Genomic DNA, 72,089 nt, shown 5'->3' with positions numbered 1-72,089 from the left:
GCAGTTTGCATTATCCAGGTGCATTTTGCATTTTTGTCAATACACATTTTTGATCAATTTAAGTCTATGGAACCAAAAAACTGAAAAAAATCCCTGGCCCTTTCTATAAAATGCACAGATGTGAACTACATCCATAGGAAACCATGTTAAATGGACTGTAGTGTGTTTCTGCAAAACTGAAAGCGCACTAAAAAATGCATAGGTGTGAACCAGGCCTAAATCCCCTTTCTTCCCCATTCTGATGCTCGGTTTGAACTTTAGCAAGTCATGTTCATCACGTCTAAGAAGCCCCTCCTTCTTCTGCTACTTGCTCCAGTTCAGCAACTTTGCTTAAAAACACACCATTCCGGCAAAACTTTCAAAGGCCAATTTTCTAGTTCACCAGTAAGCTTCCTCCTGTGTACCTATAATGGAAAATGGTGTATATGCTCCCAAAGGTAATGTGCACTAAAATGGTGTAAAAATTCTAGAATGCCACTTCTTTACGAATAGTGTCCAATAATATTTTCTTTAAAATTCCTGCTGCCTTCCTTACCTACCTTCCTAATAGGATCTGTGCTTTATTTACATTACCCATTTATTGTTGCCAAAAGCCACTGATATTCCTTTAAGTTCTGTATCATTTTTCATACAACCACCCCTAAATCTGTCTACTGAAATCACAATTCTTAGCAATATTCAACAGATCATGTGGCTATCTGAAGAGAACTCTAGAGGGAGCTCTCCACGCATGGACTGATATCAGTCACCAGCTATCTCATTTCACTATTTCTGTGATAGAAAAGCTACCTCCTCCAAAACGGCATTATCTTTGTCCCCCAGCAACAGATTGACTGCATTTGTGTGCAAAAAATTAGAACAAAATTAGATACATGGTTAACAAATACAGTAACAGCACTTGTAATTATTCATCATTTACTGTATGTACATTTACTTACAGTGTATGCATAGTCGTTTTTTAACTTTGGATAAAGTAGAGCAGGGATATCAGGTCGTTTTCTTATGTCTGTGTCCTGATGGTAAGATTTTCCTTCACTTCTTATCCTGGAGGTGCAACAGGAAATGAGAGAAATTTTTCCCAAAGTGAGGTAAATTCCCATTATGGGTAATTGACGCCAGGTCATTGTCCCCATTGGATGATTTACACTCACCTTATTCTTGGATTAAAACTCAAAATTTCTATATTTCCATTCACTTTTTGTCTCAGTAACAGTAGACACCAGGACAAATAGGGACACAGACAGCAATGAAAACTTGAAAGAGGGTGTGCACCTTCCCCACACAATCCAAAGCTGAAAAAAAAAGCGAGCCGGGGGAAGACAGTGATGATATATGCTATAGAATCTGCTTGCGATGATTGGAAGCAAATCCGACAAGCTGATTGTACCCAAGTTGAACAATCAATCAGCTTGGTACATTCAAGCCTCGTACTGACATCTGTCATAAGCCTTCGACAGAAGCCGGCCGAATGTCGGACCAGCTGCCGTACACACAGGCCGAATTTTGGCCGGGTTCTATCAAACAGGCCGATGCTGGCCAACATTCGGCCCATGTGTTCTAGGCTTCAGCTTGCCCATTAATGTTTTGATCTCAGCCTGCTTAACTGACTGAGATTCGAACCGTGTATAGCTGGCCTTATTATGAACCACTCCATCTGAGGCAACTTTTCTTTACTCAGCCATACATAAAGATAACACTGTATGCATTGTGGTATATTATCATGGTGGAAGCTGCAATTATATTGTCCTGGATGCTTGGCTGTATATCTTTACCTTTGTTTTGTCGTCTTGACTAAATAAAGAATAAAAAAAAAAATTGCATTCTGACTCTAATGCAGTGTTTCTCAAACTTTTTTCAGTCAAAGCACCCTTTAAAATTATGAACAGTCTCGAGGCACCCCATTCTAAAATGTAAAAAATTATTATAACAGCTTTGCATAATGCAGCAACATCTGCATGTAGGACACCCAATGTTAGAGGTGATTTATTCTTTTAAAGCAAATACACTTTTCCATACTGGTACAAAGTGTATTTGCTTTAGACAAAAATGTTTCTCTTCTCCCTCAATTTCTCTCCATTAGTCAGCTAAGCTAATGTCACCCCAGTGCTGAGGGAGAGGGGCACAGGAGGGTCAAACAAGAATGCTGTGGAGGCAACAGACATCGTCCTTATTAACTGATGACATCATTGGTTGTTAGGACGCCAGTGTCTAGAAAGTCATTATGGCGCATATTGAAAACCAGTGGCTTTTATGTAACTAAAAGGCAGGCTTCATCCACCTGCTGGCTTGTATACAATTTTTGATACATTTTTAGGCATTTTGCCAAGCAAGGCACCCTATAGTGCCTGGGCACCCTGGTTGAAAAAAGCTGCTCTAAAGCCAGGTCTCAAGACACCTGCCAAAGACATTTCTACGTTTTCTGCCACCTTAGGTAGTAAGGTCTGTACCTCCATTCCTGACCCGCTATGCATTTGTACTTCCATTGTGGCTTATTTTAGGAATCTGAACAGGGAGGGTTAAGGATATGATACAGTGGCAATGTGGGATATTGGAGGATCAGTGGACGCAGAGGGATGGAGGAAACAGCATGCTGACAGGAAGAGATATGAATGTTCTTTCTGGCACCCTGGAATGCAGCTGCTTCAGACTAGATTCTCAGTATCTCAGCGCTACCAGTAAGAGCCCCTGGGGTATGAAAGGCATGAAACTGGATTTATTCTGATTAAATCTTCCAGATTGCCCTATAGATAGATCAGCTTGTTGCTGATGTTTCCATAGATTCTCAGTAAGCCTTTAAAAGCAAAAATTATCCTGAACGGGTTCCCTCAAATATTTAATGAATATCAGTACAATGCATGCATGCCCTCATTGCAGGTGGTACAGTACACACCAGCAGCTCAGGGCTGTGTATGGGAGGCCAGAGGACTAAGTACTTTGTTAAAGAATATGGAGCCCTTAGCCATAGTTGTTTCCCAGCAGGCATTGCTAAAAGCAAACCAGACAAAATCAGGAAAGGCTAGCATTAGAATCTATGGACTACTGTGGCTATTTTGCAAAAAGCAACAGCATTATCATTTAGGCCAGATTACAGGGGACATATCCGGTAGTGCAGAAAATTAAGAGGATGGCCCCTAGCAGGAGCCATGGTGATGGAACAGGAAGAGGATATGACAGAGCTGCAATCGGTAGCACGAGGCAGTGCAGCTAAAATATTGTAGATATTGTACATAGGCAGATTCACATCCTGAGACCCTCTCAAAGAATTTGCTCTAGATCTGCTCCTTTCTAAAACTTCAAGTTTCACAAGCTTGAGCATCAATATTTACTTAAAGTGCTGTGGGATTTATAGATGTCATTAACTAATGCAATTAATGCCACAATTCATAGCTACATCTACGTCTAAAATTTTTTGTTGATTCATACCTACAGGTAAGCCTATATAAAGGCTTACCTGTAAGTACGGTAAATATCTTCCAAACGTGTCCCGTTTAGGAGATATTTACTTAAGCAGTGCTTGTGCGTCAATGGGACTCGAATGTTCAAATTCAAAAGTGCTCATTTTAAAGCCTAATATGCAAGTTATTGTCGGAAAACGGGTTTGAGAACCCGGGTCTTGCCTCAGGGAACATGTATCAATGGAAAAAAGAAAGGTTAAAAACTGTTGTTTTTTCTGGAGCAATGATTTTAACCTCCTGAGACCCGCGCTATAGCCGAATGACGGCTACAGCGCGGATCTAAAAATCCAACTAGACATCAATTGACGTCCGCCCCTTTGGGCGTTCCCCGCGCGCGCAGCGGGGAAACTCTGTGTTGGCCGTGTCCCTTGGACACAGCCAATTACAGATCGCTGCGAATGGCCAATCAGAGTGGCCGTTTGCGATGCGATCTGTGCGGCCAATGAGAGATGATCTCATATGTAAACATATGAGATCATCTCTCATTGCCGGCTCAGACAGAGACAGCGTCCTGTCTCTGGAGAGGAGACCGATCTGTGTCCCTTGTACATAGGGACTCAGATCGGTCACCTCCCCCAGTCACCCCCCCTCCACCTACAGTTAGAACACTCCAAGGCTACACATTTAACCCCTTCCTCACCCCCTAGTGTTAACCCCTTCAATGCCAGTCACATTTATACAGTAATTAGTGCATATTTATAGCACTGATCGCAGTATAAATGTGAATGGCGCCAAAAATGTGTCAAAAGTGTCCGATGTGTCCGCCATAACGTCGCAGTCCCAATAAAAATCGCAGATCGCCGCCGTTTCTAGTAAAAAAAAAAAAATAATAAAAAATAATAATTCTGTCCCCTATTTTGTAGGCGCTATAACTTTTGCGCTTATTGCGATTTTTTTTTTTTACCAAAAATATGTAGAAGAATACGTATCGGCCTAAACTGAGAAAAAAATGATTTTTTTTAAAAAATTGGCATATTTATTATAGCAACAAGTAAAAAATATTGTATTTTTTCTCAAAATTGTTGCTGTTTTTTGTTTATAGCGCAAAAAATAAAAACCGCACAGGCGATCAAATACCACCAAAAGAAAGCTCTACTTGTGGGGAAAAAAGGACGTCAATTTTGTTTGGGAGCCACGTCGCACGAGCGCGCAATTGTCAGTTAAAGCGACGCAGTGTCGGAAGCTGAAATTTCACCTGGGCAGGAGGGGGGTATATGTGCCCAGTAAGCAAGTGGTTAATGATGCTTAAAGTGAAAAAAATAAATGAAAAATTCCTTTAAATATCGTACCTGCTGGGTATCTATAGTATGCCTGTGAGGTGGCACGTGTTTAGAACTGTCCCTGCACAAAATGAGATTACTATAAGAAAAAAGTAATTTAAAACTGCTTGCGGCTTTAATGTAATGTCTGGTCCCTGCAATATGGATGAAAATCATTGAGAAAAATAGCATGGGTTTCCCCCCACTCCCCCCAGGTCATTACAAGCCCCTTTGGCCCTATATACTTTGAACAGAAGTATACAGGCAGTGCAAACAAGACAGGCACTGTAGGTTTGTTGTTAAGTAGAATCTGTTTGTAATTTTGAACTGGTACTTTTTTAATGTGTAGCTCCAGCCAAAAAAATCTATTTTTAAGCTTTTTCTGAAAACATAGAGAAGGGTTATCACCCCTGTAAACATTTGTTTTGCTGTCTGTGTGCATCTGTTCAGAAGATTGCAATTCACTTTCTGTCCCAATGACAAATGAATAGCATGGGTTTCCCCCCACTCCCCCCAGGTCATTACAAGCCCCTTTGGCCCTATATACTTTGAACAGAAGTATACAGGCAGTGCAAACAAGACAGGCACTGTAGGTTTGTTGTTAAGTAGAATCTGTTTGTAATTTTGAACTGGTACTTTTTTAATGTGTAGCTCCAGCCAAAAAAATCTATTTTTAAGCTTTTTCTGAAAACATAGAGAAGGGTTATCACCCCTGTAAACATTTGTTTTGCTGTCTGTGTGCATCTGTTCAGAAGATTGCAATTCACTTTCTGTCCCAATGACAAATGATGTTTTGAAAATTTGGGTTTTTTAGTGAAACAAGGATTGGTGATAAAGCATCAGTGGACAGGAGATACCTCTTACAGAAGAGAATTTCCCTTCCTAGGGGTAGATTTCCTCTCACTTCCTGTTGTCTCCTTCCGTTTGCAAGTAGGAGTCATTTGTAAGTTGGATGTTTGAAAGTAGGGGCCTGCCGTATATACTCTGCAGAAATTTGGGTCTTAGGTGTTGGTGTTGCCACAACACTGTAAGCCCTCACAGTTAGTCTTAGTGGGCGCTGGAACGCCCTGCTGTGTGAACTATTATATCAAGAATTGTAATTACCTGCCATTGTACAACAGTGGTAGGAAAATTGGGCCTTTGGTGCTGGCGCTGGTGCCACAACTCTGTAAGCCCTCACAGTTACTCTTGGTGGGCACAGGAATGGGCCCTGCTGTGAAATATTAGATCAAGAATTATAATTACATGCCCCTGTTGAACAGGGGCAGAAAAATTGGGCCTTTGTTGTTGGTGGTGGTGGTGGTGCTGGTGCCACAACTCTGTAAGCCCTCACAGTTAGTCTTGGTGGGCGCTGGAATGCCCTGCTGTGTGAACTATTGTATCAACAATTGTAATTACATGCTATTGTTGAACAGTGGTAGAAAAATTTGGCCTTTGGTGCTGGTGCTGGTGCTGGTGCCACAACTCTGTAAGCCCTCACAGTTACTCTTGGTGGGCACAGGAATGGGCCCTGCTGTGAAATATTAGATCAAGAATTGTAATTACATGCCCCTGTAGAACAGGGGCAGAAAAATTGGACCTTTGTTGGTGGTGGAGGTGGTGCTGGTGCCACAACTCTGTAAGCCCTCACAGTTACTCTTGGTGGGCACAGGAATGGGCTCTGCTGTGAAATATTAGATCAAGAGTTGTAATTAGACATGTGCAATTCGTTTTGTTTCTAATTCGTTTTTTTACGAAAATTCGGAAATTCGTTAATTTACACATTTTTTATTTACGAATTTTCGGACTTCCGAAAATTTTGAATTTACGAATTTACGAATTTTCGTATTTCCGAAAATTCGAATTTACGAATTTTCGTATTTTTCGAAAATTTGTTTTTACGAATTTACGAATTTTCGTATTTCCGTTTTTTCCCCCGAATTTTCGTATTTACGAATTTCGGAAATTCGGATTTTCGGAAATACGAAAATTTTTCGGATTTTAGAATTTTTTCATTTTTCCATTTTCTAATTTTTCAAATTTCTAATTTTTCAAATTTCGAATTTTTGAATTTCAGAATTTTTGAATTTTCAAATTTTTCACTTTTCCAATTTCGAATTTTTCAGATTTTGAATTTTTCAAATTTCGAATTTTCGTATTTCCGAATTTCGAAAATTCGAAATTTCGCAAAAATGAAAAATTCGAATGTTTCAAATTTCGAATTTTTCAATTTCCAAATTTCGAATTTTCGAATTTTCGTATTTTCGTATTTACGAATTTCGAAAATTCGAAATGGAAAGTTTCGAAAATTGAAAAAGTCGAAATTCGAAAATTGAAAAATTCGAAATTTGAAACATTTTTCAATTTTCGAACTTCGATTTTATCAATTTTCGAATTTCGAATTTTTCAATTTTCGAAATTTGAAAAATTAGAAATTTGAAAATTGAAAAAATCGAAGTTTCAAATTCGAAAATTGAAAAATTAGAAATGGTCGCTTTGCAATCTTCCAATTGGCTGCAGTGCGGATGTTTCGGTTCACGATTGAACAGAACGGTGTAGGGAGAATGCGACAGGCTCTCACACTAAACTTGTTCTCATTGGTTTCCCGAACGAGGCGTGGATGTAGCCAATCATCCAATAGCCTAATAGGGATGATGTTAGAGGTGTGGTTAGGTCTGCAGGGGGCGCTATGATTGGCTTCCCCCTCTGAGGCCGCTTACAACGACATTCCGAACGAGGCTTGGTTTCTGTCTACTTCCTGTTTTAGTACGGGAGCGAGGCTTGGCTGAGTCTCCTTTAGTATATAATGTGGTGATTTCAATGCGTCGCCCTTGCCTTTGAAAACGACAATTCTGTCGAAACTGGTCAGGGCGGCGCTACGCAGTGACGTCACCACGCTCCCACGTGACCCCGGAAGCACGGGCGTTCGTATTTTAGCTATGCAGGCTGTTTTGAAATGTTCTTGTTGTGTGTATTTGATCGTATTGGAGCTTTTGGAATAAACTCCCCCAGTGTTTTAAACGATAACACACATGTTGCCCCTTTTTTGGTAACCCCCTTTTTTATGACACATGGACTGATCGAGACTTGCTGGAGCAGATGATCCCACCCCTGGTTTGGGTTCAGCGGAGGAGATCCTGAGAGAGCAGTCACTTGGAGGTCCAGGTCTGTTAGGGGGCGTGTTGTATGTAAATGTGTTGTGACCCCACATAAATGACGCTTTTTACGAACGGCGCATGCGCGCGCATGCTCAGTATCACGTTGAATTTTCAAAGTAAATTACGCCCGCTCAATGCTTAGTCGACGTGAACGTAACCTACGCACAGCCCCATTCATGGACGACTTACGCAAATGACGTAAAATACAACGCTGTTCGTACATTTCCGACGTCCATACCTAACATGACTTACCCCTGCTTTATGAGGGGTAACTTTACACCGGCGTATGTCTTACGTAAACGACGTATCTTGATAAGCCGGGCGCACGTACGTTTGTGAAACGGCGTATCTAGCTAATTAGCATATTCGATGCGAAAATATACAGAAGCGCCACCTAGCGGCCAGCGTAAATATGCACTCTAAGATACGACAGCGTAGGAGACTTACACCGCTCGTATCTAGGCAACTGTGAGGCGTATCTGATTCTATGAATCCGGCGCCGAGTTGCGACGGCCCGCACTCAGAGTTACGACGGCGTATCTGGAGATACGCCTTCGTAAGTCCTTTGTGAATCCGGGCCTTTTTTTATGCATATAGAGTGTATTATAGTCACATTATCTATCTTCCTTCCCCCCCATTTCACTGTTACACAGCGCAAACACCATCACCTTTTTTCATTTAAGAATCAGGCTGCTTTAACTGCCTAAATGAAATGTATCAGAAAATTTGTTTTCTTGTCTCTCAAGGTGTAAAGGTTAACTTACCCTTTAAAGTGAATAGGCATCCTATGGCTCACAGTGTGCAACTGTCTACAGGTCATGCTGACAAGAGGAGAGGCATATGCTCTGAACTGTGGGATGCAAGGGGCATATCAAGATCAGAACATCTAACTCAAAGCAATTATTCATCATGTTTAATATTTTGCCTAAGCACGTCAGCTGTCACAAAGAGAGAGAACAGCAGTGACCGGTCTTTGTTAAAGGAAGCTCCTGAGCAAAGGCAAAGTTTCATTCTGGTTACTGCACAGATCTGGAGGCTATAGTACACCAAGATTCAAATAAGCATACACACGATTGTTGTATTTAGACAATATTTGCTTATCCAGTTCAGTTTTGAGTGAGGCAGTGTAACAATGCTTGTAGGTTTCATACTGGTCCCTTAACAGATCCACTAACATTACAACCAAAAGATATTTTGGTTGTGATATCAATACATTACATTTTGATTTTTTTATATTAAAAATATATAAAATGATAGCAAGGTCTCCCAACTTGGTGGTTCTACCAGTCTCTATATTCAGAATGGTTCAAATTTATATAATTCATTCTAGGTGAACTTTATTATAAGGTAGAGGCTGGTTCTTATTTTTTTGAATTGCGTGTTTTGAGCACATACGGAAAACTCCTCCGTATTCTGTTTAGCATTTCAGTAGTTATTTAAGAAAGGATCTGGAGGTTTTTATACCAGAACAATTTTGGATTTGGTTTGGACCGAAGTTTGCTTGTTCTGAGATTCCGCAAAGGCCAAACGAAATTGTTGAACCTCTGGCAGCAGCAGGAAGTGATACATTTAACAGCAGTATTACTACTGCTGCTAAATGTGACAGCCTTCGCACCGTAATGCGAGGCTTTCTCCCTGGTGTGGAGAAAGCCTCTTGAGGGGGGAGGAGGCGAGCAGGCAAGTCAGGAGACTCTCTACTTTGCAGATAGAGAAAGGAGCTGTGTGTTAGTGGGCGTCCAACAAGATGATGCAGACCGGGTCAAACACAGGCGGGTGGATCAGGAGCCAAAGCGGAATCCAAAGGGTAGTCAAAGTTCAGGCCGGGTCAGTACAACAGGTGGGCAGGGATCAGAGCAAAAGGGAGAGCAGTAGCGGTGGTCAGACGTAGCCAGGATCAGGGGCAGGCAGTAAGCAGGAGTGGTCAGGGAAGGCCGGATCAGGTAACCAGAAGCAAACGGGTATACGGGTACAGGAATCTTCAGGATACGCTGTAGACTGGACAGCAAGACAGTGGAGGACCTGGCTTCTTTAAATAGGGTGTTTTGGCGCCAAGTGCCGTCATCGCGCACACGCTGGACCTGAATTCCACTGCCATTGCTGGGCAAACTGCTGAGACGCCTTCCATGACATTTCCCCCCTCTACGGGCAGCCTCCAGATGCCCAACTGGGCCATCCTACTTGGATGCGCTCTCTTAACCCCCCTGGCGGTGTTCCCGAGTCTGACTCGGGGTTACATTTTTTGCTGCGATCGGTAACCCTGGGTCAGACTCGGGCTCACCTCGCTGAATCCACAGGCATTGTTTACTTACCTTGTCCCTGGATCCAGCGATGCCACCGCGCTGTGTGAGCGAGCGGGTACTCGCTCGATTCACACAGTGCCTCTGTGTGCCGCCGATCTCCGTTCCCTGCGACGTTACAATGCACAGGGGCGGAGAACGACGCCAAATTCAAAAACATAAACAAACACATTACATACATTATACTGTAATCTTATATATTACAGTACTGTATGTAAAAAATACACACACCCCTTGTCCCTAGTGGTCTGTCCAGTGCCCTACATGTTCTTTTATATCATAAAAACTGTTCTTTCTGCCTGCAAACTGTAGATTGTCCATAGCAACCAAAAGTGCCCCTTTATGTCAAAAATGGTTTTAGAGCAGCTAGAAAACAGCGATAATAAATTATAATCACTTGCAGAATTGTGCGATAGCGATTTGTGGGGAAATTCGTCATAAAAAAATAAAAGTAATGACAGCGACAATTCTGCAACTGAGCAAATTTCAGTGATTTTGAGCTGATTACATTTTTGAATAATTTTTATTATAAATATATCATTATTTGTTATAATTATTTATTATATTATAATTTATAATTTTGTTTTAAAAAAAATGTCATACCCGGGATGCCTACTAGACTCTTGTTTGGTCAGATTTAAGTGAGTTATTCCTAAGAATTAGAGGCCTACAGTATAAAACGCCAAATTTCCTTGCAAATAATGGTACCGCTTTCAGCACCTAACATGGCCAGGATCAGTCTTTCAGCATAGATGTTGGTCTCTGGTTCCCAAAAATTCTCTTCCGGACCGTAGCCCTTCCACTTCACCAGGTATTGAACCTGGTTACGTCTCTTCCTGCAATCCAGGATGGACTCCACCTCGAATTCCTCTTCACCATCGATAAGTACTGGTTTAGGGGGCCCGGTATTCCGGTTGGTGAAGGGGTCCGACACTGTAGGTCTGAGTAATGCCACGTGAAAGACTGGGTGGATCCGGAAAGAGGCAGGTAACTTTAATTCGTAGGCTACTTCGTTAATCTTCCTAAGTATCGGGAAGGGACCCACAAACTTAGGACCCAATTTCTTGGATGGGCACGCTAATTTCAGGTGGACAGCCAAACTTGATCCCCTGGCGCTAGATTAAGTTCTCCTCTCCTCCTCCTGTCAAACACCTCCTTGTTATATTCTTGGGTTTTTGCCATTGTCTCCTGGAGTAATTTATTGTTAGCGGAAAAGAAGTCCAGAGTTTCTTGGGCAGCCGGTACAGTGGAATGTTGTTAGATAGGAACAGAGGGTGAAAACCGTAGTTAGCAAAAAACTGAGATTGCTTAGTAGCGGAATGGACAGTTATTGTAGGCAAACTCCGCAAGGGGCAATAGAGAGGCCCACTCATCCTGAGAGAAACTTGAAAAACAAGGCAAATATTGCTCAAGCCTTTGGTTGGTGCGTTCAGTCTGGCCGTTTGTCTGCGGGTGGTATGCAGACGAGAAGGATCTTGACGTAAACTGCACCCCACGGTCAGATACGATATTTGCGGATATGCCATGGAGTCTCACTATCTCCTTAATGAATATTTTTGCCGTATCAGAGGCAGAAGGTGTTCCCACCATAGGCAGAAAGTGAGCCATCTTGGAAAATCTATCTACCACCACGAAGATGGTGGTGTAATCCTCTGAAGGGGGTAGCGCGACAATAAAATCCATGGATATCATCCTCCATGGTTTCTCTGGAACAGGTAATGGCTTCAATAACCCCCAAGCTCTGGTTCTGCTGCCCTTGTTTTGGATACAGGTGGTGCAAGATTTAACATAACTTCTGCAGTCCCGAAGTAGCTGTGGCCACCAGAAGGTACGCTGGAGGAGCTCGGACGTCTTGTGTATGCCAAAGTAGCCGGCCAATTCGTGATCATGACAGGATTTGAGGGCTGCTACCCATAGTTGCTGAGGCACAAAAATCCTATCCTTGTTCCATAACAGGTCATCCCTTAACTGTAAGGCAAGATCTGATGGTGGAGGAGTTTCTGAGGAGGCTTGCTTAATTTGAGACAGGAGGTCCCCCTGTAACACAAGGAAGTTTCCAGGAGCTAGAATGGTGTCTGAAGATGAAGAGGCTTCAGGCCCATTAAACATTCGAGAGAGTGCTTCCGGTTTGGTGTTTTTTGACCCAGGTCTGTAAGTGATGTGAAAAGAGAACCGGGTAAAAAAGAGTGCCCATCTGGCCTTGCGTTTCAGTCTTTTAGCGACCTTCAGATACTCTAAATTCTTATGGTCGGTGTAGATCAGGATAGGATGTGCTGCACACTCCAAAAAGATAGCGCCATTCCTCGAGAGCAGCTTTAATTGCCAAGAGTTCCCTGTCCCTGACGTCGTAATTCCTCTCAGCTTCCGACAATTTGCGAGAGAATGCAACTGGATGCAGTAGGGTCTTGGGTCCCTGTCTCTGAGAGAGCACTGCTCCAACTGCCACTTCAGAGGCATCCACCTCCAGGATATAGGGTAGGGCCGGGTCGGGGTGTTTCAGGATAGAGGCTGAGATGAACAAGTCCTTTAGGGTAGCAAAAGCGGCCTGTGCTTCGGGGGAATATTGGAACTGGGTGCCTTGTCTAGTTAAACTTGTAATGGGGGCAATGATGGTGGAGAACCTCTTTATGAATTTCCGATAAAAGTTTGCGAATCCCACAAAGCGATGGATCGCTTTTTTACCGGTGGGAGCCGGCCAGTCCCTGATAGCAGTAACTTTCTGAGGGTCCATTTTAACACCTTCTACCGAGATGATTAATCCCAGAAACTGAATGCTCTGTCTCTCAAATTCTCACTTTTCAGATTTGGCGTACAAGCTATGTTGACGAAGCTGGGTTAATACTTTTCAGACATGATCCCGATGATCGGACAGAGAGGAGAAGAAGATCAGAATGTCATCCAGATAGATTATGACAAACAGGTCGAGATAGTCTCTGAATATGTCTTTCACAAAATGTTGAAAGGTGGCGGGAGCATTACAAAGGCCAAAGGGCATAACCAGGTATTCAAAATGCCCGAATCGGGTGCGTAACGCGGTCTTCCACTCGTCGCCATCTCTTATGCGGACTAGATTATAGGCCCCGCGGAGATCAAGCTTGGTGAAGATGACCGCAGCCCCAAGTCTTTGGAATAGTTTGGGAACCAGAGGAAGAGGATACCTGTTCTTGATCGTAATTTTATTTAAATCCCGGTAATCAACACAGGGACATAGGGAGTGATCCTTCTTCTCTACAAAGAATATTCCAGCTCCGGTGGGAGATGTGGAAGGGCTTATGAAGCCCTTTTCTAGGTTATCGTCTATATAAGACTTTAAAGTTCCCAGTTCTAATTCCTCCCGAATTGAATTTCTGCCCCAGGAAGAAGCTCAATTGGACAGTCGTATGACCTGTGTGGTGGTAGAGTCTCAGCGCCCTTCTTACTAAAAACGTCCAGAAAACTGTGGTAGGCCTCTGGGACCAGTTGACGGTTCTCAACTTCAGTTTCCAGGCACAGTAGAGGAGATGGAGAAACTGTAGTTTCTTGAAGGCAATGTTGACGACAATAGGAGGAGGGGAAATGGATCTTCCCAGAGTTCCAGTCAATCTGTGGGTTGTGAGCCCTCAACCAGGGCATGCCCAGGATGATAGGAAACAGGGGGGATTCAATAATGTCCAAACATTGTAGCTCCCGATAGTTATTGGAAATGAGAGCGCACAAGGGAACTGTTTCTTGTGTGACAGGGCCAGATCTGATGGCTGATCCATCGGCTAAATGGACAGAGAGTTCCTGGGGTCTGGGTCGTAGAGGACCTCTGTGTTTGATGGCAAAGGATGAGTCCACAAAGCCGCTGCAGGCGCCGGAATCAATAATGGCGGGTGCCTGGATGTTCCCTCCTGGAAGCTGTAGAGAGACGGAGATAGCCAGGTGAGTGGTATTGTTAAGTGAAGTAGAGGAAATAGCAGATGAGAGGGTTGAGCACTTATGGAGCTTTGCGGGGCAAGTCCTCACGTAGTGCTCAGGTTCCCCGCAGTACAGGCAGAGGTTGTTGACCCGGCGGCCCTGGCACTCCTCAGGAGTCAGGGAAGGGCGAAGCAGGCCTAACTGCATTGGTTCCGAGGTATCTGCGGAGGCTGGTACAGGATTGGCAGGAGCCGAGTGAGGAGAACTGGGTACTCGTGGCAGCATCCACACTGGGCGTGCAGGACCTGAAGTTTGCTCGGCTTGTCGTTCCCTCAACCGCCTGTCTATTTGGACAGACAGGAGGATTAGGGCGTCGAGTGTTGCAGGAATGCCGACTCGGGCCAGTTCATCCTTTAGAGGTTCAGAAAGTCCCATACGAAATTGTTGATGCAGGGCAGCATCATTCCAGTTGGTATCAGAACTCCACTGCCTTAATTTCCCACACATAGTCCTCTACTGCCCTGCGCCCCTGTTGCAGTGAACATAATGCTGCTTCTGCGGTGGCTGCTAGCTGCGTGTCCTCGTAGATGAGGTCCATGGCTTGGAAGAAGGTGCTTAGGAGATTGAGGCAGTCTTCCTTGCGTTCCAAGAGGCGATGGGCCCAAGTCTGGGGTTCGCCTGACAACAGTGCGATGACAAAGCCCACCTTGGTGGATTCGAGAGAGAAAGTCCTGGGCTGCAAAGAAAAGTTTGCAGGCATTGCAAAAAGCCCTGTACTTGCTGCGATCCCCAGAAAATCTTTCCGGAGTGGGAACCCTAGGCTCAGGTGGTAGCATCACAACCGAAGGTGCAGAAGAAGTTCCAGATGCTGCAGGAGCCGATGCGGACAAGGTTTGAATACGTTCCTCCAGGCGAGTGTAACCTTCCTACAGGTTTCTTACAGCTGCAATAAGACCATCCAGAGGACGGCATAAGTCTTCCATAGGAGATGCTCCAGTACTGTCCAGTACTGTCACGTACCTGGTAGCGGAGCCCAACGTGCAGGGAGCGGCCTCTCGTAAGCCTCTGACTCAGGAGCCCCTGGTAGAGTAGACAGGGGTCAAGAGTTCAGAGGTAAACAAGTGCCTGGCTGGTAGCTGGAGTAGAAGGCTTGATGCGGATACTGGGAGGTGCATCGGAATCCTAGCAGGATGCAGACAGCAAGCCAGAAACAGCAGACAGTAGTGCGGCACTCGTGGAGCAGGAGACAACAGGATGATGCAGACCGGGTCAAACACAGGCGGGCGGATCAGGAGCCAAAGCAGAATCCAAAGGGTAGTCAAAGTCCAGGCCGGGTCAGTACAACAGGCGGGCAGAGATCAGAGCAAAAGGGAGAGCAGGAGCGGTGGTCAGACGTAGCCGGGATCAGGGGCAGGCAGTAAGCAGGAGTGGTCAGGGAATGCCAGATCAGGTAACCAGAAGCAAACGTGTATACAGGTACAGGAATCTTCAGGATACGCTGTAGACTGGACAGCAAGACAGTGGAGGACCTGGCTTCTTTAAATAGGGTGTTTTGGCGCCAAGTGGCATCACCGCGCACGCACCCGAGCGCATGCGCGCACCACAGCGCACGCGCTGGACCTGAATTCCACTGCCATTGTTGCTGATGGGCAAACTGCTGAGACGCCTTCCATGACAATATCCCTGCATTTGCATGTGCCGACGTCATGCGGCACATGCGCACTTATGTCAACTGAAGCAATGGCACTATGTGCTGTAGCTTCAGTTATACTAGGCCGTTCTCGCACGATTGACATCATCGCAGCTCCGGCCAATAACAGCGACAGAGCCGAGATACCCAGAAGTCATTCTGGGACAACATGTCGGCGGCCGGCGGGGGAGACGTGGAGCGCTTTGGGGGCTTCGATCTGAGGCAAGTATTACATAATCAGCTAGTATGCTATGCATACTAGCTGATTATGCCTTTGTCTTGAAGGGTTTATTTTTTTTCCTTTTGCTTTCTGAGGGTTTACTTCCTCTTTAACCGACTTACAACTGGTCAGTCACCTTGTGCCCTATATTTAGCATAAAAAGATGGCATTTTTATAAACTCCAAACAGAAGGTTTAGGGTCATTCCTTGTGTGAATAGTGGTACGTGCCTGTGGTTTCCATGACTACAGCACACATCATCAGCCTACCACAGCCTACCCAGTAATCTGGCTTCCTGTTTGTTGACTAAACTAAGCAAACCTGTCACAAACACCCTAATTTACCAAGGGAGGGAGCAATCTGATTTCACATCGAGCTTGCATTGTCATGCTTCTATTCTGCATGTTAATCTCAAATCACCAAGAGACGCCTGTTACAAAACATTAGGCTCTTTAGAAGATTATGATCATACGCATAGAAATATATATACTAGAGCTATAATAAAAGGATGTGAAAGCAGATTTCATTGTCAAGAAGAACGTTATTATTAGGTAGTGCCATGCTTCATTTATACCCCAACTCACCACTCACAATTGTGAGCCTGAAGCTGCCCATACACCAGTAAAATTGAATTCAAACATTTTCTTTTTAAGAAAATGTTTTCAATTTTCAAAATCATTAATGGGGTCAAATCATTATTCAATTTCAACCATAGTAACAAAAAAATTAAAGGAGCAAAATGGAAACCTGTTTCCTGGGCTGGACAAGGAAAGAGCAGTTCTATAGAAGGAGAGGAGATCTTCAGGCATACATTTTTGTGTGTGGGGCATAGAGCATAGAAGCGTGAAAAGGCATAATTAGAAAGAACGGGACTCTGCATGTTGTTCGTAGTCAGACGTAGGGAAACAAGCACATAAATACTTAAAGGCATAGTTTACAGTACAACCTTGGTTTAAGAGCGTTTTGCAAGACAAGCAACATTTTTAAATACATTTTGACTTGATATACAAGCGATGTCTTGATATACAAGTAACGTCACGTCACAACTGGGTATGGAAGAGAAGAGAGGCGCCTCTAAGTGTAGCAATACAGTTACATTTAATTAAGGTACAACATTTAGAAACTCACATGGTTGACGATTAAAACAGGCACATGTAAGCATGCAGGCATCCGGGGTAAAGATGTCTGCATAGACTGTCCTCCGCACCGCCATTGACGTCGTCCTTTCCACACTGCGCCTTGCTTTCAGAACACTCTACTGCAGGGTCGTTTTCCCAGTCACAATTGCAGACAGATTAACCCCAAATGCCTGCATACTTAGACGGGCCTCTTTTAATCATCAACCATGTGAGTTGTTAAATGTTGTACCTTCATTAAATGTAAACATATTGCTACACTTAGAGGCGCCTCTCTTCTGTTTTATACTCAGTAGCTCCTGCTGGATTTTGCTTCTAATTCCCTTCTGGAGGCTTCCATTTGTGGATGGACATTTTATGGTTACATGATCTTGTGGCAGAAGATCGTGGGACGGCCTGATGACACTTATCAAGTCTGTGGCAGAGACTTCGCATCAGCTGCTAGGCCGGTGAGAGTAGGCCTATCTGGCGGTTGCCGAAATCCAGTGTGGAGCAGAGTTAATCCTCTGGATCTAAGTGATACCTGTGATCCGCAAAGGGAAAGTGCTGAGTCTTTCCCTGTCCCTCTACCCCTGTTGGAGGACTTTGCTAATAAAACCCTTGAAAGAGACTTTGTGTTGTTGCGTACATTCTTATGAACAACTCTTTAAGGACAGCCCCCTAAAACGAGCGTATGGAACAGTAAGGTAATGGCAGACCCAAATCTAAACCAGCAGCTCCTTCGGGGGTAGTACATGTGTAATAAAATGGAATGACACAGGGAAAATGTATTGAACACGCTAACTGGAATTTAACACTTCGTACAAAATCCCTTGTTGGTAATGAGGCTTCAAGATCCTCCTGTATGGATAAACTGATTTTGGCCCATTCATGCATCCACACAAACAGTCTCCAAATCTTAAAGGTTCTGTGGGCCTCTTCTATGAACTCTGATCTTTAGTTCTTTCCATAGATTTTCTATTGGATTCAAGTCAGGTGATTGGCTGGGCCATTTATTTTCATTCTTTGAAACAAATTGAGAGTTTCCTTGGCTTTGTGTTTGTGATTGTTGTCTTGCTGAAAATGTCCACCCCTCGTTTCATCTTCATCATCCTGGTAGATGGCAGCAGATTTTTTATCAAAAATGTCTTGTCACATTTTTCCATTCATCCTTCCTTCAATGATATGAAGTTGGCTAGTACCGTATGCTCAAAAGCATGATGTTCCCACCTCCAAACTTCACTGTTGGTATGGGGGTGTTTTTGGGGTGATGTGCAGTGCTATTTGACCTCCAAACATGATGTGTATTATGGCATCCAAAGAGTTAGATTTCAGTCCCATCTGACCAGACTATATTCTCCCAGTATTTCACAGGCTTCTCTAAGGGCCAGATTCTCAAAGGCGTTACGACGGCGCAACACCATTAGCGCCGTCGTAACACCTCATCTGGCCCCGGGTATCTATGCGACTGATTCTCAGAATCAGTTGCGCATAGGTACCCATTAGATCTGACATGCGTAAGGCTGTTACGCTGTCAGATCTTAAATGTATTTTTTTTTCCCGCCGCTAGGTGTCGCATCGTCGCTTTTCCCCGTCGTCTATGCAAATGAGGTAAGTACGGCGATTCCCGAACATACGCGAGGTCGACGCAGCGAATTAACGTCGTTTGCGTAGCGTACCCGACGCGTAAGGTTGCCCCTGCTAATTAGCAGGCGCAACCAATGTTAACGATGGCCGTCGTTCCCGCGTCGAATTCAATAAAAATTACGTCGTTTGCGTAAGATGTCCGTGAATGGCGCTGGACGCCATTTACGTATACATCTAGGCAAATGACGTCGGGGCGACGTCATTTAGCGCAATGCACGTCGGGTAATTTACCCGACGGAGCATGCGCAGTACGCTCGGCGCGGGAGCGCGCCTAATTTAAATGGTGCCCGCCCCATTTGAATTGGGCGGGCTTGCGACGAGCAATCTAACGCTACACCGCCGCAAGTTTACAGGTAAGTGTTCTGAGAATCAGGATGTAAACCTGTAGACCTGCGGCGGTGTAACGTAGATCTCATATATTCCGCTGCCCAGGAGCAGCGCGAATGTATGAGAATCTGGCCCTAAATGTTTAGCAGTAAACTTTAAACGAGCTTCAACATGCTTTTTCTTCAGCAATGGAGTCTTGCGTGGTGAGCATGAATACAGGCCATGGTGGTTGAGTGCAATACTTATAGTTTTCTTTGAAAAAATTGTACCTGCTAATTCCAGGTCTTTCTGAAGCTCCACAGAAGTTGTCCTTGGTCTTGGACAACTCTTCTGATAATTATTTTCACTCCTCTTCAGAAATCTTGTAAGGAGCACCTGGTCGTGGCCGGTTTATGGTGAATCTATGATCTTTCCACTTTCCGGATTGTGGCTCCAATAGTGCTCACTTGATCATTCCGAAGTTTACAAATATTTCTGTAGCCAATGCCATCAGTATGTTTTCCAAAAGTAAGGTTGAGAAGATCTTGAGAGAGCCCTTTGCTTTTACCCATCATGAGATGTTTCTTGTGTGACACCTTGGTAATGAGACACCTTTTTATAGGCCATTATAGAGACTGAACTAGCTGATATTAATTTGGACTGACAAGGGGCAGGATTGCTTACTAATTACTTTTTTCACCTCCATTTTTCCCGATACCTGGTCACGTGTATACCTATGCTATCCCCGGCGCTTGTGGAGGTATCAGAGGTGGAGGGAGTGCACGCCGCGGCTGGGAAGTTATAGCGAGCGGGACCCCAAGACAAAATATCTGACACGTCTGCAGCCCCAGTGCCGGGAGGCACTTCTTAATGTAAGAGGCCATTTGGTTATCTTTTTTATATATGTTCAATTTTTAATAAAACACTATTACGCTATGGGCACTCTTTGTTTTCTGTCCTTACCTGCATTCAGGGCATGAGGCGATATTCCCAGATCCAGTCAATCCCACTACGTGTGCAGGCACAATCCTGTCAAATCTTTGTGTGACTATCTTTTTCATTAAAGAAGTCATATACTCGTGGTAAGCGCAATACTTATCTTGAGCACTTTGGGTGAACATGTTTTTTTATCTATGGCGAAGGAACACAGTATCACTTTGAAACAAGATTGCATGCAGAGTGTTTGAAGAAAATCTGTTGATTTTTCACTTTACATATATATTGGGACTCTTCTAATAACCAGTCATTATTGCACTAATCAGCGTCACCTGTTTAGGGCTGACATGGTTATTTCACAAGGATTTTTATGTTGTGTATGGCATATTTGTTATACGCACAGTTATTGTTAATTTATGGTAGTTCTATCCATTAATTAGAGCGCCCTCCATGTTCACATTTTTGTTCACCATTCACAGTATTTCATACTAATAAGAGGAGCAGCTGTTAAATGTATTCTGATATATATAGTTTTGTATATACATTTTTTATATTTAAATTTTTATTTTATTTGGTGCTGAATTTACACTTTTCACAATCCCTTCTCTAAAGCTGCTCTAATAACAAAAGATTTCAAGGAGTGGGTACCTTGCTGCTGGAAACCATATAACGTTCTACAATTGGGTTGTCTGGGTACTGCTGCCACTGTTTACATACTGTCTGGAACTCTCTCAAGCAAGTAGTAGGCACTGATATCAGACTTCATTTCAAGGGCTTGTGTGCAGAGGATTGCTCCAGTTGTTATCTGCTAACTTCCATTAACCAAATAATACATTTAAAATCCAATACATTTCTTCCAATTGGGGTACCTACCACACACTTTAATAACTTTTAAGTCTCTGGCCTGTCAGACTTGTTAAGTCACTGAAGTCAGAATTTCTGATCTGCATACTTGTTCTGGGCAGGAGCAGAAAGTATTGAAGGCAATGGGTCAGCATGACAGCCACGGCAGCCTCAATCTCTTACAACAATTTCCTTTTAAAACAACCCAAACAAATCAGAGATCATGAAAAAAGTAGGTTTATACCTACCTTGCTGACGCCTGATTTGTAAAACGTTGCTTTTTTTTGGAGCTTAGTGTGCCGGCCCGATACTCTCCAATGCCTCTGGAGTGATGAACAGGGGGTCCCCCATTGGCCACTCTGGTTCCTTCTGCCATCACTGTAGGACAAAGTAGGGATGTGGCAAAATTAATGCTAATCATACACCACTATAAAAAATAAACAAACTGATTCCTCCATCCATGCTATACAGTGCAGATAGACAAAGCCAACTCACTGATCAAAATTTGGGCTCCACCGTGTATGGCCAGCTTTAGTGATGTAGCTACAAAGTGGTGCCATTCAAAGTGTATGGCACAGCAATGCACTGCACTACTACTGTCAATTCCTCTCATGCCGTTTCTATGCCATTCAGTCATACACATAAATCAGAGAACACAATTTGCCTGCCAGCATGTTATTCATTTCTAACAAATCCTTTGTCAAACATATCAACGTTAATTTCAGATTTATTTACAATGCATTTCCATAGATGTTTCTGAACCATAACACAATGTATTTAAATTGCTCTGTGTATTTCTTGTGCTTGCTGAAAAAAAAAAAGTATAAGAAAAAAAATAAACACTAATAGGTAGATTCACAAAGAGTTAGGCCGGCTTATCTGCAGATAAGCCAACCTAACTCTGAATCTACGCTGGCGTTTGTTTAAACGTATGCTCAAACAGAGATACGCTTAAACAAAGCTAAGATAGGCCGGCTTGCGCCGTTCTATCTTAGCTTGCAATGTTTCTGGTGGCCGCTCGATGGCGCTTCCATTGCGGGCAGCGTAGATTATGTAAATGAGGGGATACGCCGATTCCCGCCGATTTACGAGCGTATGCCGGGCCTACACCGTCGAGTTACGTTGTTTCCGTAAGGGATAGGCCGCCTAAATTTAGAGCTATGCTCTAGTGGACTAACTATTGTTAAGTATGGCCGCCGTTCCCGCCGCGAGTTTCGAATTTTTTGCGTCGTTTGCGTAAGTCGTCCACGAATCGGGAGTTACGTCGTTTACGTCCGCGTCTAAATCAATAGGGCCGTACGGCGTACTTAGCCGCAATGCGCCCTGGGAAATGTAGTCGCCCCGCGCATGCGCAGTACGCAAAAACTTCGAAAAACGTGAGGTCAAGCCTCATTTCCATAATACACGCCCCCAAACAAGTCATTTGAATTAGGCGCCCTTACGCCCGTTCGGTTTAGGCTACGCCGCCGTAGATTAGCAGGTAAGTGGTTGGAAAATCACTACTAGCCTAACCAATTTACGGCGGTGTGGCCTAAATAGGTTAGGCTAGACCGCCCTAAATTTACACCAATGTGTGTGAATCTACCTAAAAGGAACCACAATTACATGTACATGCTGTCATATTTGCGTAGAGTATTTCTAGTTAGCCAACGATAAACACTTGAATTTACTGCATGTTAGCACTCCAGAAACTAAAGATGGTTGATGCCATTACTACCGCTCTTAAAAATGCTAGTTGTCTGGCTGTTATGCTGCTCTTAGGATTTTATTACTTTGAGTAACTGACCCATAGGTATGCAGATCAGGAACTCCAGCTTGACCATAACTTTGACTGCTGCAGGCTTGTTCCAGATCAATGACCTGGTAAGTCACCAGGGACATCAAGAACTTGCATTTTCGGAAGCAGGTCAGCAATAGTTGATTCCATGTTTCTCTAAGTTTCTCTTAGGCCCCATGCACACTGGGCATTTTACCAGCTCTATTCCTGGCAGAAGAAAAGTAGTGTCAAATTTGCTCCTAAAGCCACCTTTTTGCAAATGCGTTTAGGTGCATAAAACGCTTGGGCGTTCATGCGTTTCATTGGCCAGAATATTAATATATACTGGCCACTGAAATGAATGAACACTCACTCGCTTGATGCACCTAGTGTTAATGCAAGTTTAGACGCATTTACCCATGCTTACATGCTTTTAGGCATGTCAGGAGTTTATGTAGTGGGAAAATACTCCTCTGCTGAACGTGCTGGCTCTGGGTTTTTTCTGCCCCTAAAAGCCTCTGCCTCAAAACACCTGGAGACGCCTATGTTTGCGTACATACACAGGCTAACATGGAGGTTGCATTTAGAGGCAGAAAAAAAAAAGAAGTAAAATGCCCTTAAAAGTGGCGTTTTTGATGCTCAGTGTGCATGAGGCCTTAGTAGAGGTTTACTTTAACTATTTCCCACCCGGGCCCCAGTGAACATATACAGATGGGTGGGCATTCTCTCCTTCTCAGTGGATGTTCAGGAACGTCTCTCAGAAGGAGGGGGATCGTGCGCACACATGCCCCGCGCAGCGGTGTGAACCTGATGCGCTTGTGTCCCCCGAACACGGCGCATGTCTGATCGGCAGGAAGGCTCTGTGAGTGGCCCCCCTGATCACATGAGGGCCGTGTCCAATCACAGCCATCATGTGATGTAAATAGAGAGCCAGTTGCTAGGCGATCGGCTCTCCTCACACAGAAGTTGTCGGTGAGGAGAGGAGAGCAGATCGCTGCAGCCAGCTGGTGATCAGTGAGTATGAGCTGTTTTTTACTCACTGATCACCAGTCTAGTGTCCCCACAGTATAAACACACAAAGTTAACACACGTGTCCCAAAAACACATGTCCCCACATAGTAAAAACACCTGTCCCCCACATATGAAACAGTAAAATTACATGTTCCAATAATCATCTGCACACATATGTCCGTGATCACCTGCGCACATCTGTACATGATCATCTGCGTACATTTGTCCATGATCACCCGAACCAATTATTATACACTTAACGGGATTATTTTTACCAAAAACATGTAGCAGAATACATTTTGGCTTAAATTTATGACAAAATTTAATTGTATTGGATTTCTTCACTTAAGCCCCGGACCAAAATGCTGCCTAAAGACCCAAGGGGTTTTTACAGTTCGGGACTGCGTCGCTTTAACAGACAATTGCGCGGTCGTGCGACGTGGCTCCCAAACAAAATTGGCGTCTTTTTTCCCCCACAAATAGAGCTTTCTTTTGGTGGTATTTGATCACCTCTGCGGTTTTTATTTTTTGCACTATAAACAAAAATAGAGCGACAATTTTGAAAAAAATGCAATATTTTTTACTTTTTGCTATAATAAATATCCCCCAAAAACATATATAAAAAATGTTTTCCTCAGTTTAGGCCGATACGTATTCTTCTACCTATTTTTGGTAAAAAAAATCGCAATAATCGTTTATCGGTTGGTTTGCGCAAAATTTATAGTGTTTACAAAATAGGGGATAGTTTTTTTTTTTTTTTTACTACTAATGGCGGCGATCAGCGATTTTTTTCGTGACTGCGACATTATGGCGGACACTTCGGACAATTTTGACACATTTTTGGGACAATTGTCATTTTCACAGCAAAAAATGCATTTAAATTGCATTCTTTATTGTGAAAATGACAGTTGCAGTTTGGGAGTTAAACACAGGGGGCGCTGTAACATTTAGGGATCACTGTGTATGTGTTTACTAGTGTAGGGGGGTGTGGCTGTAGGAATGACGTCATCGATCGTGTCTTCCCTATAAAGGGGATGACGCGATCGATGCGCCGACACAGTGAAGCACGGGGAAGCCGTGTTTACACACGGCTCTCCCCGTTCTTCAGCTCCGGGGAGCGATCGCTCCTGAAGCCACGGGGACCGCCGCATGTACCGGGGGGGGGGTCCCGATCGGACCCCCGACCCACGTCAAGCAGAGGACGTATATATACGTTGATGTGCCTGCCTGTGCCATTCTGCTGACGTATATGTACATGAGGCGGTCCTTAAGTGGTTAAAGTAGAAAGAAGAAAATATACGGTAGTTTTTTTCCAAATTTCTGCCCTTTTTTCGCATATATCACCAAAAAAAAACAAAAAACGGAGTTGTGAATAAATACCACCAAAAGAAAGCTCTATTTGTGTGAACAAAATGATAAAAATGTCATTTGGGTACAGTGTAGCATGACCGCGCGATTGTCATTGGAAGTGCGAGAGCGTTGAAAGCTGAAAATTGGTCTGGGAAGGAAGGGGGGAAAGTGGCCAGTATTGATGTGGTTACAGCGGCTGCTGTTTCTCCAGTGTGAAAGCCCTGAGGGCTTTCACACTGGAGTGGTGCACTAGCAGGACCACTCCAAAAGTCCTGCTAGCCGCATCTTCAGGGAGGTGAAGGAGCGGGGTGTATACGACTCCTTCACCGCTCCTGCCCATTGAAATCAATGGGACAGCGCGGCTATACCGTCGGCAATGCGTCTCTGCAGAAGCACATTGCGGGCAGTTCTAACCCTTTCTCGGCCACTAGCGGGGGTAAAATCACTCCGCTAGCGGCCGAATAGTGTGAAAGGGGCCTAACAGACTTTTGTTGGCTTTTTTCTGATTTCAGCAGGCATTGGGCATCATGATGAATCTCCATCGTTGACAACATGAGGCCAGGGTTTTGGGAGAGAGGTTCTTGTCAACAAAGGACCCCCTGGCAAGGTATCCCCTCCATGTTGAGGGTATGTGGCCTGGTATGGTTTAGTAGGTGTATCCCCCCCCTTTCCTGACCTGTCAGGCTGCATGCTCAGGTAAGGGTCTTGTGTGGATTCTTGGTGAGACCTTATACTTTTTTCTTCTGGATTTTTTCATGGGATTCCCTCTTAAAATCCATACCAGATGCTAAGGATCTGCTATAGAATTTAGGGAGGACTCCACACCGGCACCCCCACAGCCATGTAAGTGAGTGAAGCTGGTGACATCATTGGTTGACATGGACATGCCATAGACATGGCAGGAGGCTCTCATGTATAATAGCAGTAATACCGTTATTTCAGGTTACTTTCTACTCACGTCAAATGGGTAAGGCTGGGTTCACACCAGTCCGGTGCAAATTTCAGCTCCGTTCTCTGTACGAAGAGAAGAAGAAGCTGTTCAGCGCTTCCTCTGCGTTTTAGCTGCGGATCAGATTAGCAGGGAGAGGGGAGGTGTAGTGAGCAGGGGGAGAGAGTGCCTGTTCACAACGGAATGCATCTGCGAATCATGATGCGTGTCCATAGTGCGCAGTGTGAATGCCCCGCAGATATGTGAACCAGCCTTGTTAAAATGAATGTATTTTAAAATGTCATGCGAATTGGATGCGGTGTAAGTCGCATCCAATTCGCATAGGTGTGAACTGAGCCTAAATGTTTGGGCTTTCTTCTAAACACCTGAACAGAAGATTCAGTCCTAACTTGTGTTTGGGCCAAGCCATAAGCTCATCACTAATATGTATAGTATAGGAGGATTCATCAAGCAACAATGTATATATACTCCTATTTATTTTCAGCACCATTAGGAAGGTCAGAGTTTTCCTCTTTTGTTGTTTCCACTTTTGACATCCTGCGCAGGGGAGACCAACTAGGGCTCTCTCTGCAGCAGCTGAAAGTCGTCAGGAAGGAGAAGAGAATAAGCTAGCTTTCAGCTGCTGCAGAGAGAGAGACACACATGGGATAGGTTCCACTAATTGCCCCCTTCCACTGTGCCGATCACCCTCCCTGCCCACATCCGATTCACCCAGCTGCTTGGGCCCCCCTGATGGCTTGGGGCCCGTACAGGAGACCTAGTAGTAACCCCTTATCCACGGCCCTACCTGCTACTATGCAATTGAAACTTAAAATGTAATAAAAGACACTGGAAGTACTTTGTGTCATTTAAAACTATCACGGTCACGTGTCTACATGTCCCTAATGGTGGGCCAATGGCAGCCTGCGCTCACAGGAAGTGAAATGGATGACGCTGGCCACCAGTCATAGAGGAGACAAGACACAAATTTGTAAAACCATTTTACCTTTGTTTTTTTTTCTAGCAGAGTGAACCTCATGGAAATAAATATAATCTTCCTGTTACAGTCCCAACATTTTATGGAAATTAAGCCTGTATTACACAATGTCATATTTGTGTGATAAGCTGCCATTATAAGAAAGTGCAATCTAATCGAGCAATCCATAAACACACAACTTGATTATTACCTACACTAACTAGTGAATTGAATCCTAGAATTTCTCCATAAAGTAAACCTGAGGCCTTGTACTCACGACCGGATCTGTGCGCTGGAAACTGTCTGCCCGACAGTTTCCGGCGTACAAGGCTGATTTTTGTTTTGTTCCGCTGGCGTGTACACACCAGCGGACCAAATTCCCGTCGTACCGGAACGCGTGCACGTAAACTACGTACGACGTCACTATAAAGGGGAAGACCAAAGTTAATGGCGCCGCCCTCTGTTCCTCTTTTGCTAGTTACGGGTTTGCTCGTGTTAGTGAAGGTTTGGTTAGAGCTGATTCGCGCTTCTCGGTCTCCAGGCTTTGACAGCGTGTATTCACGGGTTCAGTGCGTGTGCTTGCGGTAACGTAGTTGTCATTCGGCTATAGGCAAGCAGGTTGTTTCTGCTTTAGCAGTTGCATCCTGTGCGCTCGTATCTGTTTGTCACGCGTTTGTCGCAGGTAGTGCTGGATTTGCGAGTGCTTTCTGTTTCAGTGTGTTCTTGACTGACCAGCCGGCCGGTTTGAAGCCATGATGGAGCAGCAGCGTCAATTTTCGCGAGTTGGTGCTGTTTATGGGATGGCTGCTGGATATGTTCATTTGTCCAGTACTTTGGCCAGAAACAGGGGGCGGAGGCGTTTCTGGACCAAGAATTGGTTGCGCCAGCGTGACCAGTTCTCACATATGCCTCTGCTTAGGGAACTCCAGGAGAATAATCCTAATGACTTTAGGAATTTTCTCCGCATGACGGACCCCGTATTCAACCGTCTGCTGGATCTTCTGTCCCCCTATATCACGAGGCAGGACACTGTGATGCGCCAAGCCATCACGGCCGAGCAGAGGCTTATTGCCACGTTGCGGTACCTGGCGACTGGGAGGAGCCTGCAGGACCTCAAGTTCTCGACAGGCATCTCTCCGCAGGCGCTTGGGGTCATCATACCGGACACGTGTGCTGCCATCATCAAAGTTATGCATGAGGAGTATATTAAGGTAAGTTTCCTGGCTCTAATAATGTGGCCAACTAACTTTCTTTTTATTTTCCCAGATATGCTGTGTGTTTAACTAACGTTACCTTTTCTCCCTATGCATGTTGATATCAGCTTTACATGTTTTATTCTTGGCCTACCTGCATATTTGTCCCTTACCCAATATTAACCTGTCCAGCATGCTATCCTAGGGACAAACCCACCTTGCCATTTTTTCAAACAGGACTTTTTGGTTTTTGTGTCCCCCCCCCCCCCCCTTCAAACTTTTATTGTCCCCATCAGAGGGCTGTGGAGTCTCTTAATGAAGTGGCCCTATATATTTCATTTCCAAAATTCTCCATGCACATTTTTCTAATGCAATTTTAATACTGTGAACTGTCACAAGGATGCTTGTAGGATGTATTTGTTACAAAGTACTAAATCTCTAATTTTGTTTGTCCCCACAGCTACCCTCCACACCACAGGAATGGCAGTCTGTGGCTTCCCAATTTGCCCAGCGGTGTGATTTTCCAAACTGCGGTGGAGCAATAGATGGGAAACACGTCCGCATTGTGCCCCCACCCCGCTCGGGGTCCTACTATTATAATTACAAGGGTTATCATAGTATTGTGTTGATGGCGGTGGTGTCGGCACAGTATGAGTTTCTATATGTGGACGTGGGGAAGAACGGCCGGATGTCTGATGGGGGAGTGTTCGCACGGACTGATTTCTATGATCGTCTCCAAGCTGGTGGTCTGGCATTGCCACCAGATGAAGATAATGTGGAAGGACTTCCGTTTGTGTTCCTAGCGGACGAGGCTTTCGGGCTTGGTCCTCACCTCATGCGGCCTTTTCCCCAGAGGACCCTCACCTCAGAGAGGAGTGTGTTTAATTTTCGGTTGGCCAGGGCTCGGAGGGTAGTCGAGAATGCCTTTGGGATACTCACCAACCGGTTCCGCCTGTTCAGGACATCGATACATCTGGCGGAATATAAATTGGACACCGTTGTATTTGCCTGCTGCATTTTGCACAACTTTTTACGCAGGCACTCCCAGACGTACCTACCCGACATCGGTTCTGAGGCAAGACTACCCTCAGATCCCCTTCCCGGGCTGGACACTGGTCGCGCTGGCTTGGCCCCCCAATCAGCTCGTGAGGTACGCGACAAATATGTTGAGTACTTCATGGGTCGGGGGGCCATTGCTATGCCAGATCATATTTCTTTCTAATTCGGCCCCCAAAGAAAGGAATATTCTAAAAAATAATAAATAATTAGACCATTGGACTTTATACAGTTGTTTGTCATTAATGCTTTTTCTCTTTTTCTGTCTTCCTGGTTCTCTAACTAACTTCTTCAATTGTAATGCATAATTGATTTCTCCACTTTTAGTAACTAACCACATTTTGCACAGTATTCACTCATCTACAAACAGGGTATTGAGTCTAGAAATAAGAAGCAACTCCATTTGTAAATTTTGAGGTCAATTTTTTTAATTTTTGCTTGTTCATGACCACAAAAATTATTTTATATTTTTTTCATTACTCCCTGCTTTTGTACTTAGGAGTCTACAAAATTTTTTTATACTTTTTTTTTTTTTTCAGGTAATTCAACCAAAAATATTATGCAGATTATACATTTATTAACAAGTTCACTTTTTTTTTTAGCAAATATAGTTAGATTTATTGTTTACATATATATATATATATATATATATAGATTATTTTTGGTGGGGTGTTTACCGCCTTAATTTTTTTTTTTGGCATATTTTTTATGCACAAAAAACAATAATTTTTTTACCATTTTTTTTGTTTTTGGTGTGTTTTTCTAAAAGTAAATTTTTAGGTGATAATTTGGAGTCAAATCTCTACTTCACTAAATTCAGTGATTAGAGAGATTTATAATTCTATATATATATTTTTAAAAATTTTTGGCGTTGTTTATTCTTTATGGTCTAAACTTTATAGTATCCCAAAATTTTCAACATGGTCAAAAAGTAAGAAAATCCAATTCCAAAAATCTTAAAAACTCACAACAGCAGTCAGTCATGGTGTGCTTTCACACTGGAACACGCCAAAATTGGAAGATACACACATTCAGTGCAAACTCGCCAAATGTCATTGGTTCAACAGACAAATGGCCACATGTGCTATCTGACATCATGGGTGATCAATGTCTGTGTTTTGTGGGAGCAAACCCTTCCTCTCAACTACTTGAGGATGGAGGAGGGGGTTGGACCCACAAAGCACAGACATTAGATATTCTGTGATGGCAGATAGCACATGTTGGCACACTGTGTGTGTATCTTCAAATTTTGGCGTATCCATTATTCAAACTGTAAAAATGTTTGTGGGGGCGGGGGATGGGCGGGGGGTGTTTCAGTCTTTGACACGGCCCATCATGTCAATAATGTTCTTAAAATTAGATTCGATGACCATCATTCTTTGCCGCATATTGTCCATTTCCGTGCTGCATTCCAAAAGGACATTTGTTACATTCTGTTCCATGAGAAACATCCTTTCACGCATATTGTGCATTTCAGTGCTGCACTCCATTACCTGCTGAATAATTATAGCAGCACTTGCACGTGAAAATATTGGCACACCATCCTCCTCCCCTAAAACAAAAAAAAAAAATGGCATTTACAACATTATTTTTCGATGAGGCCTATCTACATATGTTTTTTTGAATCAAGCTAGGGTGACACTGACCTGATGGGCTTCTCCTTTCCACCTCTTCGACATCTTCTATCACTCCTCCTTCTTCCACCACCTCCCCATCATCTTCAATCACTCCTCCTTCTTCCACCACTTCCCCATCATCTTGGACTCCTCCTTCATCCATCAATCCACCTTCTTTCAATTCGCCAAATTGTTCTTCCGCCACTTGCCCTTCATCTGCTATGACTTCTAAGTCCAAAATTACTTCTTCCTCCTCTCTTCCTTCCTCCTTTCTTCCTTCCTCCTCTCCTTCCACATCCTCTTCTCCTTCCACATCCTCTTCTCCTTCCACATCCTCTTCTCCTTCCACATCCTCTTCTCCTTCCACATCCTCCTCCTCCTCCACATGTTGAGATGGCAGATTTTGGCCTTGTCTGGCCCTCTCTGCCTCCTCCAAATGCTGGCGACTTCTTTCCCCTGAAATAAACCAAAAAAAATGTAGACTCATCAGCACACAGATATTGGAGAGCATAAATCGCACACATTGCTTAGAAGATGCTTTCATTTAGTTACTTTTATCTTTCACCAAACCTACATTTTGCAATTACTTCTATATGGCAAGCTCTGATCCTGCCCCTTTTTAGCAAAGTGACACACATGGATGTCCCCCCTAAACTGTATTTCTGGGAGACCCTACCAAAACCCATTTTTGATTTGGGGAGACACAGGTGCTCTGCATTGCAGATGTGAAAACATCTGCTTTAGTACCACTGTTTTTAGAATGAATCCTGTTTGCCTTTCCCATTCTCATACTTTTTTTTTCTAGAACTAGCTTTTACACAATGTTTACAAACAAAGTTTTTGGCCAGTGAGCCATGTCCAGGTGTGTTGTTCCTGGAATAACCGAGCCTTTATGATAAACTATGTGATGTTACGTTGTTTACTAAGAACACTATTTGTAAATATGTAGTTATTTATGTCCTAAAAAATAAATGACAAAATGTCTTTAAAATTACAAGCAGGCCAAGGAGGCAGATGGTGAAATATACATGGCAACACATTATTGCAGACAATCACCCCCCCCCCCCAACCCCAAAATATATTTACTTACTTTTACGCAGAATTTTAAGTATTTTCTTCATCTGATGTGGCTCCCTCAATTTTAAGTCTGACCATCGTTTCCTCAGCTGTTCCTTGGACCTGGTGATCCCAAACATCCTCTGCATTCTCCTCGCCACCTTGTCCATAATATGTGCCTTTCGGCGGTTAGGGGTCTTGTATGGCCCTAATTCACCATCATAGTCCTTCTTTCGCATGATGTAAACTAACTCCACCATTTCCTGGAACCGCATATTAGTGGCTTTATATCTTCTTTTCCTTGATCGGGACGTCCCTGCCTCTGTCCCTTCACTTGTGGCATGAGAGCATCGTGCCCGCTCGTGTGACATCGCCATCTTTCCTTTCCCACAGTGATTATGGGCGTGGAAAAGATGAATTGTTACGCCATGGGCGGAGAAGAGGGCGGCGTTTAATACATACGCGGAGTGTAGAGAATGCAAACAACGTGTTTACGTCCGTTACGCGGAGAATCTTCGAGCGCATCCAGAACATACACAGTTAACGCCATATTTCCTAAACTCATTGATTAGGGGCCTCGCAAAGGTGACGAGGGCGGGGTTTCATAAATACGCGGAGTGTTTAAAAGGTTTACGCCGTGATTACGCATCTTACGCGGTAATTAGGCGAGCGTGAGAAACGAGGAGCGAGAGACAGGAAGGTAAGGAAATTAAAAATGTGATCAGCAGAGGCCTTGAAAATGTAGACACATGGGATGGGGGTTTGGGCTGTTGGTTGCACCCTTTTTAAGCTATTCTGTCTATGGGGTACCACAATGTTATTTTGGTATCCAAATGCTTTTGGACACCTCACAAAATAGAGATGTGAACAATGCTGTACCTCATTGACACGTTTTTGAATGGTGTATTCAGATCAGGCAAAGTATTGTTCAAGTGTTGGTTGTACAGAGGTCATTAGGAAGTGTCTTTTATGTCATCCATTGTCAGGGGCATGAGATTTACACATGAAAGAGTGCCTAGATGAAAACTGTCATTTGTAAGCATTGTTTAATTTTATATATTTAAAATATTTACTGCAATGTGAACAATGGCTCTGCATCTAGCAAATCAATGTTTGGTACAAGCAATGCGGCCGAGCTGCCAATCATTGTTTAAACAAGAGAGACTGTGTTTGGAATTAGATATAGGTAATAAATTTGAAGACACATATTAGATCAAGGTCAACGCTGATCCTTTGGAATATTTATTTTTCTGTGGTTTATGTTTTTGTAATCTAGACTCAAAAAGAAATATAATTTTGAAACAATTGCAATGGACCTCCTACAAAGCAAGGAATCTATAGAGGCCTTACTTCAAAAATACCAGGACACGCCCATCCTGTGGAATTCTAAGCACTCTTTATATTGCAATAAAGAGGTACGAGCGGCAGCACTAGAAGAGCTAGCAAATTATATGCAAACTTGGGTGCCAGGATGCACTGCCAACATGGTGAAGGATAAACTTGCCAACCTCAGAAGCACATACAGGAGAGCATACAAAGCTAATAAAATCAAAAAATCGGGAGCAGCAGCAAGACAAGCAAAGGAACCCAAACTGTGGTATTATAAACAGATGGCTTTTTTGCGGGACGAAATGGAAGGCAGGAAAACGATGTCCAGTCTTTCTTCCAACCTTTCCTCCATGCTACCTTCCAGCGGACATTCCCCAGATGACCACAGCCCTGCAGAGTCGGAGGAAGAGGGCCTGGCTGACAGAGATGCAGATCTGCCACCCTTCGATGAGGAGGTATAGTAGTTTCCTGTATATTTATGGCGTAAATAATTCTTGGTGGATTAATGATTAGATATTGTAAAAAAAAAACCAAGCTGGGAAAAAGCAAACAAAAAGGTGTACAGACAAATAGGTGTCAGGGATGACAACTGCAGGGGTCAGAAGTAGAGTGTATTCAAGTAAGAATGAACAGAAAATACTAAACGAAAAACATGAAAATGAGTGTGGTTTTATTTAGCGAAATTGTAAAAAAATTCCTTTTTTTTCCACACAGGAAGAAGAGATCAGCCAGGAGGTGGCAGATCCTCAGGTGTCTGTCAGCCAGGAGGAGGCCGGGGTCAGTGGCAGCCAGGAGGAGGCCGGGGTCAGTGGCAGCCAGGAGGAGGCCGGGGTCAGTGGCAGCCAGGAGGAGGCTGGGCCCAGTGGCCTGCAGCAGGTCCACCCGGCCAGGAGAACCACCACCAGCCAGTCTTCTCCCCCCCAGGTGAGGCCATCAGGCCGAAGGAGGCAGTTGAGGCCTGTGGAGGAGGCAAGCCTCCGCATGATCCAGGAGGCAAGCGCCATCATGAGGGCCCCCCTCAACCCCACAGAGGCCTTCAGTGCCTCATTGGCCCATGATTTAAATGAAGGGGAGGAGGACCAGAGAAGACTGGCAAAGGCCCTGATGAACCAGGTCCTTTGGTGGATGCAGAGGGGCCTGCTGACCCCAGACACTGGGCTATGTGACCCGGCCCGGCTTGCGGAACACCATCCTCCTGCTGCCACATCAACCCCACCTGCAAGACCCCGTGTTCGATCCGCTGGAAGGCTGCCTGGAGGGAAGGCTGGAAAGAGGAGGAAACGTTGATTTTCTGCCTTCCATTTCCTTCCACATAAAGGACATCTTGTTTGTACTACCACAGTTTGGGTTCCTTTGTTTGTGTGCTGCTGCTTCATATTTTAGTGTTTGGCTCCTGAGGCTTGGAAGTTTATCCTTCACCATGTTGGAAATGCAAGTTTGCATATAGTTTGCTATCTATTCTAGTGCTGCCGTTCTTTTTATTTTTTGTGCTGACATTTGCCAGAATAAAAGGCTTTTTGCTTTCATTTGAAAACATGTCTATTGTTTGATATACTGTGGGGATTATTAGGCAGCAAACCTTTAATAAATATACAATGGGTAATTTACAAAGGACACACTCCTTGGGGGGGGGGGGACATTTGGTGTGCCAACATGGTTTAATATTCTCTAATGAAACACCAAAAAAAAAATAAAAAAAAAAAAATGAAAAAAACATGTTAAAAAAAAATAGTTTAAATGGTGACATAACTAGAAACCAAAAAAAAAATTAAAAAAATGCACATTCCTTTACAAAAATGACTACTCTAAATTATGGAGGACCACCAACCAAAACACACGTCTGGCATAGAAAACATTATTAAAGGATTACATCACAAGCAAGAAATGTGACATTTCAGTATGGGACAACTCTATTGAAATTGCATCAGCAAGAGAACGGGGTTATTCTAGCAAGAGAAGAATTAATAAAACGAGGCTTTAAAATGTGGTTTAGTGCGCCTTTTTAAGACATTGTTCTCTTGCTAGAATAAAAGGTTTCTAATGACGAATGTGCCATATCCCAAAGAAACGCGAGTTTTACCTGAACGAGCGCTCCCGTCTCCTCATTTGGACTGAGCATGCGCGGGGTTTTTGTACGCTGCTTTTGTGTACAGACGACCGAACATGTCTGACGGACACGATTCCAGCAGACTGTTTTAAAGCAAGACCAGGAAACAGTTGTTCGTTGGAAAACGGTCTGGCCGACGATTGTTTGCTGGAATTCAGTACGTTACTGCCTACACACGAACGAACATGTCCGCTGAAACTGGTCCGCGGACCAGTTTCAGCAGACATGTTTGGTCGTGAGTACGAGGCCTGAGATTCAAGGGTGCTGCTATTGCTGATCTCCTATTGGAAAGAATAGTTTCTTGGATATTATGCTGATCTACTCCTGGCCTTCATAAATTATTATGTTTATGTTACGAATCTTTCCCAAGGACAACTGTTGCTCTGGATGAGTGGAAAAAACAAAGCAAACAGTCGGATATAGTATGGCAGCCAGGTTACTAAAATTTTAAAAAGGAAAGCTTCGCAATGGCGGCTTCTATCATATGTCTTTTGAAAGCTCAACCGGCAAATCAAGGAAACATCAGAACTTTTCAAAAAAGTCTGCTCTAGCAAAACCTTCAGCAGCTGTTTTTACTATTAATATTGTGGGTCTGTATTGATAGGAGCACAAATAGAAGTATAGCAATTGCCCATTGCATTCAGTCTGACTTACCCAGTAAAAGTAGATTAAAGTGGAGGTTCACCCGAAAAGTACATTTTTAACCTTAGATTGATGCTCATTTTGTCAAGGGGAATCGGGTAGTTTTTTTAAAATCTAAGCAGTACTTACCGTTTTAGAGAGCGATCTTCTCCGCCGCTTCCGGGTATGGGCTGCGGAACTGGGCGTTCCTATTTAAATGACAGTCTTCCGACAGGCTTCCGACGGTCGCATACATCGCGTCACGATTTTCCGAAAGTAGTCGAACGTCGGTGCGCAGGCGCTGTATAGAGCCGCACCGACGTTCGGCTTCTTTCGGCTACACGTGACGCGATGGATGCGACCGTCGGAAGCCTGTGGGAAGACTGTCAATCAAATAGGAACGCCCAGTCCCGAAGACCATACCCGGAAGCGGCAGAGAAGATCGCTCTCTAAAGCGGTAAGTACTGCTTAGATTTTAAAAAAACTACCCGATTCCCCTTGACAAAATGAGCATTAATCTAAGGTTAAAACATTTTTTTCGGGTGAACTCCCGCTTTAAGGACAAGAATTAATGTGATTGCTTGCATGCTTTTTGCAGCATAAAAGGTAGAATGACATTTAGTTGGTATCTCTGCAGTTGTCCTGTTAAAGGTCAGCCTCAGCTGTCACTGTAAGGGTAAAGCTATTTTAGGTCATCTCTCCCCCCTTCTCTATTGCTGCCATTGGACACCTGTTGCTGAAGCTTGATTGGATACTGGGATAGTTGTCCTCTGGATATATAAGACTGATATACTAAGTGTGACTTGGGGCCATTTCAGGGACCAGGACATCTGACTACTCCACATTCAAGCCACAACGTACATTTAGTGGATATTAGCCCCTTGTGATAAAAGCTGTACGCAGTTTATTTATCCATACATTAATAGTCATACACTTAGGTTCAACATCTACAATGCCTCACCGTCTAGTGATTGTAAGACATGGAGAAAGCTCCTGGAACCAAGAAAACCGGTTCTGTGGCTGGCATGATGCCGATTTGAGTGAGAAGGGAAGAGATGAGGCTAAAAGGGGGGCTGAGGCAATTAAACAAGCAAAAATGGAGTTTGACGTGTGCCACACATCAGTTCTGAAGAGGGCAGTGCACACCCTGTGGTATATACTGGAGGGCACAGACCAGATGTGGCTGCCAGTGTACAGATCCTGGAGGCTTAATGAACGTCATTATGGAGGCCTGACAGGACTCAACAAAGCAGAAACAGCTGAAAAGCATGGAGAAGAACAGGTGAAGATCTGGAGGCGATCCTTTGATGTCCCTCCACCACCAATGGGAGAAGACCATCCATACTACAAGCTCATCAGTAAGGTAAGAAACTGCAGTAACTTATATCTGCTTACTAATAGCACTCTTCACTTCTGATGCTTTCTCCATTAGACACATAAAATTGTTCTTACCCCTGAGTGATAACTAAACATTAAGGGGTAGATTCAGGTATGAGATATGACGGCGTATCTCCAGATACGCCGTCGTATCTCTGAGTGTGCGGCGTCGTATCTATGCGCCTGATTCTTAGAATCAGTTACGCATAGATTTGACTAAGATCTGACCGGCGTAAGTCTCTTACGCCGTCGTATCTTAGTTGCAATTTTACGCTGGCCGCTAGGTAGCGATTCCGTATATTTACGCGAGGACTATGCAAATTAGGTAGATACGCCGATTCAGAAACGTACGTCTGCCCGGCGCATTTTTTTACGTCGTTTACGTTAGGCTTTTTCCCGCGTAAAGTTACCACCTGCTATATGAGGCGTATCCTATGTTAAGTATGGACGTCGTTCCCGCGTCAAATTTTGAAAGTTTTACATCGTTTGCGTAAGTCGTACGTGAATGGGGCTGTGCGTAATTTACGTTAACGTCGAAAGCATTGGCTTTTTGCGGGTTAATTTGGAGCATGCGCACTGGGTTACTTTCACGGACGGCGCATGCGCCGTTAGTCAAAAACGTCATTTACGTGGGGTCATGTTTTATTTACATAAAACACGCCCACCTCTTCACAATTTGAATTAGGCGCACTTACGCCGGCAGATTTACGCTATGCCGCCGTAACTTAGGGCGCAGGTTCTTGGTGAATACAGAACCTGCCTCACTAAGTTACGGCGGCATAGCGTATCTGAGATACGCCCCCATAAAAATAAGCCATTCTACCTGAATCTACCCCTAAGGATTCACAGCAAAGTTTTTACTGTATGTCAGTGGCATTATATACAGTATATGCTGTGAGTACACATAAGGACTTTTTATATTGCATTGTAAGATTTTCACATTGGATTGTATCTAATAAAACACCTCTCATTATGGCAGCAAAAAATAGGCCCTGAGACCAATAATATTCTGTGAGATATGATAAGTTTTTAGATGATTTAAAGATGAACTCTAATGCAGCCTTAACAGTGTTAAAGTGATTGTAAAAGGTTACATTTTTTTTTTATATAAAACAAACATGTTATACTTACCTCCTCTGTGCAAGGGTTTTGCACAGAGCAGCCCCGATCCTCCTTTTCTGGGGTGCCCCGGCGGCGCTCCTGGCTTCTCCTCTTCATTGGGTACCCCCACGGAGAGCCACTTTCCACAGGGCACCTGTGTGGGGGCGCTCTCACGAGTCCCGCTGCTGCGTCCATTGGCACAGACAGCAGGATTTGACCCCGATCCCTGCTCCCGCATCACTGGATTTGTCTGGGGGGGGGGGGGGGGGCAGCTGAAACACAGAAGGTTTTTCAATTTAGAAAAACACACATTATGAAATACTTGCCTTAGAACAAAACCTTCTAGGGGCGCGCGGTGACCACTGACAGAGCTTCCATCTTCACCCAGTCTTTCTTCCGGGTTCACATGCTCGGGCCATCTAATTGGCCAAGCCGTAATGACGTCAGTGTAAATATCTCCTAAATGGTGCAGGTTTAGAAGATATTCACTGTACCTACAGGTAAGCCTCATTTTAGGCTTACTTGTAGGTACAAGTAAAAAAAAAAGAGTTTTCTACCACTTTAAAAAAGCCATAGACTATTCAATTTTCTTTCCTTCGACCAGGAGTTGAAGGAAAGAAAATCAAGCAATGTTCTTTCCTTCAATCCCTCCCATATGAGCTATTGTATTCTGACAAGCTGGTTGTACTGACAACCCAACAGGTTGGTCGTACTGAAGTTGGTCAATAGAGAGACTTCAGTAAAACCAGCTTGCCCATAGATGGATCAAAATTTGCCCAATTCAGCAGGAATTTTGATCTGTCTATTGCCAGCCTTAGACTAGAATGATTCACCTACCAACATAGGGGTTGCCTGAAGAATTCGAGAACCTATGGGTTCAATGGCCTGATACCCCAGGTCTCAGTCCACTAGATTTGGTTACTGGCAGGATGCTGTCTGGACTTGGAGCGCAGTATACTTCAAGTGGTTTTAAAGGCTGAAGTATTTTTACTTTAAGACATTCTCTGCATTAAGGTAAAAAACTTCTTGGTGCAACTCCCTCCCCCCAGCCCCAACTTATACTTACCTGAACCCGATCTCAATCCAGTGATGTGCATGAGAGCAGTGGCTCTTTCATCTCTCTCCCTCCTCACAGACTCAGAGACAATTCCATTGGCTCCCGCTGCTGTCAATCACAGCCAATGAAGAGGGAGCAGGGGGCGAGGCTGAGCAGTGCTCAGCACACAGAGCCTGCTCGAGAGCGGGCCTGCACGAGTGCCCTGTTAGCAAGCGGTTTGCTATAGTAATGTCATGAGAGGAAATCCATAAGCTGCACATCAGAAAGCAAACCCATGCGCATGAAGTGAGATGAATGCCAGCCTCAGCCCAGGTTCCAGCCGGGCCTCACTCAGCATCTTGGAGCTTAATCATGATTACGCTCCAAGGGGCGGAGTGAAACATGCTGGGGGCGTGGCCTGGCTGGAGTCTGGGCGAAGGCTGCCATTCATCTCACTTCATGCACATGGGTTTGCTTTCTGATGTGTGGCTTATGGATTACCTCTCTTGACATTGATGCAGCTTTGAGCTAGGATGAGCTCCCTGTCCCTGCATGCACTCACATCGCTCTAGTTGGACTTCATCTCTCTACCCGAGCGGCAAATCAATTTTGTCTTTTTGGCTTGGTAGGCACAGGAATGCGGGGCTCGGGGATCTGAGAAAGGGCGGCTTGGGGCTGTTCTGTGCAAAATCATTACACAGAGCAGGTACAGTGAAGGAAAAAAGTATTTGATCACCTGCTGATATTGTTTGTCCACTGACAAAAAAATGATCTGTCTATAATTTTAATGGTGAGCTTATTTTAACAGTAAGAGACAGAATAACAATAAAAATATCCAGAAAAACACATTTCAAAAAAGTTATAAATTGATTTGCATTTTAACAAGTGAAAGAAGTATTTGATCCCCTATCAATCAGCAAGATTTCTGGCTCCCAGGTGTCTTCTATACAGGTTAACGAGCTGAGATTACGAGCACTCTCTTAAAGGGAGTGCTCCTAATCTCAGCTTGTTACCTGTATAAAAGACACCTGACCACAGAAGCAATCAATCAGATCCAAGCTCTCCACCACCTGTGTGAATTCTGTGCTCGCGTCATTACCAATCATGAGTCATCATCTGTCAGCTGGCTTCCCCACTGACAGATTAATGTTAAAGAAAAGAATGCTGGCTATTGCCCAGCAATAGAAAAATAAAAAATAAAATGGCCTAGGGATTCCCACCCCAGTCCATACTAGGCCCTTTGGGTCTGGTATACATTTTAAGGGGAACCCCACAGCAAAATGTAAAAAATAATGGCGTGGGGTCCCCCCCAAAATCCATAACAGAACCTTACTCGAGCATGCAGCCTGGCTGGTCAAGAAAAGAGGGGGGAGCAAGCGGTCCTTCACCTCCTGAATCATACCAGGCCACATTTTCTCAACATGGGGGGGTGGGTGCATGTCACCATGTTGATGGGGACAAGGGCCTCTTCCCGACAACCGTGGGCTGTGGTTATCAGGTCTGCGTGTGGGGGGGCTTATCGGAATCGGGAAGCCCCCTTTAACAGGGGGGCCCCCAGATCCCGACACCCCCAATTCACCAAAAAAAAGTGTGTCAAAAGGTAAGTAAAAACAGTGAACAGTTTTTGACAAATCCATTGTAATCCACCGTCAAATACGCTGTCCGCCGGACCGAAAAATGGAAATTTTTTTAAAGACGCTTCACCTCCTCAGTGGTCTCCCAACATATGAGCTCTCTTCTGGTTGACAGCTTTTTTTATAGACAAGGGCGGGACCACTCGGGTATATCACCGTCCCCTTTTGACGTCACATGATGTCACATGTGTCAAACCCCTAGAGAGCCCATACGTCAGGAGATCTCTTAGGAGGTAAAGCATATTTTCATATTTTTTTCGGTCCGGCAGGTGGCGTGATTGATGGAGGATTGCATCGCGGGACACCTTTTTTTTTCTTTTAATAAAGGATTATTAACAGGTCTGTTTTTCTTACTTTTTGACACTTCTTTTGGTGAACGGGTACGATGTACTTGTTACCCATTTACATAGGGTGGGAGTTGTCGAGGAGAGATCCTTGTCCCCATCAACATGAGGGCATGTGGCCTGGTATGGTTCAGGAGGGGGGCATCTCCCACTTTTCCTGACCAGCCAGGCTGCATGCTTGGATAAGGGTCTGGTATGGATTTTGGGGGGGACCGCACAACATTTTTTTTTGTCGTGGGGACCCGAAGGGCCTGGTATGGACTGGGGGGGGGGGGGGGGGCGACGACTCTATGACGTTTTTTTAAAACATCTTTCTTTTTTCTATTGTCGGGCAATTTCCAGCATTCTTTTATTTAACATTCTTCTGTCAGTGGGGAAACCAGCTGACAGATGACTCATGGTTAAGGACCAGAGCGGCCGGCTTCCCAGCCCGCTGCTTAACAACCAGCTATTTCTTCACACAGAGTTCGAATCGGTCTATAATTTTTCGACCAATCTGAATTCTAATAGTTCTGAAAAGTTGGAATTCGTTAATGAATGAATGAAACACATTTTAACTAAAACTAAATGAATTCCCCACAAAAAAACTAAAATGAATTCCATAACAAAACAAAATTAGTAACATAATAAATATATCTGAAACTAAACAAATTCCCCCATTCTGGCAATTGGCAGACTCCGAGAAAAAACAATAGACAGACAGCTATACAGGTAGAGGGCCTTTAAGCTGGAGGCAGCAACTGTATTTGTAGAACTGCTGTCTCCTATGGTAACTGAACTTTGAACAGTCAGTAGAGATCCATACATGTAACTCACAGTAACCCGTTATATATCTTTTCTCACGTCTCACAGTATCCTACTGTAGATCTTCATTCACTGAGCTCCGGGTCTCTCACTAGACTTCAAGATCCAAGTCGTCACTAGATCCTCTAAACTCTTCCACAGCCAACCCGCTGTATTCTACTCAAGTGTCACCCCTGCTAACCCGCTGGGCCCTGGCCTGGCACTCGGCTCAAGCTTTCCAACCTGTTCACCATCCCCGGCTAGTGAATAAGGCTTCTCTAGTAATTCGTCAGACTTCTATAACTGGCCTCTGATAACCAGAGTGGTTGTCCCTTAATGGCGACTGTGTCTCCTTTATCTCTGACCTTGATCCTCACTTGCCTCTGGTAACAGAAGTGGTTGTCCCATGTGGCAACTGCTTCTCCCTCACCTCTGGCAATAATGCAGTTCCCTGTCCGGTGGAACCTCTGCAACTTGGTTGGGTTTCCAACCCTGCACTGCTTCTCTCAAATCTGGACAGGTCTCAGACAGCCTTGCAGCCTGGTGATCCCGGGAATAGGCCTCAGGTTTTCTGGCCTAGCAACCTGGAGCCTCGTAAAACACACGTCCACCTAGACAGCGGGTCAGGTGGCACAGAGCCCCGATCACCTGACTCGTCCCGAATAAATAGGCGCTCTCAGCAGGCTAAGGGACCAAAGAGACCCCTGCCAGGTGGCTGAGTCAATCTATTCCCTCCTAGTGTGGATTCCCTATGCCCTTATCATTCTACTGCCACAGGCAACAATGCCACCTAGTAACAGAAGAAAAGGTGCATCAAATCCAGAGTTAAAGATAAAAAAATAATTCCCTAAATAGCTTCCTTTACCTTAGTGCAGTCCTCCTTCACTTACCTCATCCTTCAATTTTGCTTTTAAATGTCCTTATTTTTTCCGAGAAATGCTCACTTCCTGTTCTTATGTCTGTAACTACACACAGTAATGTAACACTTTCTCCCTGGTGTGGAGAAAGCCTCTTGAGGGGGGAGGGGGCGAGCAGGAGGGTCAGGACGCTATCTACTTTGCAGATAGAGAAAGGAGCTGTGTGTTAGTGGGCGTCCTGACACTCCTGCTCACCCCCTCCCCCCTCAAGAGGCTTTCTCCACACCAGGGAGAAAGTGTCACATTACTGTGTGAAGTTACAGACAGAAGAACAGGAAGTGAGGATTTCTCAGAAGAAATAAGGACATTTAAAAGCAAGATCGAAGGATGAGGTAAGCGAAGGAGGACTGCACTAAGGTAAAGGAAGCTATTTATCTAAATTTGTTAGCAACCCTGCCTACTATCGGGGTGCTACAGGTTTTATGATTACATAGACGTCACTTAAGAGATAAAGACAGTGGTATAGGAAGAGTATGTTTCAAAGACAAATTACGTGGTAAAACATTTACTCAAAATACATCAATCAAAAGTTCTGTAGAAACCAATCAAATATTTTCTGACATTAAAGAAGCAATTAGTCTACATTACAACTGCTTAGGCAATTCATAAGCATTTGGACATTTCCCCATTAGATAACAGCCCCCTCATTTATCCTTTGGGAGTGATAAGGGCTTCTGTGAGCATAAAGAGGCTGTTAAAAGCACAGACGAACCATTGACTGCAGCAAAATTATTACGTTTAGCACATAAATGCAAAGCCAATTAAAATATGCATCTCCTCATAATGGAATCTGAGTCATAAATAAAAAGGCCATTACCAAGCATATACAGTATTCAAGTTAATTCCTCTGCACCACAAAGTTACACCAGGAGGCTCATTTAGATATCATTATTAAATGCTATTTAGATCTTGTGATTTCTGCTATGCTGCTTTGAGAAAGGCACATTTCAGCAGATTTTTTTTCTGAAATACCATTGAGCAGTGGATACACTAATCAATGTTCCATTGTATTGACTGGCACAAAATCATCTGTGAGCATTAAGACCCCTTTCACACTGGAAACGTTTTTCAGGCGATTTATCACAAAAAATACCGCCTGAAAAATGCCTCATCTGCAGTCCCAGTGTGAAAGCCTGAGTGCTTTCAAACTGGGGCGCTGCGCTGGCAGGACGTTAAGACTCCTTTCACACTGAGGCACTTTACAGGCGCTATAGCGCTATAAATAGCACCTACGAAGCGCCTCTTCTTTCACTCCAATGTGAAAGCCTGTGGCCTCGTACACACCACCGTTTTGAATGAATGAATGAATGAATAACTTGTATAGCGCAACACATGCGAACTGAATCGCCTCTGGGCGCTTTTTCCAGCCAGAGTCTGCTTGGCTGGTGCGGTCATTTTACCCCGTAGGATCGTGACACGCATTGGGACACACAGTCATACACACAGATATACATATATATACTGGGCCAATTTGGACAAGATCCAATTTACCTACCAGCATGTCTTTGGAGTGTGGGAGGAAACCGGAGTACCTGGAGGAAACCCACGCATGCACAGGGAGAACATGCAAACTCCAGGCAGATGGTGTCGTGGTCGGGATTCGAACCAGCGACCCTTTTGCTGCTAGGCGAAAGTGCTACTCACTGCACCACTGTGCTGTTTTCCTTGACAAAATCCATCAAGAAACTTGGTGGCAGAGCTTTTTTGCAGAGGAAAACGGTTGTGTGTATGTTTTTCGTCAAGAAAACTGTCGTGGATCTCGACGAGAAAAAAAGGAAACACATTCGTGTGTATGCTTAGAAACCCGCGCATGCGCAGAATAAAGTATGAGACGGTAAAAGTAGCGTTCATAATGGAGATAGCACATTTGTCACGCTTTAACAGACTGAAAAGCTTTTACTTTTACTTTTACTTAACATGCAGTAACATGAGATTAGCAAAAGCAGCCCCAAGGGTTGTGCCAGTGGAATCGAACTTCCCCTTTATAGTGCCGTCGTACGTGTTGTACGTCACGGCGTTTGAGAACGACGAGATTTTGTCTTGACAGTGTGTACGCAAAGAAAGCTTGACAAGATTCTCGACAAGCCTGACAAGGAACTCGTCGAGGAAAACTATGTTTCTTTTACGACGAGTTTCTCGGTCATGTGTACGAGGCCTGAGGGCTTTCACACTGGAGCGGTGCACTGGCAGCACACTCAAAAAAGTCCTGCAAGCAGCATCTTTGAGGCGCAGTAGGAGGGGTGTATACACCCCTCCTAGAGGCGCCCCTGCCCATTGAAATCAAGGAGCATTTAACCCTTTTCCGGCCGTTAGCGGGGGTTAAAAACGCTCCGCTAGCGCCTCTAAATCTACAGTATAATGCTGCAGTATAATGACGGCGGCTGGTCGGCAAGCGGTTAAACTTCTATAACATTTTATTTATTTTAACCCTATAATGTTGGCCTTAGGCGAAATTGCTTCTGGGTAATGTTCCAGTGAAGTTTCAAACCATTAAAATCATAGGAAGCTTGCATGATCAACTGAGTATTTTCATGATCAGAGAAATATATTGAGTACAATAAATATACTTGTAGTCCTAAAGTACAAAATGTAGTGTCTTTAAACTATTACACAAGGAAGGAGCACTGTTCCCATTCATTAAATTAGCTGCAAAATTATTATTTTTTCTAAGTTTGCTAACTTGCATTTAAAAAATGTAAAGAGAACCTGAAAGATTCCAAAAAGATTGTTATATATCATAAAATATTCTTACCAGTTGTTCATTTCCCATATCTACATTTGGATATAACTGTGTTTATGCAAATAAATACCAAATTTTAATTTTTTGTTCCTCTTAGGACAGGCGCTATGCTGGCCTCAGTGCATCTGAATTGCCATCATGTGAGAGTCTGAAGGACACAATTGCTCGAGCCCTTCCCTACTGGAATGACGTGATCGCCCCACAGATCCGTGCTGGAAAACGAGTGCTAATTGCAGCTCATGGTAACAGCTTGAGAGGTATCGTCAAGCACTTGGAAGGTGAGAAGTATATGTAATATTTTGTCTTTTTTTAGTTATCGTTAAATTAGGCCTGAATTTTAAAAACCATCTGTTAAAGAATATTTCAGTGCTGTATTACTGGACAGCACACATGCCTAAATTTTAATCCTAACTATGTTTATTCCCTGGACTAGAATTATTATTTCACAGGAAAGCATACTAAACGTGTTGTAGAATTATATTGTACATAGAATTGTCTCTCAGCACTCTTCCATCAAATCATCATACCGACATTATGAGGACATTTGAAAATAATAATGCTGTTTACTTTGAATATTATAGACCTGTGGCTGGGTGACAACACAGTGGAGAGTAGGGATGAGCTTCGAGTTTGAGTCAAACTCATGTTCGACTTGAACATTGCCCGTTCGCCTGTTCGGTGAACAGCGAACAATTTGGGGTGTTCGCGGCAAATTCTAAAAGTCACGGAACACCCTGTAAAAGTCTATGGGATAAATCTAAAGTGCTAATTTGAAAGGCATATAATGCAAGTTATTGTCATAAAAAGTGTTTGGGGACCTGGGTCCTGCCCCAGGGGACATGTATCAATGCAAAAAAAAGTTTTAAAAACAGCCGTTTTTTCGGGAGCAGTGATTTTAATAATACTTAAAGTAAAACAATAAAAGTGAAATATTCCTTTAAATTTCGTACCTGGGGGGTGTGTATAGTATGCCTGTAAAGCAGCGCTTGTTTCCCGTGCTTAGAACTGTCCCTGCACAAAGTGTAATTTTTGAAGGAAAAAAAGTAATTTAAAATAATTATCTTAGTGAATAAGGAAAAGTTGTGTTCAACTTGAAAATCCAATCATGTGCAAAAAAAACAAAAACATAATTTTTTTCTGGAACATGATTGGAGGATTCAAATTACCACATTTAAGCTAAGTTAACAGTGTCCACATCTTTTAGTAAATATAACCTTCTGTGCCTCACTTGAATAGCTCCCAACTGTCCCTGATTTTGAGGGACTGTCCCTGATTTGGACCAAAGTCCCCCTGTCCCTCTTTCCTCCTCATTTGTCCCTCGTTTTGGTCTGATCTTTATAGTTGTATATACAATGCACTAATTATCTATCAAAATGTGTTTCTCGGGGTTAAATCTTTTGTGAAGTTTCTAAATTGCAGCATTTGTAAATTCCAAAAGCCAATATAAAAGGAATAGCAGTGGAAAAAAAGCGCTTGTGGGTTTAACTAATATTTTTTTTTTAAATCTCCTTTAATTGGGGCATGGCAGGTGATGTGTCCTAATGCCCTGTACACATGATCGGTCCATCCGATGAAAACGGTCTGATGGACCGTTTTCATCGGTTAACCGATGAAGCTGACTGATGGTCAGTCGTGGCTACACACCATCAGTTAAAAAAACGATCGTGTCAGAACACAGTGACGTAAAACGACGTGCTGAAAAAAGTTCAATGCTTCCAAGCATGTGTCGACTTGATTCTGATCATGCGTGGATTTTTAACCGATGGACGTGCCTACACACGATCGGTTTGGTCCGATGAAAACAGTCCATCAGACCGTTCTCATCGGTTTGACCGATCGTGTGTACGCGGCATAAGCCTGCATACTTTTGCTAATAGATGTACCTCATTCCCATCCCAGAAATTTGGGAGGTATGGACTTGGCAACTAAGTTATCATAGCATTGTGCACAGAAGCCAACCATATTGCTTGATGTACAGATTAAGAGTAGAGTAATACTGAATATTAATTATTATTGGACATGAAAAAGCCATTCAAAGAAACCAGCAAGATACACTTTTTGCATCTGAAAAAAAAAAAAAATGTATACATGACTGAGTCTCCCAATGTACGTGCAAAGCACTTGTAACTAAAATATAAAGTCAATTCTTGCCTTGAAGGACACATATAAATAGTGCACATTGTTGGGCTGCGAGCACCTCTACCATGCCAGTTTTAGGTATCTTGTTAGGTCAGACCCTGTACACCCCCCCTCAGCTGGCTGGTTCAGTTACTCTGACCTTTTCACAATGACCTTACAGCGACATTTCTGAAATGACCCTATTTTTGGAATGCCATTAGTGTTAGAATTAAGTATATCTAACCTCCTGCCATGCTGAATTTAGTCCTCTTCTATCCAGCTACTGCAAAACCTTTCAACTGCCTTCACATAACTTTTCACAATTTACATACATTTTCTATTTAAACTAGAGATTGGCAACACATAGTGTTTCATATACAGTATGACATGTTTCCACATTCTGGTCTGCCATGTTTGAAATATGTTTATGTTGTAAAACAAATTGAGAATCATTTATCGTTTTCTTTCCACTTCACAATTATGTGCCACTTTGTATTGGTCGATCACAGAAAATCCCAATAAAATACATTTACATTTTTGGTTGTAACATGACAAAATGTGGAACATTTTTCAAGGGGTATGAATACTTTTTTAAGGCACTGTAATGACTTCACTACTTTCTGAGTCACTGACCAGGAAAATACATGCATCCAACAAAGTCAGAGAGAAATCACAAATACTAATGTACAGTACATACTGGATTCAGATCAGTGTTTCAGAAAGCAGTGAAGTCATTGTATTGGCATGACAACCAGGCAAACTTCTTTTGTTGCCAGGGCTGTTTTTGTGGGGGGTTACACATAGGTTAAATGCACATTTAGGTCTAAAGATTACCTAAAACCTTATATATTTTCTAAAATCAGAGAACGTGGAGAATAAATATATGGTAGTTTCAACTTTTTATGTCACAATGTATTAGTGCACCAGTTTAGCAAATTTTCAGGAAAAAAAAAATAGTTTAAAATTTATTTTAGTGCACACAAGCGCAATACAATTCCCAATTTTGACAAAATATAAATAATAAGGTTGTGCTGCGTAAATACATACTAAACATGTAAGTTCCTAAAATTATGTGCGCCCGTGAAATGGCAACAATTTCAGTACTCAAAATTATCTATAGGCAACATTTTAAGGGTAATTTTTAATCGATTCGTGAATAATGGACTGAAAAGTATTGCTCTTACTCTGGCGTGTGCAGCAATACATGACATGTGCAGCACAATCATCGCTTTCCGATATAGCCAAATCTTATCACATGAGTTTATGTATGTATGTATGTGTGTGTACATGAGGACAGAGACAGTTTAAAAAAATTATTTTATGTCCCTTTTTTTTTACATGTTATCACATAGGGAACCAATAGTGTCCTATGTGATAGTAAATATATACTGTAGCGACTGGTTCACATTAGCTAGTGGCGCACAGTTTATGCTCCACTAGCTGCGTTCCTGGCCAGCGCACTCAGGAAATGACAGCGTTCGTGTGTATGCTTAGAAACCCGCACATGCTCAGAAGGGTGGCGCCAGTGGAATCAAACTTACCCTTTATAGTGCCGTCGTACGTGTTTTGCGTCACCGCGTTTGAGAACGACGATATTTTGTCTTGACAGTGTGTACGCAAAGAAAGCTTGTCAAGATTCTCAACAAGCCTAACAAGGAACTCGTCGAGGAAAACGTTTCATTTACGACGAGTTCCTCGGTCGCGTGTACGAGGCCTAAGGATGGCCATAGACGGTTGGAATCTCAGCCCATTCAGCAGGAACCGAGATTTGAATTGTGTGTGGGCCCGCTGAATGTACCAAGTTGATTGATCAATCAACTTGGGTACAACCAGTTTGCCGGATTCACTTCCAATTTTCGCTAGTGGCTGCTATAGCCGCTAGCAATAATCACTGTCTTCTCCTGGCTGGGACGGATTCCCCTCCCCACCCACACCAGGAGGATTCCCCTGTCAGTACTGTCTGTGTAGATGGGGAAATTGGCCAAATTTCTTTCCTTTCTTTCCTGCAAATCCAACCACTAAAATCTCCCGTTTTTTAATATGTTAATATTGAAAAGTCATTTTCAATATTTTTAAATCTGAAGCTTTTCCTAAAATATAACTGGGTATACCTACTATGAAAGTCCTTGTAATTAGGATCTAGAAACTACAGCCAGCCCCTTGGTATCCATTCGTCATTTTGATTATTTTGTACAAAACCGTAAAACTGCCCCCATAGAGATAATAGTGTCAACATGCAGCACCGGGCTGTTACCCAAAAAAACTGTCTGTATTCACTATTTGTGCTTATTTTTGTTTTAGTCCTATTGATGAATTTTGCCCACATTGAATCACTAACAGCTGTAGACCAGGTGTAGGCAGTTATTAGGACAACAGCTGAAAAATAACTTACTTGATAGAAGGTTTTCATACTCTCTCATACAACCAGCTGAACAGCTGCTTAAAATCTGCTTAGGGTGAGCTCACATGGGTTCTGATTTTTCAGCATGCTTAATTGCTACCGGGAAGAAAATCGCCATTTCACATCTGTTTACGGAGAAACGGTGGACAGCTGTTTCCATTAAAATTTTCCTACATAGAAGCTCTAAGCACAAAAACAAGCTATTTCAGTAAAAAGTGCGAAGACAATGTGTGAAACGCAGAACTCATGGTCATCTTGTTCTGTTCTACCTGATAATTTGCTATGGATTAATGCACTATGATTATTACTAAAAAATGCGCAGAAGAAGACACTTTGCCCAGCTCTTTTGTAGATATAAGAAAGAAAAAACACGTTTCGTTTATGGAAATTGTCCTATCTAGCTGTATCTTATTTGATATAGTATGACATGGCCAACATGATTCATTTGCAGGGGGTTCTGGGTACAGAACAAGAGGTTTTTACAGTTTAGGTGACATTCACTCAATTTCTTACTTACCTTACTTACACGCAGGGGTCAAGTCCTGGGGAAAAAAGTGTGGGAACTCCCACCCAAGATCCACTCCACCACCAAAAAAAAATAAAAAATTATATGCTCATATGCATAATTACTAAACCGCATTTGGTTTTTTCGATCCACTGTACCTTAGTAATCCTTTATGTTACTGGCCGCTTCCTGTATATGGATTCATCGGGTAGTGGGAATTCCGTCACTTCCTCGATGCCGCAATGTCTCCTGGGAGCTTCTGTCATTGTTCCCAGGAGACATTGCGGAGGTCTGCCGCGAGTTATCGTGGGATTTAGAAAGAACTTGCTCCCAGGAGACATTGCGGCATCGAGGAAGTGACGGAATACCCGCACACTACCCGATGAATCCATATACAGGAAGCGGCCAGTAACATAAAGGATTACTAAGGTTCCCCTGCCCCTGACAGTGACTCGAGCTGGGCATCGCCGCTTAGTGAAGGATTGGCTCGGGCGGCTCGGCTGCTCTCGTCCTGCAAAGGGAACTGCGTTCCTGCTGTGAAAAAAGTGCAGGAACTCCGTTCCCACGCATTCCCGCAGGACTTGAGCCCTGCTTACACGCCAAAAAATAGAGCCCTGTGTGAGTTGGATACTCATGGAATACTCACAATGTAGAGTAGGTCAAATAGGCATTGGCTGTAGGGATGAGCTCCGGTGTGTTCGCACACTTCACGTGCAGAGCCCGCCAGGAAGTCGGCACGGCGCTGCGCTAATCACAGGCAGGGAGACATTGTCCCGATGCTCGGCTGCAGAGATCGGGAAATGTCTCACTGCCTGTGATTAGCACAGCACAGTGCCGACTTCCTGGCGGGCTCTGCATGTGGAGTGTGCGAACACACCGGAGCTCATCCCTAATTGGCTGCAAACGCTGATTGGATGCTGATCACCAGCTGTTTTTCCAGCATGCCCATTCAACAACAGCAGCCTGGCCAACTTCTGTCGGACAGGCTGCTGTAAACACAGGCCAAATCTCGGCCAGTTTCTGATGAACTGGCCGACGTTAATATCAGGCTTTAGATTAATCAGTTTGCAGAACAGGTTGCTGTACCACAGTGAACTGGATCGGGACATGATTGCTACTTAGTTAACATGCAAGAAAGCTTGGCTTTGGCTTAGGTTAAGAACATTATAAAAGAGTAGCAGTCTCTAACCATCTTCTAAAAGGTGACAACAGTCTCTAGTAGTGTACCGTAACTTTTTAAACATGACGGCACTCTCTTACAATCTTTTGTCCCATGCATAATCTTTATAATATGCGTGTATAAAAGGGTAAAACTGAATCTTGGTTTGGAGTTGTGTGTACAACACAGTGGGGTTGATTTACTAAAACTGGAGTGTGCACAATCTGGTGCAGCTCTGCATAGTAATCAATAAGCTTCCAGGTTTTATTGTCAAAGCTTAATTGAACAAGCTAAAGTCAGAAGGTGTTTGGCTACCATGCACAGCTGCACCAGATTTTGCACTTTCCAATTTTTGTAGAGCCGGCTATAGACGGTTCAAATCTCAGGAGGTTCAGCAGGAATCAGCCGAGATTCAAACCAGGCTGAATGTACCAAATTGATTGATCAATCAACTTGGGTACAACCAGCCTGCCGGATTGGCTTGCAGTTATCGCAAGCGGCTACTATAGCCACTTGCAATATTCACAGAAGACAATTGCTCAGCAGAAGGGATTCCCCTGTTAACACTGACTTTGTTGATGGGGAATCATAGGAATTTTTTTTCCTGCAACCAAATAAATTTGCACCGTCTATGGCAAGGGTCTCAAACTGGCGGCCCTCCAGCTGTTGAGAAACTACACGTCCCATGAGGCATTGCAAGGCTGACAGTTACAAGCACAACTCAGTCAGGCAGAGGCATGATGGGACTTGTAGTTCCGCAACAGCTGGAGTGCCGCCAGTTTGAGACCCCTGGTCTATGTCCTGCCTGAATCAACCCTAGAGGGTCAAGGTAGGTTATCAGTACTAGCATGTTAAAAAGAGAGTTACCAAGAGGAGTATTGGTGTGTAGAGATCAATAGATATCTAATTTAAAAAACAATGTGGACTCTGCCCATAAGGGAACTATCATGTTGTCTTCAGTTGCACACTGTAGATTGTAGCTCATTGTGACTGGTTCAGTAAACATCAAATCATATCTGGAAAAACTGCAGGGGCAAGTGGCACAAGTGGCCCAGATAATCAGAGGTCGCTAAGCTTGTCCTGCTGTTACATACATCATTCAACCTTAAGCCTAGGTTCATACTGGGCTGCGGGAGTGAAGCCGTGCAAGTTCAGCTGAACGATTTCACTCCCGCTGGCAGTCCCGATTTCGTCCACGATTTCAGAGACATCTGTGCAGTTTCTGCACAGATGTCAATGTAAATCGCGGCCCGAAATCGCAAAAAGTAGTACAGGAACTACTTTTTGAAATCGGTGCAGCGCCGCAGATGCGACGTCGCACCAATTAGGACGGTGCCATTGCCGGCAAATGCCGCCGATTTGAGATGCGATTTGACATCTCAAATCGCATCTCAAATCGCACCAGTGTGAACCAGGCCTGAAACACATTTGCTATTGAAAGGGTTGGGGACCTTCGACATTCTCTGTCACTTACATATAATATAATTTTAACAGCTCTACCCCAGTAATTTGACAGAAATTCACACCTTTTGCACAAGAAGCTGTCCATGCGGGGAGAACACAGTGATTATTGCTAGCGGCTATAGCAGGTGCTGGCAATAATCGCATTTCGAAAATCTGACATGCTGGTTGCACATTCAGACTACCCATAGATGGTTCAAAACTGCTGAATGATCGATGGCCACTTTAGTCGTGTGGCTATAAATCCCAGTGTATGTTCCTGATTCTTATTAGCACTGTGGAAGTGGCTTAGATGAGCAACAAAATCTTTTTAACTTACAGATCAAGTCAAGTTGAATGTAATTTAACTACTATACTACTACTTTACTGGATATTGAATTATAATGAACCTGACCTAGCCTAGAACAACAGAGCTGAAGTACAGACTTTGTCTGGTGTCTACAAGTACCTCTGTATGTCTTCAGATCAATTCCTTTGTTCCTCTTGAGCCCCCCTGATCCAAAACCCAGGAAGTACATAGAGATAGGGGCGTACCTACAGGGGGTAGTAGTTCAATTGCGAGCTGGCTCTATGCTGCAAGGGGCCTGTGCAGCCTCCCTGAATGTCTAGATAGGAGGAGTGGATGGGATGGCTGCATATAGAGGAATCGATCTCTCCATTTTCCCCTGCAGCCGCCAAATGCGTGGATCTCAGGGGGGCATCCCCAGGAGGATTTGTCCCCATGGAGGTAACACAGATATCCCATGTTTTGGTGAATTTCCCAGGACAACCCCTGGACTCATAAGTGAACTTATACAGCGATATTGCTGAGTTAACCAGAGCTATCCAAAACTCGAGAGTAGGTGCCAATGGGGATTTTCATTTCAGCAGCATAGCCTTGCGGGCGTAAAACAATAGCAACCTTATCAGTGTTCTCATCGCTCTGGACATCGCCGTCAGTGGTACCGAGATCATAGTGCACTTTTTAATGCACTCAGTAACATCTTTCCAAAAGGATTGGACCATTGGACATAACCAGAATACATGTATATACATTGCTGGGTTTTCTGGGAAACATCAGCATTTAGCTGGAATGTTTGGGTAAATCCGATGCAGTTTTGCAGGGTGATATATACCCTGTGGAGTATTTTAAATTGGATTAGTCTGTGTCTTGCTGAGACTAGTTGTTGCATAGGCTATTCCTAGACATCCTCCCAATCCATATCCGAGACCTCCATGCACCAGGAAAGGAAGTCACCGCTCCAGGTGGATCTTTAGCAGACAATTGGAGGAACCTCCCAGGAGTCCAAGGTGCTGGCAATGCACTAGGCAAACATGGAAAACATGGAAATCGATGGACAGCCGCACTCCGGATAAACTTGAGAAAGTTGTCTTTATTGATAAAAGTAAGACATGTACATCCAAAGATACAGTCACATGAGGGGACAGCCGACGCGTTTTGCACACAGTTAGTGCTTAGTCATGGCTGGTCCATGCACCAGCTGGCCAGCAGTTTGTCAAGGCCATTGTGAATAGATGGAAGAAGAGCATTGTATATCGTGGATAGGGGTTTTGAGTATTGTTCCACCTTAAATTTTCAGGATGGAGGAGGGCTTATTTTTTTTTCTTGTAAGGTTGCTTTAACTGACATCATGTGCAGATAAAGTTGAAATGGATGAAAATAATGATACAAAAGTAACAATATGTTATATTGTATCTTTCTGTAGTCTGAGCAAGTATTATTTTGAAACACTGTCTGGCTGCTTTTTTAACAGTAGAAAGTGACAACTTTCTCTGTGCACACAACCATGCCGGTGACTTGTCCTCAATGTTCCCCTATGGGGGAAGTTCCTCCACTGACTGCGCAGGCGCAAACTTCCCGACGGAAATCCCCGAACCTCGCCCGGCATCCAGGCTCATTCTTTAACATCCCCGTGGATTGGAGGATGTTAAAAAAAGAGCCAGGAGGCCGAGCGAGCGAAGCGAGCCGTCCGAGCGCAGCGAGGACGTGAGGCCGACTGGCCACTTTCCTCTAAGTCCACGTCGCCCTGGATGCCGGCCGTCAGCAAGTTTGCACCTGCGCAGTGCTTGAAGGAACTTTCCCGATGGCTGGAACCATCTCTGCGCATCAGTTCGCGCATGCGCTGGAACTTCCGTGATACCTGGAACCAGCACGGCAGATCACCGGCTTTGATCAATCAATCATTGGCTAGTTGTTTACTGGAAGGGAGGGGGGCTCCTGGCAAACAGGCAGAGAGACTGGAAGTTTTTTGGGAGTGTGTAGCACAACCAAAGTCTGCAATTAGGTAAACAAATGTAAGATTTACATTATATTCTTATAATGCCTGTAGCCTATAAAATACTCCTGGGACATCAGGACATCTTCAGTGAAAAAATGACTGACTATGACCTTTATGAGCTGTTCAGCCTCTGGTTAATTTCCACAATTTATTCCATTATTATAACAGGAAATTATGGAAGAGTTCGGAGGAAGCAGCTTTGTTATAGCTGTTGCCTCTCCTGAAAAAAACACATTGGCATTCGTCAAATAATAAGAGCCAGTTATATCATGCCTTTTTTTGTATTATTCGTAGAATGCTTAATAAAATGATTTTAGTGAGCTTTACTCTCTGGCTCAAATGTCTTGTTCATGACCTTTTTCTTGCAAAGCTTTCAATTATGGCTAAAATCAATTTTTTTTCCTAGGCAGCAATTCATGCTGGACAAAGGCACAATATTATCCCGTCTTGTTTCACTGCAGATCAATGATGTTTTAAACTTGATTTAGTACACTAGAATATTACATCTCTGTCCGGAATATGTACCCAAGTGGGAGCATCTGATGGGTTTGCAGCAATGTTTTGTTTCTACAGTAAATTCAACATAACAATTTTTATTATTTATTACATTTTAAAATAATGTGCAAAAAATGTAATGTCAAGAGGTAGTTGAAAATAGGTGGACCAAAATGGGGGAACTCTGCATGCTTTGGCCTTGGTGAGCAGATTAACAAAGTTGGAAAACAAAGCACTAAAAGAGGCTATAAAAGGCTACTTTCATACTAAGGCGCTTTTTTTAGGCGATATAGCGCTAAAAATAGCGCCTGCAAAGTGCCTCTCCTCTCACTTCAGTGCGCTGGCAGGATCCTCAAAAAAGTCCTGCAAGCAGCATCTTTGAGGCACTGTAGGAGCGGTGTATACACTGCTCCTACAGCGCCCCTGCCCCTGAAATCAATGGGCAGCGCTGCCCCTGCAGCAGCACTTTGCGGGCACTTTTTAGCAGAGGTTAAAAACGTCCCGCTGGTGCCCGAAAAGCATTGCAAAAACTATGGTAAATCGCCGCGAAATTTAGCGGAGCTTTACCCCCGACACCCGCCCGCCCCAGTGTGAAAGTGCCTAATATATATATTGTAATTATTATGTTTGGAAACACTTGAATCAAGCCCAACTCTAGAAATCATTCCAACATTTTCTTAAGACTAATGGCACAAGTTTTTAATTACAGTCACGGATTTAGTTTGCTGCATACATTCGGAAGATTCAAAGCTAAAGGGTAGTATTTGGAGCACCCTGTACTCTTAGCTAAAGTGAGGCCCATATATGAATTGGGGCTTGGGTCAAATGGGCCTGCTGCTCTCCATCTCATAGGGACGGCTACTTTCCCTTTGCTTGCTTGCCTATTCATGACGCAGTAAATATGGCTATTGCCACACCTAGGACATGCATCCAATTTCTGACTTTATACATGAACAAGAACATTGTTGTTGTTCAGTCATGTAGTCGTGTCCAACTCTTCGTGACCTCTGTCCTCCACTGCCTCCTGGAACTTGCTTAACTACATGTTCATTGTTTCAATGATGCGATCTATGTATCCATCTTGATTTCTGTCATTCTCTTTTTTCCTTCCATGTTTCCCAGCATCAGGGTCTTTTCCAAATCCTCTGCAGCAATGCTGGCAGCACTCATACATCCATTTCCAAAAGACAACCTCTGGATATGACGCCGAGCACGTGTACTCAACTTCTTTGGTTGACCATGGCGAGGCCTGTTCTGAGTGGAACCTGTTAAACCGCTGTATAGTTTTGGCCACCGTGCTGCAGCTCGGTTTCAGGGTCTTGGCAATCTTCTTATAGCCTAGGCCATTCTTATGTAGAGCAACAAATTTTTTTTCAGATTCTCAGAGAGTTCTTTGCCATGAGGTGCCATGTTGAACTTTCAGTGACCAGTATGAGACGTTGAGTGTGATAACAGCAGATTTAAACACACCTGCTCCCTATTCACACCTGAGACCTTGCAACACTAAGAAGTCACATGACACCGGGGCGGGAAAATGGCTAATTGGGCTCAATTTCTCTTAGGGGTTTACTCACTTTTGTTGCCAGCGGTTTAGACATTAACAGCTGTGTGTCGAGTTATTTTGCATTTTTTACATTGTAGCAAAGTGTAATTTCTTCAGTGTTGTCACATGAAAAGATAAAATAAAATATCTACAAAGTTTTGAGGGGTGTACTCACTTTTGTGAGATATTGTACATCCTTCTCGCACTCTCAATTTTGAACCAGTTAGTTTAACAAGAACATACTTACACAAATAAATATTCATTGTTGTAAGACAAATTAACTACATGATTTTTGTGTTCTTAAAAAAGAGTTTCCATCCAAAAAAATTTTTTTCATTATTGTGCTCATTAGACCAAAAAAAAAAAGAAAGAAAATGTTTACTCATCTGGAAATGCCTGTTGCTATGCTCCCCCGCAAAATCTGCCTTTGGAATCACCTAAGATTCTGACATCATCTCCCTCTAATGCTCCTGGGAAATGTGTCATCATTTCCCAGGATGCAGTGCGCTACCCAATTATCACTCCCCATCCAAGACTTCCAGGAAGTAAGTGCCTGTAGGCTTCACAATGCCCACAAGCAAAATGACAACGGTGTGGACATAGTTTTATCAACTATCTTTTTTGAATAACTATACGGAGCGGCGGCGGATTGTAAAATAGTAAGTGACTGGATTTATATTATAAAAACGCATGATGAAAGGACATACATTTAAAAAATGCTGATTGTGGTTGGAACCCCGCTTTAAGTCACAAATCAAATTTAACCTATTTTTTTCTGTCAGGTATTATTTTAAGTCACTTAAATTATATATTTGTTTCTAATTGCAGAATCAAAAACACTTTTTTTTTTCAAATGCTCATACTTCTTTTACCCTGGCCTGACCTCCGCACAGCCCTTCCAACATTCTGAAGGTCATTCTGTTACTATTCTTAAATCACACCAATTCTAGAGGTCCATAAATATCCTCAGCTGCTTTTCCTGGATTCTCTCTGTTCACACTGCCACCTTGTGGTTTGCTAGGGTACTGCAGATTACAACTGCAATATGACAATGCGTAATCACTAAGGATGCAACAGAGTGACACAACTAACATTCATCATATTGAATAAAATAATATCTTCATGGCTATGGCGTATTGCACTCCCAGCAAAATGTCTTCTTGATGTTTTCCACTGTAGTCCACAAGCAAATCTCTGTCTCAGAGCTTTTACATGTCCCAAGGCATATTCATATATATATATATATATATATATATATATATATATATATATATATATATATATATATATATATATATATATATATATATATAAATATAAATATATTTATATATAATATTCACGTACAATTAACATCAGTCAAAGAAAGGCTTAGGGCAATTATGGGGCAAACCTTAATCTATGACTGCTCCCTATCTAGCCACATATTACTTACCACTACAAAGGGTTTAAGACATTTACAAAAAAAAAAAATACCAAGCCTCACTGTTGCTGACTAATCTGAAACATTTAGGCATTTCATGTGGGTGACAGCAGAGGTGGCCATATGATAACCACATAAATGGGCAGCTACTGTCATTGTAGAAATTCATTTTTCACTGGATATTCATATCTGATCATTGAGTTTTCTGGTTCTAAACCAGTTCTAAAACTCCCTTATCTGTCAAATAATCAATCTGTGTTTGAACTTCTTTAATGCATACTTGCTGAAACTATTTCCGATAAATATACCTTACAGCCTCTTTTGTATATTGATAGCAAAAAATAAAACCGATAATCTAGAGGTATTAAAAAAATGATATGATCATATAGAAGAGCATGTGGTTAGATGTCACACATACAAATCACAGTTTGAAATAACCATATATGGATGGTGTGATAATAAAATACTGGATTTTATGTTATGAAAGGGCATATTTTTTTTTCTTCTGGTATTTGATCTTTTCAACATGGCTTTCTACATTATTCTGCTTTTTGGGCATTTCTTTTGATGGGACTTAAGGCCCTGTTATACTTGGTAATTAAGTGGTTTCAAATGTATAATCTTTCTACATATGGTTTATATTTTGAGAAAAATATATATTTTTTGTAAATTTAAGCCATTGTCCTCATAGACACACACATATTCCCTTGTGTGCTCTCTTTTATATTGTTAATTAAAAGATTTGTCACTTGCTGAGACTTGATCGTATGTACAGACACTTGAACATAGGTTGCATAGTTAATCTTCTTTTTTTTTTAATCCATAAAAAAGGTTTATTAATATTAATGATTACAATTTTTTTATCAAGCGTATTACATGTCATACAATGAATATTGTACATCAGGGTTAAAAACCCTCATCTCAGATTGTAATAAAATGGAGAAAGTAATAAAAAGTAATAACATATTATAGAGCAACAACTGGTTGGTGTGTCATATTAGGCCCCGTACACACGACCGAGTTTCTCGGCAGAATTCAGCCAGAAACTCGATCGGAGCCGTATTCTGCCGTGAAACCCGGTCGTGTGTACACTTTTGGCCGAGGAAACCGACGAGGATCTCGTCGAGCCAAATAGAGAACATATTCTCTATTTCCTCATTAGTCAATGAGGAAACTTGGCTCGCCGAGATCCTCGGCGGCTTCACAAGGAACTCGACGAGCAAAACGATGTGTTTTGCCCGTCGAGTTTCTCGGACATGTGTACGGGGCCTTAGAGCTTAAAAAACGTAGAATGCCAATAGTTAGCTAGAAAGGAGTAATCCTTCTAGGGCCGAAACAACTAATCGATTAATTGACAACTAATCGATTATGAAATTAATCGATTACCATTTTCATAATCGATTAATCGGCCAGTAACATAATGGGGTTAAAAAAATAAAAAAAATTGCCCTTTATTGTACAAAAATAGCAAATCTCTACGGTAAATATTAGTTTCACTGTCCCACAGTAAAAAATTAACCCCTTACAGTAGCGATTATTTGCTCTTTTTGTACTAATTTTCGTTTTTTTAACCCCATTGTGTTACTAAACATCTCAGGCCTTGGGTCACACCTTTTTCAGCTGCTGTGTATTTGGAAAGGGCAAGGACTTTTTTTTTTAATGCAAAATGGTGTTATTTTGTTTTTGTTTTTTTTCGATGGAGAAGCTGCAGAAAAACATTTTTGTGGCAATTTGTGTTTTATAATCTGCCCAACAAATTGGGCAACAAAAAATGCAAATCACAGTAATTTTTTTTTAATATAGTTATTAACCGATCATTCGATTAATCGAAACAATAATCGGCCAACTAATCGATTATGAAAATAATCGTTAGTTGCAGCCCTAAATGCTTCAGTGCATATTCAACTTTACAGGACAAAAGTACAGTCATCAACAGTTAGAACTATAAAAACATCAGTGGAACTTAAATTTATAATAATCTATCTAAAATAAACTGTGGAGGAGCCAAGCCTGGGACATCAAGCCAACATTGCCATATGGACTGGAATTTCTTGGGTGAACGTTTATGCTTATATGTATTGCTTCCCAAATGAGAATTTATTTTACCTGCTCAATCCATTGTATAAATTAACCTCTTTTGATATGAAAGTGATATGACTATATGTAATGCACACAAGCAGCTGCCATCTTAGTTCAATACATTGCCGCATACATTATATCAGTCATCTGCAACAAGAATACAACTTAATGCAGTTGGCCAGCTTAACATATGTTGCAAAAGGGGAGTAAGCTGCCAATGGATGTATAGATATCTCTCCAATAATAGTGGGTGGCTACATATCTTCACATTCATAAGTGAGTTGTTGAACCGCTGGGACCTGTCACAATATTTGACCAATGAGGTGTTTTGATTTTCTGTTTCCTAAAGCAGTTTGTTTTATGAATATTGTTAAAAAAAAATGCTGCAAAGTTTTGGAGTGAACTAAGAGAGTATTTGATCCCCTGCTGATTTTGTATGGTTGCCCACTGACAAAGACATGATCAGTCTATTTTTTTATGTTGGGTTTATTTTAACAGTGAGACAGAATAACAACAAAAAAATCCAGAAAAGCGCATTTAAAAAAAGTTATAAATCAATTTGCACTTTAATGAGTGAAGTAAGTATTTGACCCCTTCGCAAAACATGACTTAGTTCTTGGTGGCAAAACTCTTGTTGGCAATCAGAGAGGTCAGACGTTTATTGTAGTTGGTCAACAGGTTTGCTCACATCTCAGGAGGGATTGTGTCCCAGTCCTCTCTGCTGAAGTCATTAAGGTTTCAAGGCTAAAGTTTGGTAACTCGAACCTTCAGCTCCCTCCACAAATTTTCTATGGGATTTTGGTCTGGAGACTGGCTAGGCCACTCTAGGACCTAAATGTGCTTCTTCTTGAGCCACTCCTCTGTTCCCTTTTCCATGTGTTTTGGCTCACTGTCATGCAGGAATACCCATCCACGACCCATTTTCAATGCACTGGCTAAGGGAAGGAGGTTCTCGTCCAAGATTTGAAAGTACATGGCCAATCTTCCCTTTGATGCAGTAAAATTGTCCTGTCCCCTCAGCAGAAAAACACCCCCAAAGCATAATGTTTCCATCTCCATGTTTGACAGTGGGGATCGTGTTCTTGGGGCCCTAGGCAGCATTTCTCCTCATCCATACATGGCAAGTTGAGTTGATGCCAGAGAGCTTGATTTTGGTCTCATCTGACCACAACACTTTCACCCAGTTCTTCTCTGAATCATTCAGGTGTTCATTAGCAAACTTCAGACTGGCCTGTATATGTTCTTTCTTGAGCAGGGGGGCCTTGAGGGCGCTGCAGGATTTCACTCTTTCACGAAATAGTGTATTACCAATTGTTCTCTTAGTGACTATGGTCTCAGCTTCCTTGAGATCATTGCCAAGATTCTTCTGTGTATTTCTGGGCCGATTCCTCACCGTTCTCATGATCATTGTAACTCCACGAGTTTCTTGCATGGAGCCCCAGACCGAGGGAGATTGACAGTTATTTTGTGTTTCTTCTATTTGCGAATGATCGCACCAACTGCTGTCACCCTGGCCTTGGCCATGGTGGAGAGATTGGAATCTGATTGATTGATTGCTTCTGTGAACAGCTGTATTTTACACAGGTAACAAGCTGAGAAGCACTCCCTTTAAGAGAATGCTCCTAATCTCAGCTTGTTACCTGTAAAGAAGACACCTGGGAGCCAGAAATTTGGTGATTGATAGGGGATTACATACTTATTTCACTCATTAAAATGCAAACCAAATTATAACTTTTTTTAAATGCATTTTTTCTGGATTTTTTTGTTATTCTGTCTCTCACTGTTAAAACCTACAATTAGAATTATAGACTGATCATTTCTTCTCAGTAGGCAAATGTACAAAATCAGTAGGGGATCAAGTACTTTTTTCCCTCAATGTATATAGGGTTATTAATGATCCTTGATTCATGAGTCACTGTATGATCAACTTAAGCTAGATGTCTGTAGACACGTGAAGCCTCGTACACACGGCCGAGGAACTCGACGTGCCAAACACATCGAGTTCCTCGGCCAGTTCAGCCCTGAAGCCGCCGAGGAGCTCGGCGGGATGAGAGCTCCCATAGAACAACGAGGAAATAGAGAACATGTTCTCTATTTCCTCGTCGAGCTCCTCGTCGGCTTCCTCGGCCGAAAGTGTACACACGACCAGTTTCCTCGGCAGAATTCAGCCAGAAACTCGGTCGGAAGCTGAATTCTGCCGAGGAAACTGGTCGTGTGTACGGGGCCTGAGAGGGTTACTGATATAGAATATATATCATTCTAAACCTTATACTATCCAGAACAATATTAATCAACTTTCTGATATATTTTTCCTGTAATGTAACACTTTGTTACATCAAATATTTACCCCCTAGCCCTCTGGCAAGGCTATACTGTACTGTATATCTCAGGCACCGTCGACCTCATAAAACACAAATAAAAATTGCCCCCACTCTATTTATTTGTATATGATTCCAGACAAATCCTAATGATTTTAAAATAACATGGCAATACCAGTTCTGCTATAATGGGTACTCCGCATCAGCAGAATTCCTTGCACCTGTCAGCTGCCCCCATGATGGTATCCAAAGAACATGTTGACCACCTTCAAAAAAGCAAAAAAAAGCACATCAAGTTCAGTAACTGATTATACAGTATCTCACAAATATGAGTAAACCCCTCCCATTTTTGTAAATATTTTATTATATCTTTTCATGTGACAACACTGAAGAAATTACACTTTGTTACAATCTAAAGTAGTGAGTGTACAGCTTGTATAACAGGGTAAATTTGCTGTCCCCTCAAAATAACTCAACACACAGCCATTACTATCTAAACCGCTGGCAACAAAAGTGATTACACCCCTAAGTGAAAATTTCCAAATTGGGCCCAATTAGCCATTTTCCCTCCCCGGTGTCATGTGACTCGTTAGTGTTACAAGGTCTCAGGTGTGAATGGGGAGCAGGTGTGTTAAATTTGGTGTTATGGCTCTCATCGCTCATACTAGTCACTGGAAGATCAACATGGCACCTCATGGCAAAAAACTCTCTGAGGATCTGAAAAAAAAATATTGTTGCTCTACATAAAGATGGGCTAGGCTATAAGAAGATTGCCAAGACCCTGAAACTGAGCGGTGGCCAACACCATACAGCAGTTTAACAGGACAGGTTTCACCTAGAACAGGCTTTGCCATGGTCAACCAAAGAAGTTGAATGCACATGCTCAGCGTCATATCCAGAGTTTGTTTTTGGGAAATAGATGTATGGGTGCTGCCAGCATTGCTGCAGAGGTTTAAGGGATGAGGGGGTCAGCCTGTTAGTGCTCAGAACATATGCCGCACACTGCATCAAATTGGTCTGCATGGCTGTTGTCTCAGAAGGAAGTCTCTTCTAAAGATGATGCACAAGAAAGGCCCACAAACATTGCTGAACACAAGCAGACTAAGGCCATGGATTACTGGAACCATTTCCTGTGGTCTGATGAGACCAAGATAAACTTATTTAGTTCAGATGGTGTCAAGCATGTGTGGCAGCAACCAGGTGAGGAGTACAAAGACAAGTGTGTATTGCCTACAGTCAAGCATGGTGGTGGGAGTGTCATGGTCTGGGGCTGCATGAGTGCTGCCGTCACTGGGGTGCTACAGTTCATTGAGGGAACTATGAACGCCAACATGTACTGTGACATACTGAAGCAAAGCATGATCCCCTCCCTTTGAAGACTGGGTGGCAGGGCAGTATTCCAACCTGATAACGACCACAAACACATCTCCAGGACGATCACTGCCTTTCTAAAGAAGTTAAGCCCCTATTGAGCATCTGTGGGGCGTCCTCAAACGGAAGATGGAGGAGTGCAAGGTCTCCAACATCCACCAGCTCTGTGATGTCACCATGGAAGAGTGGAAGAGGACTCCAGTGGCAACCTGTGAAGCTCTGGTGAACTCCATGCCCAAGAGGGTTAAGGCAGTGCTGGAAAATAATAGTGGCCACACAAAATATTGACATTTGGGCCCAATTTGGAAATTTTCACTTAAGGGTGTACTCACTTTTGTTGCCAGTGGTTTAGACATTAATGGCTGTGTTGAGTTATTTTGAGGGGACAGCAAATTTACACTGTTCTAAAAGTTGTACACTCACCACTTTACACTGTAGCAAAGTGTGATTTCTTCAGTGTTGTCAGATGAAAAGATATAATAAAATATTTTCAAAAATGTGAGGGGTGTACTCACTTTTGTGAGATACTGTAAGTGCAATTGTTTGCCCAAATATGTATGTAGCATTTACTTGTATTCTGCATGATTACAGACAAATAGAAACAATATGACTCTGGATTCTGGGCACACTGGAGTTATAATGTGAAATTATTGTTGTTAAACAGAATAATGCTGTTTGCTTTAAGGTTAGAGCAGACAGCTAATCTATGCAAAAAGACAAACTCTTTTTATAAAATGTCAGACATGCACACTAACCTAAAATTATTACTGTAGATAACATTTATGCAAAAACACTTTGCACAAGAGACACCACCTTCTGAAACACTTCAACACTAGTTATGAGATGGCATACCTGAATTACGTTTTTAATTACTGCTTTAACTGTCATCATTCCAGACTAACAATATTCCTCAAACTGCAGTCCACGTCTGTTCAAATGAAGCCGCGTACACACGATCAGTCCATCCGATGAGACCGGTCTGATGGACCGCTGTCGTCGGTTAACCGATGAAGCTGACTGATGGTCCGTCGCGCCTACACAACATCGGTTAAAAAAACGATCGTGTCAGAACGCGGTGACGTAAAACACAACGACGTGCTGAAAAAAACGAAGTTCAATGCTTCCAAGCATGCGTCGACTTGATTCTGAGCATGCGTGGATTTTTAACCGATGGTTGTGCGTACTAACGATCGTTTTTTTTCCCATCGGTTAGGAATCCATCGGTTAAATTTAAAGCAAGTTGGCTTTTTTTTAACCGATGGTTAAATAACCTATGGGGCCCACACACGATCGGTTTTGACCGATGAAAACGGTCCATCAGACCGTTGTTCTCTGGTAAACCTATCGTGTGTACGAGGCCTTACATACCACAGTTTGAAATTTTACGTTTTTTGCTATCTGCAACCTCTCTGGGGAGAAAGTTGATAATATTTTTCCAATGGACTTACAAAACTCCAGTAAAACATTTCAAATCATTTGCTTTATTTTCTCTTACAATGAAAACCAGTGTTTCAGGGTGTGACAGGTTTTGACTGTGACAGAAAGTGATGAAAAATCTCCCCAGTGGACAAAAAACAACAACATTGTGGCTATTATACTGTTTTTGAGTACTACTGGTGGTGGTTCAAACTGTTATTCTTCAATCTTTGTAGCAACAGATCACACACTTTGTCTTGCGGTATGCCAAACCCTGTCTCAACACGGAGATCCTCACATGTAGAAAACTCCAAATACTGTATTACTATGAAGCCTCGTACACACGACCGAGGAACTCGACGGGCGAAACACATCGTTTTCCTCGTCAAATTCCTTGTTAGGCTGTCGAGGATCTCGACAAGGCAAGTTTCTCCATTCCCGTTGAGGAAAAAGAAGACATGCTCTCTTTTTGGCTCGACGGGATCCTCGACAGTTTCCTCGTCGAAAAATGTACACACGACCGGTTTCCTCGGCAAAAAAAAAATCCCAGCAAGTTTCTTGCTGGTTTTTGCCGAGAAACTCGGTCGTGTGTACGAGGCCTGAGGCTCAAATCCCCATAATGTATTCCATACAAATAAACACTCCTCTAGGTGGGCCTTTCAGAAGAAATATTTTGGATGATCTCGACACTGATGAGCTACATAGTGCCCTTCCTGGCTCAATATGTGCTTTTCAACCTAAAACCTCCAGGCCTCTTCAAGAATAATTTTAAACTACTATTCTACTTCTTGACTGCAGCTAAGCAAATAACTGCTGACTTTGGCTGAAACTAAAAGTAGAATTCACATAGTCATGTTCTATGAGAAAACAGACACTCAGCTCAATGACACAGTAGACAAATATTAGGCAATGTGATACCCATGGACCTTGCATTATCTACCAGCATGATCTGAGCTGTACCTTTTGAACTTCTGTGGGGTGCACCTTTCCCATCTCCCCCCTCCCCTCCCCCCTTCTTTTTTTTTTACCTCTAATCTTTGCCGCTGCCTTTCCTCTACCCTACTCCTGCCATTCACATACCTGTTATATTGGTAGATTTAGGATCCTGGTATCCTCCCATTCCAGCCCCATTCCTCCTTAGTGTGCTATTGTGATAGGATACCTGTAATGACATTTATAGACGGTGACCGCCTTATCCACATACTGTATAATAAATAATTTTTTCCACAACTGGCCCACTTTTTTCCTCACTGTGTTATCTTGTATTGCTGTGACTATAAAATCAAATAACACATTGGGCAAGAAAAATGTGGCAAAGTTTTTACTCAATCTATAATTGGATTTTAGTTGAGATGGGCTTATCATAGAAAAGTGTTCACTGCTGGCCTTTATGACACGTACCACCTCGTTATGGAGATCTAGCCAGTTTATTCAGTTTACAATCACCGAGAGCACAGGGGTAGATATATAAATTATAATGCTGCATTTATTTGTGCGTACTGCACTAATGAAAAACACCTGTTTGTGCTGCCACTTAATATTTACTAAACATGCAAATGAGGTGAAAAAAATGTCAATGTAAAAAGAGAGAGAGAGAGAGAGAGAAATAATTCCACAGTAATCTACAAATCTCCTAAATATTAGCATTGTGAAATGACCAACAAAAAGACCCATATATAATGAAAAGTGTCCTTATGGTATATCCAAAAAATATATATGCTCCAAAATATGCAAATCAATATGGTAATAAAGTCCAACTTAAAGAGATGAAAAGATAGTAAAACAAAATCTTATTGATCCACTCAAATCCTTCACCAAATTGATGTGTGCCAATTCCACTCCCTAAAGAATAAAGCTCACCAGATGCTGTTGCCATTCACTTTCGTGTCTGGCAAATATCGCTTTATTAGATGTGTTTGAATAGCGGCTTGTACACGCCAATCTTAATCCAGATTGATAAAAACACCTTAAGGTGATTGGTTTATTAAAAATAATGCACTTACATCATAAAAAATTCAAAATTGCCTTGTTAAAATTGCAAAAATGCTAGGTGACTCAGTGTTGCAAAATCCTCAAAGCTTCCTTCGTACAAATGGAGTCACCGTCTCAGTGTTGCCATGTGGCCATGCTCCGATGCCTTTCGTCACCTTGGACTTCGTCCAATTACCTTAAGGTGTTTTTACACTATTGGAGGCTCTGTCTCAATTTCTATCTGCACATGTGGAGAGTGTCTGGATGGAGATTGGTGTGTACAAGCGGCTCTTCAATAACATCTAATAAGGCGACAGATAAGAGTGAATGGCAACAGAATCTGGTGAGCTTTATTGTTAAGGGAGTGGAATTGGCACACATCACTTTGGTGAAGGATTTCGGGTGATCAACCAGATTTCGTTTCACTATCTTTTCATCACTTTAAGTTGGACTGTATTACCATATTGATTTGCATATTTATGTGTGTATGGGTGTTACATGTTGATCATTTCACACTGCTAATATTTAGGAGATTTGTAGATTAATTGAATGCGCTACTGTGGAATTATTTGTCTCTCTCTTTTTTTTATATTGACATTTGTTTCACCTCATTTGCATATAATGCTGCATTCACACCATTTTTGGCCACAATTTTTGTCACGTTTGTCACGCCACACTGAAACATTTAGGTGTGAATGTGGCCCAATTCCTACTGCTACTTAATTCATACATATGTTTTGATCATGCAGTATTTTGTACCCATTGTGTTATTTCAGTAAACAAAAAAGAACAGTTGGAAAATAATTTTGACTGATATACCCAATTTGTTCTGTGTCCAGTAAGCACTTTTGTGCTGGGAATTCTAAGAGGCAGTTCACTTCTTTCAATACTGGGGTAAGGATCTCGCGCCAAAAAAGGTAGAATAAATAAATAAGAAATGAGAAAGCTGCTCCCCAAAAAATTCAAAGATGAATGTAAATGTGGAAAAGTGGATAGGGGGCGCCAATAAACATAAGTGAAAATCCAAAAAAAAACAATAACAATAAAGTGCATGTGCAATAAATGCCAATTGAAAAGTGCAATAGTGCAAAAATAGTATGATCTCATCCGTATAATGAGTACATAGAGAAAACTGTGATTTTCACTTATGTTTATTAGCACCCCCTATCCACTTTTCCACATTTTTTCAATACTGAATGAATATTTGTCAAATATTCTGACCTGTCAATGGCCAGGCTAACTGGACATTCACAGACCCTGTATCTGCTGGAAGCGAGGGAGGGGGGGAAGGAGGGAGCATGGCCCTCTTATAAGTTAGGTAACTGTGTGTGTAAGATTTAACCTATTCCACAACACAATCATTCAGTAGTCATAAAAGTGCCACCTACTGGATGACAATTAAAAATATATTAAATATCTATATGTGATATTTGATATGTAACACTATAAATAAAAGATATATAGTAAAAGGCACAGCACCCTCTTTTTAAAATGGAAACAGCAATATAAAAAATGCAGTAACCCAAAGCAACCAATAAGAGTTCAGGCTTCACTAAATTCTACAACAAACCTGGTAAGTAGGCAGTCTGGTAGAGGCAGAAAATGCAGCAGGTATGGAAAAACAAAATAAATGCTATAAAACAAGTTTGATGAAAGAAGTCCTTGGGATATAGTATTACCATACATGATTTTGTCAACTGGTAAAAAATGAAATGTGATTGGCTGCAAGAGTCACATCATTACTCCTGAAGAAGGAAGTAAACCATTTCTTTGAGTGTTGTATAGTTATAGTAGACACACCTCTGTGCCTGATGTAGCTTATCAAAAACCTGTTTCTATGTGAAAATATTTTTGGTGATCCCTGTTAAAAAATCTTCATCACATTTGCATATCTCTTTACAGGAATGTCTGATGCTGCCATCATGGAGCTAAATCTCCCCACTGGAATCCCCATTGTATATGAGCTGGATGACAATTTAAAACCTCTTAAACCCATGGCCTTCCTTGGAGACGAGGAGACAGTGAAGAAGGCTATGGAGGCAGTGGCTGCCCAGGGCAAAGCTAAGAAATAGAGGCAATATAAAGCCCGTCAACTATGTGGACTGTTTTTGTGAAAAAAAAACAACTCTTCTACTGATTGTAAAATCTTATTCATTCAATCCTGTTGTAATTAATGCTCACTCTTATCACACACGGTCTTATTTTTACTGATGTCAGCCTTGTCATAACACCCTGTTTTGGTGACCACTCTGTCTAAAACAGAGATGCATAAGTCACGGCTGGGGTCCCCAGCATACAAGATACTGTAAATCATTCATTTTTCTGTCATCAATTGTAGACCACATTTGGTACTCCTGATGGTACAATGCCTCTTCCAAAATGTTTTAATGTTTCTAGTCTACATGACAACAGAGGATAGACCCACGGAGATGTATACTCTAAACTCAAGGTCTCCACATACAACAAAATATATTGGACACAACAGAGCCTGGCAACTCTTCACAACCCTGCGATTTCCAATCTCTTCTGAAATTAATAATCATTTGGTTGTCCACCCATTTACACACACAGGTCCTCGTGATGAAAAACATCCAAAAAAAACTGTTATCATTACCTGTAGGGAACAATCAGATTCTTTTCATTCTCATGGTCTCTAGTGAAACATAAAAAAGACCATCTGAACAATAGTTTAATAATACATAAATAATAATAATAAACAATAGCGCAGACTTTTCTGATCCACTCATACCATCACCTGTATCTATATAGGTTATTCTCATTGCCTCGCACATGTGTTTTTCTATTAAAAAAATGTTTTGCTTGTGATCTGTAACAGTGTTCTAAAGGTCATTTTTAATAGCCAGGCCCTGAAAATCCATGAAACATAAGTGCCCAAAATATTTTGCTTTCAGAACATTTTGTCATACTATTGTGTAATGTCCTTGACAAATCTGCAAATATATTCTTGTACCCAAATAAACAAATGCTACACCTGTGTCTATTGTGTATTGTGCTACAGTTGCGCATAGCAGTGTATTCAGAACTGAATTCAGTTATCTGTTGATGCTAACCAGTCAGAGAAACATCAGGCAAATTTGAATGACATATGAAGAGCTATGGAGACTTATGCCGCATACACACGATCGGTTAAATCGATGAGAATGGTCTGATGGACCGTTTTCATCGGTCAAAACCGATCGTCTGTGGGCCCCATCGGTTATTTATCCATAGGTTAAAAAAAAGCAATCTTGTTTTAAATTTAACCGATGGATTCCTAACCGATGGGAAAAAAACGATCGTTAGTAGGCACAACCATCGGTTAAAAATCCACGCATGCTCAGAATCGTTTGCGTAAGTCGTTCGCGAATAGGGCTTTGCGTAGAATTACGTTCACGTTGAAAGCATTGGCTTGTTGTGGGTTAATTTGGAGCATGCGCACTGGGATACCCCCACGGACGGCGCATGCGCCCTTAAAAAGAAAACTTAATTTACGTCGGGTCAAGACGTATTAACATAAAACACGCCCCCATCTCATCCATTTGAATTGCGCGCCCTTACGCCGACAAAGTTACACTATGCCGCCGTAACTTACGGCGCAAATTCTTTCAGGATAAGGAAAATACGATGTAAGTTACGGCGGCGTAGTGTATCAGAGATACGCTACGCCGGACGGACCAATGCGCCACGCTACGTGGATCTGGCCCTGTGTGTGTACAGGAAGGAAAGCAGTCCAGGATCTTTTGAGGAAGGAAGTTTTCCTTTTTGTTGTTCTTTGGTTCAAGTTGGGCATCCCATGAATCCCTTCACCCTATCCAAGTTAATACCCCTAATAAAAC

At 42.7% G+C, this 72,089-nt stretch overlaps 1 protein-coding gene across 1 annotated transcript; it reads left to right on the top strand.

Annotated features, from left to right (window-relative positions):
- Positions 1-36,569: 36,569 nt before the first annotated feature.
- On the top strand, positions 36,570-71,250 carry PGAM2 (phosphoglycerate mutase 2). Its single transcript, XM_040346026.1, has 3 exons — positions 36,570-37,145; positions 45,812-45,992; positions 70,156-71,250. Exons 1-3 carry the CDS (start codon positions 36,735-36,737, stop codon positions 70,323-70,325), a joined length of 762 nt encoding a protein of 253 aa, XP_040201960.1. The 5' UTR covers positions 36,570-36,734; the 3' UTR covers positions 70,326-71,250.
- Positions 71,251-72,089: the final 839 nt, after the last annotated feature.

This window comes from Rana temporaria, chromosome 3 (genome assembly GCF_905171775.1).
Source record: "Rana temporaria chromosome 3, aRanTem1.1, whole genome shotgun sequence".
In the NCBI taxonomy this organism is placed as follows: Eukaryota; Metazoa; Chordata; class Amphibia; order Anura; family Ranidae; genus Rana; species Rana temporaria.
Note: the sequence above shows the minus strand (reverse complement) of the source record. Positions and strands in the feature narration are given on the sequence as shown.

What these genes read in the sequence shown, in the direction of transcription:
- PGAM2 (XM_040346026.1), top strand. Translation starts at nt 36,735, where the DNA reads ATGCCTCACCGTCTAGTGATTGTAAGACATGGAGAAAGCTCCTGGAAC. An exon ending in ACTACAAGCTCATCAGTAAG is followed by an intron (nt 37,146 to 45,811) that starts GTAAGAAACTGC and finishes TGTTCCTCTTAG; the next exon opens with GACAGGCGCTATGCTGGCCT. An exon ending in TATCGTCAAGCACTTGGAAG is followed by an intron (nt 45,993 to 70,155) that starts GTGAGAAGTATA and finishes ATCTCTTTACAG; the next exon opens with GAATGTCTGATGCTGCCATC.